This window comes from Chenopodium album, chromosome 1 (assembly GCF_948465745.1).
Source record: "Chenopodium album chromosome 1, dcCheAlbu1.1, whole genome shotgun sequence".
NCBI classification, from domain to species: domain Eukaryota; kingdom Viridiplantae; phylum Streptophyta; class Magnoliopsida; order Caryophyllales; family Amaranthaceae; genus Chenopodium; species Chenopodium album.
Genome location: NC_137834.1, coordinates 51,889,023 through 51,961,111, shown reverse-complemented (window position 1 = coordinate 51,961,111; position 72,089 = coordinate 51,889,023). Strand labels below are relative to the sequence as shown.

General features: G+C 41.1%; 1 long non-coding RNA gene and 2 other non-coding genes across 5 annotated transcripts; 2 read left to right on the top strand and 1 right to left on the bottom strand.

The window, feature by feature from the left end:
* Positions 1-19,422: 19,422 nt before the first annotated feature.
* LOC145565572 (small nucleolar RNA R71) lies at positions 19,423-19,529 on the bottom strand. Its single transcript, XR_014095055.1, has one exon. It is a non-coding gene; the product is annotated as a small nucleolar RNA R71 (small nucleolar RNA).
* A 15,728-nt stretch (positions 19,530-35,257) lies between these two features.
* LOC145566498 (small nucleolar RNA R71) lies at positions 35,258-35,364 on the top strand. The gene has a single exon (XR_014095435.1). It is a non-coding gene; the product is annotated as a small nucleolar RNA R71 (small nucleolar RNA).
* Positions 35,365-37,869: 2,505 nt separating this feature from the next.
* Positions 37,870-41,163, top strand: LOC145585376 (uncharacterized). 3 transcript variants are annotated; one of them, XR_014100668.1, is made up of 3 exons: positions 37,870-38,185; positions 38,310-38,431; positions 39,063-41,163. It is a non-coding gene; the product is annotated as an uncharacterized LOC145585376 (long non-coding RNA). The 3 variants fall into 3 exon arrangements; XR_014100649.1 differs by having other exon boundaries at positions 38,289-38,431; XR_014100659.1 differs by having other exon boundaries at positions 37,870-38,431; positions 39,063-39,177; positions 39,397-41,163.
* Positions 41,164-72,089: the final 30,926 nt, after the last annotated feature.

Sequence of the window (72,089 nt, the reverse complement as noted above, 5' to 3'; positions counted from 1 at the left end):
AAGATAGCACGGGATGGGCGGTCTTCAACGACATTCGATAAGATTGTGGAGGTTGTCACAAAGATTTGAGAAGATAGCACGAGATGGGCGGTCTTCGACTCCATTTGCTAAGATTGTGGAGGTTGTCACAAGGATTTGAGAAGATAGCACGAGATGGGCGGTCTTCAACGGCATTCGCTAAGATTGTGGAGGTTGTCACCAAGATTTGAGAAGATAACACGAGATGGGCGGTCTTCGACATCATTCGCTAAGATTGTGGAGGTTGTTACCAATATTTAAGAAGAGCGGTTCGTGATGAGGCGGTCTTCGACGACTTTCACTATGATTGGGAATGTTGTCACAACAACAATGCAACAAATCGGTTACCAATAGAGACGTGTGCTCGACGGTGCAAGATACGTGTTTCTTAACTCTCTTATCTGTTTTAACTAACGCTAGTTTGTAGGTATCGACATTAGAAGAGTGATTTAGGATCGCAGAATGTTTTGAATCATTCTCCGTCCTTATCGATACTTTGACTTTTGTTTTCGAAACTTGCGTTTCTCCAAACTCACTCAAAGTGGGGGCTTCTGTAGACACCTATTTGTGTCTCCCAAAAAACCAAACCCGGTGATGAAAAACTTTCACGTCAAATCATAATCGAATGAAGTGAAGGTGTGAAAAGTCTAATGTTGGGGTTAGTTTTTATAAAAAAATCTTTCTTTCTGTTTTTGAAAACCTACTCTATTTTAAGAAAATTGCCAATCCAGTTTAGTTTAGTCCATGATAAGGGTACAATAATAATGTAGTTGAGTAGGGCTTGAAAAGACCTTTCCAACGATACATTATAAGCCTAATTCCGATGAATAATGAGGAAGTTATGGCCATAATACTAAACTAGGCCCGGTTTCGTTCTTACATACGGCCCAATGATATAGAGGAGGGCCTATTATTAATTATCATTCCCAAAGCTATTAGGATTAATTATAGTCTTCTAGAATACTGTAGAAGGTTCTCTTAAATCCTAATGGAGTTAGGATAGATAATTATGTTTCAAAGAGTTTGAAATTGAATAAAACTACTCCTTTTAAGAATCCTTGTTTTGTACGAGATGGAATATGTTAAGATATTATTTTTTTCCTCATAATATTTGTCCAAATATTATATGGTTGGATAGATCTTGAATTTATCTATCCAATGATATATTATAATATTAAAACCGAGTTATAACGAAAAAGATATGAAAGGAATATGAAACTCTATCCAAAACCGACACACTTCCACTAATTTTGTCATATACTTTTATCTACAAAAGATTTTATTCTGAGTCTAATTGGGTTAAAAAATTAGACTTTAAGAGCTTTCCAATGACATATTATATGCCTTATTTGGACTTCTGGATCAAAAGATATGATAAAACAAAAATTCGCAAAAAGTGTCTTGCAACGCCGGACGACAGGCTTGTCACGCAGCGCTGCACTCTGTCACGCGGCGACAGAGTCTATTGCGGCGAAATCGTCGTTTTTTATTCCTTTTTGAACTCCGATTCTTTTTTTTATCATATCCGGACTGTTTTCAATATAAATAGCGTCCTTAGACTTCCGTTTTCAATAATCAATTCTCATCAATTCAACATCTAATTCTCACCAACTCTCTTACAGAAATTCTTGATACTCTCTCTCTCTCTTTCTAAACCAACTTTTTACAAATAAAATTCCGCATTCACAAGATCTAGACAGACCTAGCCAAGTTCGAAGTTGCCTTCGCCCTAGACGTGAAAGGTTTGATATTTCTGAGGGTTTGGTCCCAAATATAGTCTAAACTTTCTTAATCTCTATTTCAATTATTTAATTTAATTGTTTGATTTATTATTTTCCTCGACGTTACTAACGCCGGTATTTTCTTATTAGAAAGAGGTACGAGGCATCCAAGTAAGTAATTTAATTGTTTTATTGATATTATGATATAGAAACCTGATGGTTGTCATAAATGGCACCCATTTGATGAGCATTAGGTTGTTTTCACCTTCTTTTCATAGCTTTCATGCTTAATAAATGCTTACTTTAATTCATTTGGTCTTGGTTTTACCTTTCCTCTCTTATTTTGTAGCTTTTATGCATTTTGTTGGGTTTTCAACTCTTTTCTCCTTTATTTGCTTTATTTTCATAGTTGTAGGTATTGTACGAGGTTTGGGTCTTGATATTAGTGAATTATTAAGGTGGGAGATGCTCACTAGTAGAAAAAAAGCATTAGGCACCCCCCATATGGCACCGGTTCAGGCTAAACCGGTGCCCAAAACTGGTCCAGAAATGGGCGGGATTTTAGAAGAAGAGAAAAGGCAGCGGTTTGGCCTGAACCGGTGCCTAAAATAAAAATGGCACCGGTTTGAACCGGTGCCAATTGAACCGGACCCATTTTAAAAAAAAAAAACGCGGACTCAGCTCGCTTACCTCTTCTCCTTCCTCTCTTTCTTCTCTCTCTCTTTCATTCCTGCTTCAATTACATCCTTACTGTTTCATTGCTGGGTTTCGAAATTACATTCTTCAATCCTTCCTCTCTCTCCCTCCACCACCAGCCGTCACCTTCACCGGCGGCCACCAGGGGTTTCGAAAACCGGCCTAGTTCAATCCTTCCTCTCTCTGTTTTCCCTTTCTTTCTCTTTCGAAAATAAACCACCTAGCCGCGCCCTGAGGTTGCTCCACCACCTAGCCGCGCCACCCCCCTGAGGCTCCTCCACCACCGAGCCGCGCCACCAGCCCGAGTGTCCTCCTCCATTTGCCGTGAGTGCTGCTGCGCCTCCTCCATATTATGAACTTAGCTGCTGCCCTAATTTTCTCCTCCACCACCTAGCTGCGCCACCCCCCTGAGGCTCCTCCACCACCGAGCCGCGCCACCGGCCTGAGGGTCACCACCGAGTCTCCTCCTAGCTGCTGCCCTAATTGTTCAAGGTTTATTTTTAATTTTTTTTTTTACATTATTTTCCAATTATATAATTATATATATTAATTTGTTTTGCATTTTGAACCATTGTTAGTAAATTAAAATTTAGGTTTGAATATAATTTTTCTCAATTTTAGGTTTGAATATAATTGGGAAATTGTGAAAATATTAGAGATTAGTAACCTTGTTACTCAATTAGTTGGATTTTGATTATGTTTTAATGGTCAATTTAATGTGTTTTGGTAGATACTTTTGAAATAATTATAGAAAATATATTAACCTTGGTACTTAATTAAATAGGTGAAATTTGGTATTTTACTTTTAATGGTTAATTTGAAGTTGTTTTGATGGATTATTTTGAATAAGTTAGAGATTAGTTAACTTTGTTATTAAATAAGTTGAATTTTGGAATGTTTAAATGGTTAATATTAAGTTGTTTTGATGGGTATATTTGAATTAATTTGAGATTAGTAACCTTGCTTGTTACTAAAGTAGATGAATTTTGGAATGGGTGAATGGTTACTTTTAAGTTGTTTTGATGGGTAATTTTGAGAAAATTAGAGATTAGTAACCTTGTTAGTTTAGCAATTGTTAGTTCAATGAATGATGTGTTTTAACTTATAAATAAATTAGTGAATTGACATGTTAGTTTAGCAATTGTTAGTTCAATGAATGATGTGTTTTTTTTAACAGATTTGTGAATTGAAGCAAGAGTTTAATTAGCTTGAGGACTACATATTGAGCTCAAGTGGGTAGTTGCTATATTGGTATGACTACTAAACTTTACTTAGCTATATTTCTTTCTATTCATCCATTTAATAAAAGTTTATTCATGAAATTGCAACTTGTGTATTGTTTAATTGCAAATAAATACAACAATATATAGAATACTTGAATTGCATCATCATATGCCTAGATACCCGTTCAAGGCTTTCTCATTAGGAGAAAGTCTTGAATAGTCCCCGGTTGGGACTGTTCTTGAATGTGTACTCTCACTTAGGTGGTGAAAGCTCAGGGCAATTGGAAAGCTCAAGATGCAAGGAAGTGGATTCTCCAAGTTCAAGCTCTTGCGCTCCCAAGCCGTGCTCTCGTGAAGATGGGGTGTTGAACCCACAATCAAGTGCTTTTGGGACTGCCTCTCTTAGTGTTCATCATCATCATAATCGTGCGACCTTAGTGAACGCACGAAGCCGCAAAAATATCAAAGAAACCCAGAGATGCGCGGGCGTGCAAGGCACGGGCGCGCCACCCCTTGGCGCGGGCGCGCCATCCCTGCCGCATGGGCGCGCCTTCCTGGGTATTTGTTTTGCTCGGTTTTTGTTTTCGCGCCTCTATAAATACCTTTGTAAACCCGATTTTTGGGGCAAGTGGAGAAGAATTATTATTCTAGTTTTAGATCATAATTTTAGCTTAGTTGAGAGCTTATCTCTCTAGTTTTAGAGTTAGTTTAGGAGTAGATTTTAGAGACAGAAAGTGAGGAATTTCAATGGTGATTGAGAGATTGAAGATTCAATGGTGACAATTGTGTTGGAGATCTTCTCTATTATCAATGAGCATTTTTAAACTCTATCTCATTTATTGCTTTGTTTGATTTCATATTTGTTTGGTTTGATTTTGATGTTTGATTGTTGATTAGTGTAGTTGTTTTTCATATATTGTTGATTCTTGTTTTCTTTAGTTGTTTGTTGATTAGATGATGATGTTAGAGTAGTTGTTTGCTAGGGATTGGGTGAAACTTGTATGATTGATTAATTGTGCTTAATTTGGGGATTGTGTTGATTAATTGTTAATATTAAAGTGATTAATAGAAGTTTGCATGTGTGTAATTCGATTAGGCCTTGAGAATTATGCTAGATTGCATTGGAGTTTCTAATGATACGAACCATTGATTTAGGAATTGCAATTGTCGATTGAGCTTGATTAGTGATGCTCCTAGTTAGAGTCTCTCGTAGTTGGCACTAGTTTGACCTCTAGGAGATAGCTTGTTGACTCTTTTGATTGAGCTTGCCATTAGTCTTCACAACCATTGATTTGCATATTGCTCCCGAGTTGCTACAATTGTCATGATTTCTTGTTGATCCCGTTCCTAGTGTTTATTTGTTTGGTTCTTCATTTTGTTAGTTGGTTAGTGTTTACCTTTTATCCCTAGACTTCGACCTAGCTTAGGCGTATAATTGAGAGCGCTTGAACATTACCGTTCCTTTGGGTTCGACCCTTGACTTGCCTCTATACTTGTATATAGGTTTGTTATGTGTTTATGAATTTAGTTTGACCAAGGGAGAATTAGTTTCAACGACCTAGTTCCACCCCTTCGTCAAAACCATGTTTAGATTGTTATTTTGATTCCTAGTATCATGTTAGGATGCTTTTCCTAGTATCATATTTAGGGTGATTTGCTTATATCAATTATGATTTCTGTGATGCTTCCTATTTCGTTTCTTAATATCATGTTAGGGTTAAAGCTTTAATTTTTAATGTTTAGTGACATGCTAGGGTTTGTTATTAATCTTGTTAGCATCATGCCTAGGATCTTGCTATTATGCTTTAACATGACGATGATGATTATTGATTACAATTATTATTATGATTATTTTTATAATTGTTATAATTATTTGGATGATTATTATGTTGCTTTATATTTATTGTTATTACTTGATCACACCTTTTATGCATGTTTAAAGGGAATTTGTACTTTTAAACACGGTTAATAAGATAATTAATAATGTTGTTTAGGGTTAATATGATTATAGTTCAAGTGATCGCCAATAATAGTTTGTTTGTGCATTAATATTCAACCAACATAGATTAAACAGGTTTAGGGTAAACCTATTGATTGTATGTTGGTTAGAAACCGCACATGAATACGAGAAGAATAAAGTAGAGGCCTATTATTAGGGCAGGTTCAATCTCTTTTAGGTTGGATTTGTACCTTCATCCCCGAACTTCCAGTCATGGTTCCAGACCTATTAGAGTTAATGATCTCCAGGATCGTTAAGGGGTGTAACTTTCACCCTGTGAACGGTTTACAAGTTTCTAAAACTTGTTGGCGACTCTTTTGCTCTAGCTTCTTTCCCTTTGGACACCCCCATGCTTAAGTGTATGATCACAGTGGGGTTCAAGTTTGCGGTAATGCTTGAAATATTCCCTACATTGTGATATGGAGAAAGCATGTAGAGAATGGAAAGATGATGTAGATGGGGATATATAGAAGAATCAGGAATAGAATGTACCCCCAACTCAAATGACGAAAAGGACGACTCATGCATGAACCTAAGACATGATCATGGTGACATATTCACAAAGTGTGTTCTAAACTAATGAGTGTAGGTGACATGTTATGACTTGTGTCATGACCATGTGACTAGACTATGTGCCCAGACTCGATTAAGGACTGTAGACATCTAAAACTGTCTCCCCAAAACCAAACCCGATGATGAACAACCTTTCACCGCCACTATTGGCCGGGTTTAGTATTTAATCCCGAGAGTGCTTACAAAATCGTATTTTATTAAATTCATATTTTTGAACAGTCCATGGATTAGTCTTGATGTTTGGTAAAAGGATAGTTTTAATTTCATCCCAAACTTATTAATTAATTTTTAGCCCAAGCCTTTTTTATTTTATTGTTTTATTATTTATTTTTGGCCCAAACCCTTTATTTAATTATTTTCTTATTTTAGCCCGAATAATAAAAAGTCAGAAAAGGCCCGAAATTATCAATCGGCACTTAAAATGCCGAAGGAAATTAGGGTTAAAAATGTATTTAGACGGAAAAATAGGCTGAAATTTCCCGCGCCACGGCAGGTACCTACCATGTCACGGGAATCCTTCCCGTCTGACGGTGGGATTTCCCGTGACACGGGAGGTCTGCCGTGACACGGGACATTCCGTGTCTTTTTCGCGTAAACCCTTAACGCGTTTTTTATCCCTTTTTCTGAAAATTTCCCGCGTCACACCAAAAATGTACCGTGTCACGGGAAAGTGTACCGTTTGACGGTGGAGCTTCCCGTGTCACGGTATAGTTTGACCGTGTCATGGGATAATTTTGTAGGGTTTTTATCATTTTAGGGTTCCGTGTGCTCCCTCAGCACATTTTCCCTAAAATACCCCCTCATTTCTGATGAACGGGGCACCGTGTAATTCTCTGATTTAATTTTCTCTCTTCTATGCTTTAGCCTAAACACTAGCCTACCCCTTTTCTACTTCAAAATTCCTTCTTCAAGTACTCAAAGGAGTCCATACTTTACTCGTGGTTCTATCCTTAAGCCAAGGCGTGAAAGGTAGAACTGTTTGAGGGTTTGGCCCCAAATCTACCTTAATTAATTTAATTTAATTTAATTATTGCTTTATTATTTTCTTGAAGTTACTAACTCGTTTATTATTTTGTAGTTGCAAACAAACAGAATCAAAGTAAGAGTCATGCTCCTTTTATTTTTATTATTTTTCTAACGATTTTATGTTGTTGGAATTATGATTAAATTGGTTTTAATATTAATGTTGTTTTATTATATTTATGGTCACCATATTGCATGTTTAAAGGGAATATGTAAATGAAAATCACGCCTAATAAGATAATTTGGACAACCGGTTTAGGTTCCTTTTTAATCTTGTTGTTTAATCAAGTGATCACGATATTTTAGAATTATGTGTTGCATTAATATTCAACCAATTAAGCATAATAATAGTTTGGAGCGAATTGAATTATTGTTTGTATGCCTTTGAGATCACAGGAATGCTTTTCAATATAAGAATCGAGTAGAGGCCAATACGGGCGAACGTAACTCCATGACTCACTTCGTACCATCATCCCCGATCCTCCTTTCGTGGTTCCGAACCATATGGAGTCAGTAATCTCATGGATTATGAATGGGGTGTAACCTTCACGGGTCAATCGTTGTTGCCTATCGTTGTCCCTTATCGTGGTTGCCTTTTTATGATCCGTGAACGGTTTACAAGTTCCTTAAAAACTTGTTGGCGGCTCCCTACTTTCCTTGTCCCTAATCGTGTCCCTTATCGCATTATGTCAATTCCCACTTCCTATGATTGCCAAGCATATTCACACATGCTTAACGTAGGCGCACTTCGAGCGACGCCTACAATTTGGCGGCTCCATTGGGGAGGATTATTAGTTATTTATCGATTTGAGTGATCGGTATTTAATTAAGATGAGTGGATGAGACTTGAAAGATTCTTGAAAAAATATTCCTGTGATTAATTTGGCATTTTTGCATCTGTATAGACGTTTTAACGTCGCATTCAGGTCTGTCCCGTAGGAAAAATTGGATAACTTGGTTGCGCAAGAAGGAAAACAGGGCACCAGTCAGATCTTCTGACTACACAGTGCACCGTCTGACGGTGCACAGTACCGTGATACGGGAATTTTTGCCGTGTCACGGCAGTCCTAAAATCAGTCCGGTGGCTTATTTTCTTTCCTCACAGTCGACGTCCTTCGATTTTTCTGAAAAAACGTATGTGTTCTACATGCGTCTTAGCCCCGGGGGATTTAAGCTCTATCGACCCAAAAACGCTCATGGCAATAAGGGTTCATCCGAGTAATTAAATCCACCCAAACCATGGAGTCGAGTTCGATTTCATCACGAACTCGCGGAGCCGGCCGTTGGCATACACCCTCAAGGGAGGTTGCCTTGCTAACACGTCCAAACTCTTAACCATGGTACCCCTTTTGACACCCAAAGCTTGACCAATAGTTGAACATAGATCTTGACTCTAGGTTGCGAACTTTTTTTTTACATCATCGTGCCTAAATGCTATGTGGTTGTTTGGTGCTAACCTTCATGTGTTTGCTCTTTTGTTTAACCCATGACCGAGGGTTTTTATTCTCACATAGTAATTAGTACGGACCTAAAATCGGTTAAAATCTGGAAAAATCACAAAATTGACCTGGAACTGCGCACCGTGTCACGACATTTTCTGCCGTGCCACGGTGAACAGTGCCGTGACAAGAGGCTGTCTACCGTCTGACGGTAGACTGTACCGTGTCACGACAGTCTGTACCGTGACACGGTGCCCAGGAAAGTGTCCTATCAAATTTTTTTTTCGATTTTTGTGCGAATGCTGTGTCCAGGTTGGTGTCATGTCTAGCTATACGGTCAAAACACGCGTCTATAACCTCACTTAATCACTCACATGTCGTGTTCACACACTTTTTTGCTTTAAGTCGTGCACCACTTTTTTTGACCATATTTTAGGGAAGTCTTGTTTTTGTGTCTTTTTTTTTTCGGAGTAAGTCGGATGGTATCCTCCCTTTAAAAATAAACAAGTAGAATTTCAAAATTATAAATTTTTTTTTTAAACAAAAAAAAAAAAATTCCCGTGCCATGTCAACATCCACCGTGGCACGGGAATGGTTGCCGCGACACGGGATTGTCCACCGTGTCACGGCACAGTCCACCGTGGCACGGTGGACCTGCAAAAAAAAAATTCCCGTTCCACGTCAGCATCCACCGTGGCACGGGAATGGTTGCCGCGACACGGGACTGTCCATCGTGTCACGACACAGTCCACCGTGGCACGGTGGACCTGAAAAAAAAAAAAAAAATTCCCGTGCCACGTCAGCATCCACCGTGGCACGGGAATGGTTGCCTCGACACGGGACTGTCCACCGTGTCACGGCACGGTCCACCGTGGCGCGGTGGACCTGCAAAAGAAAAAAAAAAAAAAAAAAAAGGGCTGCCGCGCCACGGGAAACTCTTTCGTGTCACGGCAAATTTCCACCGTGACACGGTGGAATTTCCAAAAAAAAAAAAAAAAAAAGAAAGCGTCAGTCAAGTCTTCCGTGTTAATTTGGTCCTCGCGTCAGTCATTTTTGTTATTGTTCACATGTCTAGCCATACGATCATACCACGAGTCTTATAACATCACTTAGTCACTCACGAGTCAAGTATAGTCCACACACTTTCTTTATGTTCCGACTCGAGTCGTGCACCAGGTCGTTTATGATCGTATATTAGGTTCATGCACCCTTTTTTCGTCATAATAAAAAATGAGTGGAGTTTTCTCACCTGTTTTTAAATGTCTATTTTTTTTTCCTTCCATTCCTATCTTGAGCAATGAGTCAAACAATTAAGTGAATTATTTTATTTCACAGTACTTGGTCAAGGAACAGGGATAGATCAATACCGTTCGAGCCATTACCGCAACAATCTCTCAGATTTAATAGGCGTTCAAAGAGAACTTTGCCATCTCCGTTACTCATCACCTTTCAATGGCCACTAAAGAAGACATTGAGAACATCAACAAATCCATTGAGGCACTATCTTCCATGATGCAAACCCTTACCACTAGGGTCACTACCATGGAACAAAACAAGGTCACTGTTTCCACCCTTGACAAACTGAAGGAACAAATGAGTAAGATCTCTGAGGATTTCACTTATGTGGACCGGCCTCCCACTCCTTTGGATGTGAAGGATAGACTCCCTGAAAAGTTCTCCACTGCTGATATTCCAAAGTTCAAGCCTACTGACAATCCAATATTCCATTTGAAGGCGTTCTCTGCAACCATGGCTCTTAAGGGATTGGACGTAACACTCTTCCCTACGGTGTTCCCTCTCTCCTTAGAACATGCTTGCCAACAATGGTTTTATTCCTTAGATGTCAAGCATACTGCGACTTGGCAAGATGTCACCGACAGTTTCATGAATTGTTACAAATGTAACATTCAAACTAAAACTTCTGAACGTGAACTCTCCATTCTCAAACAGAAAGAGAATGAAGGCTTCACCGCTTACTTGAACAGGTGGAGGGAAACAACTTCACTCTTGGTAGGTCCACCCAAAGAAAGAGAGATGGTTCGCCTCTTTATTCAAAATCTGACTCATAAATATAGGGAACATCTCAAATTTCTTCCACTGAATACTTTCGAAGCTGTATATGAAATCGGCATCAATATCGAGGATGAGCTAATAAAGACTGCTGGTAGTAACAATAATAAGACTTGGAAAAACAAGAAGAACGACCATCCTTCTTCTTCGTCTTCTAAGCACGAAAATACTACCAACAATATAAGTCAAGTTGATCTCAATGAAGTGTTAGCTCTTGATACTCCATTGCCCAAGAAGAAAAGAACTTACACTCCTTTAGGAATGACTTATGATGCGGCCTTTGATCGCCTTTACAGTCAAGGCTTGATCACACCTATTGGGCCATTTCCAGAGCCAAAACCTGAAGAAAGGAGCGCCAAATTGAATCCCAATGCCTATTGCAAGTACCATCAAGGAAGGGGCCACACTACGGAGCAATGTTGGAATTTGAAGGACGTCATTCAAGACTTGATGGATGCAAACAAAGTTCCTGTCCCTCCAGGCGGCAAGAAGTAATGAATACAAGGCACACAGATCTTTCGTGCAAGATTTCATGATTTCTTTCTTTATCATTCTTCTCCACTCCCCCATTCATGTCTAGCATAGGTTTTCAACTTTGAATTTTTTTTATATGTTTCATGTGTTTCGTTCACCTTTTCCATTAATAAAATGAGCAATTTTCCTCTACATCTCGATCATAGAATTTTTCATTCATTCATTCATTCTCAACAAAAAAAAAAAATAATAAAAAAATAATAATAAAAAAAATAAATAAAAAAAATCAATTACCGAACTAAACCCAAGGTACACCAATGACTTGAGGCACCTTTGCAACATGTCATTCCCTGTTAACCGTTCAATCACATTCCATTTCTTCATCAACCATTTTGAGCCTCGTCTAACGTTTGGCCTTCATTTCTTCAACCCACATTCACTTAACCCTGGGATTGGAAGATGTGTAATTGTATAACATTCAAAAAGCAAGTAAAGAAAAAAAAAAAGAAAGAAAGCAGCAAAGCAACAATAAAACAATGTCTAAAGGCAAGTGTTCCAATGTCTTTGATATGAACACGTCTCAAATTGCGTCTCTCATCGAGTGCTCGGTACCGTGCCTGAGAAACATGAATGCTAAGTGAGTAATGGACCGCATGATCTGAGATTGCCTACATTGATTCAAAAGAATGAAAAAAAAAAAGTTCAAAGCAAAAAAAAAATGTGTTGAAAATAAACTTGCAAAATTCAAAATTTTCAAATTCACAATTACACATCTTGGGGGCTTCTCTCGGGTCTTGAGCCTCTTACCTCTTTCTTCCTTAAACCATCAACTTAACCACATTACAACCCTTGAAAGACCTCCTTGAGGTGTACATACACTTGTGCAAAGTTCGGTTAGAGCTACGTTCGGCCTGATTCCTAACGGATACGTAGGCAACCTCACATCGAGGTGCGGCCACATTCATATTCATATCCATGCATGATCTAGTCAAAGAATATCCAATGCTTATCCCTACCCATTTAGAGCTAGACTTGGGGGCTTGAACCCAAATCACATTAGCTTACCCAGCCTGAAGAGTCATCATCTTTAACTTTTCTCACATCTCTTTCCATCGCCATAACCCTTGCAGCCAGCCTTAGCATCACATTCACACACTTCACTCACACATCCATATCCATATCAATCATCCTTCCCTTTAAGAGCCCTTTATCATGAAATCTTGTTTCAACACTGTGCATGTTTCATCATATTTAAAGACAACATTCAGTAGAAGAAACATTGTATACTTGCTTAGCTTCCTGAGCAATGTTCATTATTTTGCATAATGTGCTAAGAAACATTTATATATCAATGATTTTTAATCATACAAAGCATATCGTGCTTAGCTCCTTGACCTAAGCAACGTTCATTATGCAATAATCACTATACGTGCTTAGCTTCCAGACCTAAGTGACGTTCAAAATCGCTTCTTTACACCATATATGATGCTTAGCTCCATGACTTAAGTTGATTCATATATTGTGTCACATGATGTAATTGTCCTTAGCCTCCTGGCCTAAGAACATGCATCATGCATACATTATTTTCAGGACAAGCAATTCAATCCATACGATTCATTTCGTCTTGCTCAAGGAGGAAGTTCAAAACTTCTTTCCTTTTTCATTATTTTATTTTGGGGAAGTTCAAAAACTTTTTCCAAGTTTTCATCGAAGGAAGTTCGAAAATAAAAGTTCAGTTTTCACATCTTTCTTTTTCGGGAGAAAGTCGGTACCCTCCACTCATGACAAAAATTGACGGAAAATTTTTGCTTTTGCATCTTCGTTTGCTTGTGTCTGCACACACACATATACACACACACACACACACACACACTCACAAGTCATACACATGTCATGTCATATCAAGTCAAACTTGGTCAAGTCAATCACAGTATATACGAGTCCATTGGCAAATTTATTTTTGCAGGTCTTATCTACAGCCCACGTCCGGGGACAAACGGACCATCTACAGCCCACGTCTGGGGACAAGCGGACCATCTACAGCCCACGTCCGGGGACAAGCGGACCACCATCATTTCACGGCGCAAGGTTCTCGATACACAGAGACTTGCAATCTCATCATCTTTCGACTTTCCTCAAGCATGGAAAGTATTATCCGGTGGATTTTTCTTCAAGTATAGAAAACCGCCAAATCGGCTTTCCTCAAGCATGGAAAGTATTATCCGGTGGATTTTTCTTCAAGTATAGAAAACCGCCAAATCGGCTTTCCTCAAGCATGGAAGGAACTATCGGTGGAATTCTTCAAGCATAGAATGACGCCATATTCATCAGTCGGCTTTCCTCAGGCTTGGAAAGCGTTATCGGTGGATTTTTCTTCAAGTATAGAAAACCGCCAAGTCGGCTTTCCTCAAGCTTGGAAAGCGTTATCGGTGGATTTTTCTTTAAGTATAGAAAACCGCCAAGTCGGCTTTCCTCAAGCATGGAAAGCATCATCGGTGGATTTCTTCAAGCATAGAACGACACCAAATTCATACGTCGACTTTTCTCAAGCATGGAAAGTATTATCCGGTAGGTTTTTTCAGGCTTAGAAAACTACCAAACTCCTCAGTTGGCTTTCCTCAGGCATGGAAAGCGTTTCAACAGACGTAATCCGGTGGATTCCTTCAAGCATAGGAAGCTACCAAGCTCATTTGCCACCAATACACTGGTGTTAGATAAGCATTCTATCCCTTTACTCTTTTATCTGTAGAACTAACATTATTCTGCAAGTATCGGCGTATACAGAATGATTTAGGATCGCAGATCGTCTTAAATCATTCTCCGTCCCTATCGGCTGCTTTGACTATCGTTTTCGAAACTGACGTTTCTACAAACTCAGTCAAAGTGGGGGCTTCTGTAGACATCTAAAAATATCTCCCCAAAACCAAACCCGATGATGAACAACCTTTCACCGCCACGATTGGTCGGGTTTAGTATTTAATCCCGAGAGTGCTTAAAAAATCGTATTTTATTAAATACATAATTTTGAACAGTCCATGGATTAGTCTTGATGTTTGGTAAAAGCATAGTTTTAATTTCATCCCAAACTTATTAATTAATTTTTAGCCCAAGCCTTTTTTATTTTATTGTTTTATTATTTATTTTTGGCCCAAACCCATTATTTAATTATTTTCTTATTTTAGCCCGAATAATAAAAAGTCAGAAAAGGCCCGAAATTATCAATCGGCACTTAAAATGCCGAAGGAAGTTAGGGTTAAAAATGTATTTAGACGGAAAAACAGGCTAGAATTTCCCGCGCCACGGCAGGTACCTACCGTGTCACGGGAATCCTTCTCGTCTGACGGTGGGATTTCCCGTGACACGGGAGGTCTGCCGTGACACGGGACATTCCGTGTCTTTTCTACGTAAACCCTTAACGCGTTTTTTATCCCGTTTTCTGAAAATTTCCCGCGTCACACCAAAAATGTACCGTGTCACGGGAAAGTGTACCGTCTGACGGTGGAGCTTCCCGTGTCACGGTACAGTTTGACCGTGTCACAGGATACTTTTGTAGGGTTTTTATCATTTTAGGGTTCTGTGTGCTCTCTCAGCACATTTTCCCTATAAATACCCCCTCATTTCTGATGAACGGGGCACCGTGTAATTCTCTGATTTAATTTTCTCTCTTCTATGCTTTAGGCTAAACACTAGCCTACCCCTTTTCTACTTCAAAATTCCTTCTTCAAGTACTCAAAGGAGTCCATACTTTACTCGTGGTTATATCCTTAAGCCAAGGCGTGAAAGGTAGAACTGTTTGAAGGTTTGGCCCCAAATCTACCTTACTTAATTTAATTATTGCATTATTATTTTCTTGAAGTTACTAACTAGTTTATTATTTTGTAGTTGCAAACAAACAGAATCAAAGTAAGAGTCATGCTCCTTTTATTTTTATTATTTTTCTAACGATTTTATGTTGTTGGAATTATGATTAAATTGGTTTTAATATTAATGTTGTTTTATTATATTTATGATCACCATATTTCATGTTTAAAGGGAATATGTAATTGAAAATCACGCCTAATAAGATAATTTGGACAACCGGTTTAGGTTCCTTTTTAATCTTGTTGTTTAATCAAGTGATCACGATATTTTAGAATTATGTGTTGCATTAATATTCAACCAATTTAGCATAATAATAGTTTGGAGCGAATTGAATTATTGTTTGTATGCCTTTGAGATCACAGGAATGCTTTTCAATATAAGAATCGAGTAGAGGCCAATACGGGCGAACGTAACTCCATGACTCACTTCGTACCATCATCCCCGATCCTCCTTTCGTGGTTCCGAACCATATGGAGTCAGTAATCTCATGGATTATGAATGGGGTGTAACCTTAACGGGTCAATCGTTGTTGCCTATCGTTGTCCCTTATCGTGGTTGCCTTTTTATGATCCGTGAACGGTTTACAAGTTCCTTAAAAACTTATTGGCGGCTCCCTACTTTCCTTGTCCCTAATCGTGTCCCTTATCGCATTATGTCAATTCCCACTTCCTATGATTGCCAAGCATGTTCACACATGCTTAACGTAGGCGCACTTCAAGCGACGCCTACAAGGACTGAGCATAAAAACTGCCATAATAAACTGATTAAACCGTATTAGCAAATCGATTAAACTGACACATTGTGAAGACTCAAGCAAGATTGCAAGATGTTGTAAGACGATTGTACCATCGCCAAACGCTGGCAGCAAACGCCAAATGACAGGATTATCGCTTGGCGCCGGACACTAGCATGTGGCGCCACAGTCCAAATCTTTGCGCTTTTATGGAACATCGACTTAGGACTGTTTCCAGTGTTTTTCTTTAAAAGGATTAGCCTAAAAGTCGTATTAAGTCCAGTTTAATCAATTTATTAAACTTCAATTATTTATTAATTAATAAATTAATTAAATTAACAAAGTCCTTTTAGTCATTATTTTTATTTTTTTAACTCATAAAAAAGTCAAAAAAATGGTTAGGAAAAAACACATCGAGTATGCACAACAAATAATGCACAAGTAGTCATATAGTCACGATATGATGCAATGAGTTTCCATCCTAACTATGACTCTAGTCCTCTAAAGTTCGGGATATGGGTTAGTGAAAGAGGGTCCATGGTTATGAGTCCGGATGCACCACGCGAAAGCCTTACCTTTGGAAGGGTTGGCGCGTATGGATGGGACCCCGTGAGTTAAACTCGCTTCCATGGTTTTGTGAATTCAACATTCTCGGATGTACCCTTCGTTGTCAGGAGCGTTCAATTGGGTAGATAGAAATCCTCCCCAGCAGAGTCGCTAAAAAACTGTAGGGAATATTTTAAGCCATCTCACACTTGAGCCCCACCGTGATCATACACTTAAGCATGGTGGTGTCCAAAGAGAAGGAAGCTAGAGTAAAAGAGTCGCTAACTAATGGGCTATGGTGAGTCCGACTCACCGCGGAAAAAACCCGAGCCAAGGATCCACTCGCAATAAATAAAATCACAAAAGCATAACAAATAAACACGAAGGGCGAAATAGGAAATATACCTTTGGAGCGTGCTTTGCCCGACCGAATGGGCTCTTACTTGAAAGCTTAGCCCCGGAAACACGAGAGCCTCCGACGGAGATCCACCCGTAAAAACGACTATCGACTTTTAGGTCCGTTACTTCGAGGATAGCAAGGTCCGACCGAAACCCGAGTATTATATGAGTTTAAGAGTTTTTGCAAATGTAATGCTCTATTGAACTCCTTCTCAAGCACCATTCACAAAAACCCAAGTTGGGTATTTATAGGGAATGGTGAGAGTGGGAATTTCTATCCCATCAATGTGGGACTATGAAATTCCACAATTTATTTTAAAGCTAAAATAAAATAAATAAGCAAACTAATAATAAATCTACAAGTGTCATTAATACATGCAAAGGGAAGTGAGGACCACTTGGAGAGGGGGGGACCAAACTTGCTCCCCACTCCTTTCTCTCCTTGTGCCACATGTCCCTCACCCCTCACATGCTTCCCATATTCATGGCCCTAGCTATCCCACGCCATGCCCAACCACGCACTTAGAGATGTAGGCTGCTGCTTGCAGCTAGCAAGCCACTGATGTGTCTATTTTATATAGTATTTTACCCCCGTCCCTTAGTCATAATTAGTAGTGTTTTTGGCTCTTTAGAGCCACTTTTATTACTAATTGGTGCTTTCTAGTGTTTTCGTAGATTTGGTTGACTTTTGCAGGGATTTACACTTTTGGAGTATTTTCCCGAGATATTTTGGAGCAATCACGAACATTGGAGAAGCACGACCAGACTTTATAGCCCAAGACCGGTTAGAGCCATCGAACCGGTGATTAAGGGCTCGGTATAGGTGATACCGGGGAATTTGGACCGAGTAATCAAGACCCGAGCAGGAAACCCAGATTGGCCCGAAGAATTGGAGCCCAATCGTAGTCCAAATAGTGGCCCAAAGAGCCGCCTGGCCAAAAAGGCTGGCGTCCGGAGGCGCGCCCGGCCGGGCGGGAGAAGCTAAGGTCGGCGCCCGGTGATGCGCCTGGCCGGGCGCGAGAACCATATGGGCACCGCCCGATCGGGCGCGTGTAAATATTAGGGGTTAATTTCGTCGTTTAAGTTTGTTTTAGTTTAGGATTTGTACGGAGTATAAATACTCCTCCGTAATACGATTTTAGGATCTCTCTCTCTCTCTCTCACTTTCTTTACTCTCTTAATTGTTTTCTTAGATTCTCTCTCTCTAAAACCTTTGTTCTTAATCCATTCTTAATTCCAGATTTGTTTGGTAACTATTTCTCTTCTCTTAATCTTAGTTGTTTACTTTATTCCTTTAATCATGTCTTACTTTATTGCTTTGATTAATTCAGTTTTTGCCATGTGTGAGTAGTTCTATTTCTAGGGTTTATGGGGATCCATAAATAATATGAAGGGATAATTTATTGTTGTTAATTATCAATGCTAGATTAATTTCCTATTGATTGATTTAATGCTCTGTGACTAGATTAGGCCTGATCTTTTATGCATGAGTTTGAAAATATTGATTTGAGATTTGATAGATGAGAATTGATGTTTAGGTCTAGTTTCAATAGGCAGGTTAATTTATAAATGGTTAAGTCAAGATTCGAAAGATGAGATTTAATACCGGTAAATTAATTGTGTGATTATAATACGTAGCGAAAGCCCTTTATAATCTGATTAATGTATGCATTGATGAATGATTATTATATTCTACCTTGGAATATTATTTATTGGTGAACCTATGCCCTAGATCCCTTTTATATATTATTTCCTCCTTATTCTTAACCTTCGTAGTTTAGTCTCATACTCAACTTATATATTGGTTACCTAATAATCTAGATTATATTAATTAATTAGGAATAGAAAGACTTGTTTCTCTGTGGAGATCGACCCTACTTCCCTATCTACTTTAGTTAGCGGACTTAGGTAATTACTTTTGATTGGGGGATACGACTTTACCCTATCAAAATTTGGCGCTGTTGCCGGGGAGACGGTTTTATTTTTGTTTCTAATTATTTTTGTAGTCTAGGTTATTTTCTCTTTTTTTGTCTCAGAGAACGTTAGTTCTTTGAGGCAAATCTCATATTTGCTTTTTGTTTTTTTTTTTATGCCCAGGTGTTCAAGATCAGGGTACATCCCATTCGATCCTAAGATCGAACGTTCCTTTCATAGACAGAAAAATCTCTACAAGCAAATCGTGGCAGATTCTGGTGATAATAATAATCACTGAGACCCTCCAACTGGTTTTAGCGATTCAGAGGTATCATCAGATCCAGAATCAGAGATGGCGGTTCCAAAGATGCTTAGTGATTAATCACAACCCAAGCTTACAGATTTTCCACATCTCACTCCCACTCCGGCTCTTGATGGGGTACAATTCGAAATTAAACCTCAATTTATAACGATGATAGAGAGGAAGCAATTTAGTGGAGCCAAGGGTGAAGACCCAAATCTTCACATTGCCGACTATTGTCAATATTGTAATACCATCAGGCAATCCGGGGTCACTCAAGACCAAATCAGGGGGATTCTTTTTCCCTTTTCTTTAACTGGAAAAGCTAAATTGTGGTTTAATGGCTTAAATAGAACCGCACTTGGTATAACTGACTGGGAAACTCTTGTTTTGAATTTTTATAACAAGTATTATCCTGCGGAGAGAACAACCGTACTACGGAGTGCGATTCAGAACTTTGCCCAAGAAGCTAATGAATCTTTATATGAGGCTTGGGAGAGGTTCAAGAACCTACAAAGAGAATGCCCTCACCATAATTTAGCACAATGGAAGTTAATCCAAGCCTTTTACAATGGCATTGGAAATTCTTCTAGAATAATTTTAGATTCTGCAGCTAGTGGGAGATTTATGAATCTAAATGTTGATGATGCAGGTCAGGTTATTGAAGATATGGCGATACATAATTCCCAATATGGGAATCCTAAAGGATTTGCTAACAAGAGGAAGCATAGTTTTGACTCTGTATCCTTTTTGCAAGCTCAACTGACCTCTATATGCCAAAAATTAGATAATCTTAGTACTGCTAATGTAGCTAATGTTTCTGCAATTAATAATAATTCTAATGAGGCTTTCTGTGAAAATTGTGGTATTATAGGTCATTGGGAACAAGATTGCAGGAGTTCTATGGATCAAGTTAATGCCTTCCAAGCCTATAGGCAGAATATCCCATACTCCAACACCTACAATCCTGGTTATCAGAATCATCCGTACCTTTCCTACCAGAGTACTAATGTTCAAAATCCACCACCACAAGAACCACAGGCGCCACAACAACAACAACAGAAATATTACCATCCCAATGTTGGCCAGAAGAATCAACCACAATAAACCTCCTCATCTTCCGACCCTTCTTTGGTGGAAATTAGAGCAATGTTGGTTAATATGCAAAAGAACATGGAGAGTAGAGATACGACAATTGATTAAATTCTAGCACATAATAAAATTATAGATAATCAAATTGTGTAACTCTCTGCTACTCTACAAGCCCGCCAATAGGGAGCTATGCCGGCACAGCCGACCAGGCCTACGGATCAAGCCTATGCAATTACTCTAAGGAGTGGTTCAAACTATGAAGGGCCCCCTATGCCCAGAGTTGATGAACCTGTTTCATGAAATAATTCTAATCTTGATTCCGTTAAACAAAACAATGTAGTTAATAGCGCTGCTGCGTTAAAGGATAGTACTAACATATCTAATTCTACATTGCAGGGTACTACTCCAGAGAAGGTGGCTACTCCAGACAAGAGCAACAATGCTCAAAAGCCAATTATCAAACTTCCATTCCCCAATCGTCACTTGAAGACAAATTTGGATAAGCAGTTTGGTAAGTTCCTGGAGATGGTAAAAGATTTGAAGGTAACAGTTCCCTTCACTGAATTAATCACACAAATTATTTCATATGCAAAATTTATGAAAGAAATATTGACAAGGAAAATGTCTATTAGTGAGGTAGAGACAGTAGCTTTCACTACTCAGTGTAGTGCCGTACTTCAAAATAAGTCTCCACCTAAATTAAAAGATCCGGGTAGCTTTTCTATCCCTTGTCATATAGGCAATCTAATGATTAATAATGCATTGTGTGATTTGGGTTCTAGAGTTAGTGTCATGCCATTATCTGTGTGTTCCAAGTTGAATATTGGTAAATTAAAATCTACTAATATTACTCTACAAATGGTCGACCGTTCTGTCAAATACCCTTTAGGCGTTTTAGAGGATGTCCCCGTTAGAGTAGGTAAATTTTATATAACTGTGGATTTTGTTGTTCTTGATATGGCTGAAGATATGCAAACCTCAATTATTTTGGGTAGACCATTCCTTAACACTGCAGGAGCAATCATAGATGTGAGAAGTGGTAAGTTAACACTATCAGTAGGGGATGATAAAGTTGTTTTCAATCTTAATAATACCCCTAAAAGCCCCATGACTAAGGAGAAATGTTTTAGTGTTAATGTGGTTGAGAATTATTCTAACAAGCCCCAAGCTCTTGAAAAAGATCCCTTGGAGGCGGTATCTTGTGTTGCATCCTTTTCAGATGAGATAGACAAATGGCAGAAGGAAGTTGATGCAATAGAAAGAGTACTCTACACTGTTGGTCTTGGTTTTGAAGACGAAAAAGTTGAATCAATCAAGCACGTTGTGCAATTTGAGCCTACGGTAAGTGTTCTGCCAGATCGAGTTACAAGTGTTGAATGCAATAACAATTTGAAGCAACCCTCGATCTAAGGGGGATCTTTGGTGCGTAGCATAGAATACCTCCCACTCCAAGTCAAGGAGGATCCACCAGACAAAGTGAATTGGTGTCCCACAGGGCATGTCAGGAAGCCGCGTCGTTGCCAAAACACCGCTAGACCGGGTGAGAAACCGCCCGATCAAGCGTTAGGCCAAGGGTCCTAGTTCTTGTACTTGGTAAGAAGGTCGTGCGGGACCTAGATAAACCAGCGCTTTGCGGGAGGCAACCCGTATTTTTAATGCCTTTTAGACTAGTTTTTCTTTCCTTTTTCTTATGAGAGGAGAGATGAGGGAATTTAATGAGTTTTATGAGTGCTTATACAGGTTTGAAGGAAAAGAGTTAGCCAAATTTTGGAGTAAAGAAGAAAAAGTGAAATGGTCAATTAGCCTCGGGCCCGATCGGGCGAAGCTCGCCCGACCGGGCGCGAGAGCAAGGCTTTTATTTCGAGTATTTTTGCCCAACCAGGCGATGGGCGCCCGACCGGGCGCAAAACTCGTCGTATACGGACATATTTGTCCGCCCGATCGGGCAAACCTCGCCCGACCGGTCGCGAGAAGTGGCGAAAATTTGAACGTTAGATTGCCCGACTAGGCGAAGGGCGCCTGATCGGGCGCGAGAGTTGAAGGCAATACGGGGCATCAGACCGCCCGATAGGGCGAATGGCGCCCGACCGGGCGCGAAAACCAATTGAATAAAAAATTCCAGATCGCCCGACCGGGCGCGAGGTTGTCCGCCCCGTTTTTTTCTCTTTTTTCTTCTTTCTTCCTTCATTTCTTCTTTCCTCCATTACTTTCTCTCTCTAAAACTTAAATTCTCTCTATCTTCTCTCTAAGATTTCTCCTTCATTTCTCACCCAAATCCAAAACTTTTTACATATTTTTAATCCCCTCTTCATCCTCTACATTTCTACACCAAAATCTTCAAGTTCCAATCAAATAATTTTTAGACCCACTTTCAAAAAAATATCAAAAATGGCAGCAAAGAGGGCAAGAACACTTCTAGGGGGAAGCTCAAGCTCAAGCCAGCAATACGACCTGGCGTTGCAACTACCGCATTGGCCGACGATCAAAATAGCAACCCCGGAACAGAAGGAAAAGCTTGAGCAACTCTATAGGCGTGAGGTAATTCCTTCACGGCGGTTACACTGCCCTACTCTAGAAGCATTAGGTTTATATGATTATGTTAGGAGATTTTTGAACGATATTGGTATGAGGAAATTCTTTGATATGCACTATGCCACTTATCGTGAATTAACCTGTGAATTTCTTTCCTCTTTGCATGTTCATAGCCATAAAAATGGGCCAAAATTGATTTTTAGGTTAAATAATAGAAATATTACTTTAACTTTTGTTGATTTTTGTAAATTGTTTGATTTGGAACCTGATTTGCCTCACTAATGGCATGCTGAGTACAAAATGGATGATATTTATACTGCTTTGACTAGTTTGTCGGCGCCTAACGCCCGACATGCTAGTGCTAAACCAATCCATCACCCTGTTCCTAAAGTATGGCAAAGATTTGCTGGTGTTAGCTTTTTGGGTAGGAACGAGCCCCATAAATGTCAGACCAATGAACTTGCTGTTATTGGCCATTATGTGTTCGGATTCGGGAACCTTAACATAGCTAGGTATATCATCCATCACTTAGCTAGGCATGCTACGGCTAGTAACACCGCTACTACCCCCATCCGTCTAGGTGGCCTTATCACTAGGATAGCTATCAAGAAGGCCGGTTTTGTAGAGGCTAGACCCCACCAGATGACCAACTGTGGACCTGATACCTACATGACCACTAGATACCTAGAGGAGTTGGGTTAGGTACGATCGGATGGTGAGCAGACACCCCACTGGTGTATTAGGACTGGGAGCGAGCAGCCTTCGCCCATTTTTCCCTTACCCAGTCCTGACTTGACCGCCTTTCCCCAGGGCAACCATCTTACACATATGATGTTTTAGTTGCCAACGCTAGAGGGAAAGCACCACCACCACCAGTTCCACCACCCCAGCCTCAGCCTCAGCCCGAGGTGGCGTTTTCTCCACCTCGCATGTCCCACTCCGTCCCTCATGTTGACTCTGACCCAGTTTGGGACCTTCAGAGTATAGGTCAGGCCTTAGGACGTATCGAGCATTCCCATACTGACCTTAGGAGGATGGTAGGCTCTATAGACCAGAGGTTAGGGTACCTGGAGAGGAACCAGGGTAAAGCTCTCTACCCTATGTACGATGATTATGCTCGCCGGGGCAACATCCCCGACGATGCTATTTACCCTGACTGGTTTCAGCCTCCACCCCAGGGATACGATAAGGATCCCACTGCCCGTGGTATTTACACTGACTATTCTGCCTTCCATGGGTACGACCAGGACATTCCTTTTGGGGGACCGGCGGGGGGGACTTTTCAGGCTGATTATTTAGGTGGTAGCTCTTCTGGTGCAGGTGGTGCAGGTGGCAGTGGAGGTGCAAGGTTCGGCCACATGGATGAGGATGATCAGGACTAGCTATGCTGGGCTAGTTCCCGAGCCAATGAGGACATTGTCTGATTCTGGCTTGGGGGAGATTTTGGATTTGGTATATTTCTTTTTCTCTTTTCTTTTATTTTTGGTGTGTTTTCTTAGGTTAGATTTATTGCTTTCTAGGTTAGTTTTATTGCTTTCTTATATATGAAAAATACAAAAAAAAAAAAAAAAAAAAAATTGAAAAAAAAAAAATCCAAAAATACGTTCCAATGAATTGTAAATCATGCTTCCCTGTGCCCCTTACTTGAGAAAATTGTTTTGATTCTTGGTATTTGATGATAAGCATTATGGATTAGTTGATCATGATTTGATGTTTGATTGCCTTGAAACCTTAACACGAGTCAATTTTGTCCAACTACTTGTGAATATAGTGCTTGACTAGTTAATTTGATTAGGAATGTTTGTTAGTTCCTGGTATGTCAATGAATTTAAGTATTGATTTGAAACTATAAGTAGTGTTTATATGATTCATTATTACGCACATTGAGGAGGACGAAGGCGTTCATTCTTTTAGGTAGCCTCCAGATGATTGTAGATATATTTGTTCCCTTCTTGCTACCCATGTTGTTGCCTTGACTTTTTGTTGTTTTATTAGCCACATTACAAGCCTATTTTGCCCCATTGGTTACTAGTTCAATTCCAAGCTTGGCTTGGGGGAGCTATTAGTGAGTAAGGTGAGGGAGTTTGTAGTGTGTTTATTATTTGCACAATTTGGGTGGGTTTTGAGAAGTTATTTTGTTCTTGATCATAGTTTATTTTTGATGAGTTTGAAAGTTTAATCTTCTTGAAAAAATATAGTATGACGTTATGAAAAAAAAGAGAAGTTCAAAAAATGAAAAAAGAAAAATAATAAGTGAACTTCAATAGAAAATTCAAAAAAAAAAAAAAGTGTTCAATTGTTCTAGTTGGAGGTTGATTCAAAAGGAAATGAAAAAAAATAAAAACTTCAGTGAAAAATTCAAGTTTGGAAATAAAGTTTGTTTATTCACTCCACTTCTTCATTATTATATCTTATGAGTGATATTGTAAGAGTTGGGATTAATTATATTGATTGGAGTATATTTGGTTGATATTAGAGTTGGTTATGTAGGAGAAGTTGATCATTATTTATTTTGATCATGGGTTTTGCTAAGATTTGCTCCCTTAAGCATAGCTTTTCTCTCACTTGTTCCCAAATGATTCCTACCCTTTACCCTAGACTTACATTACAAGCTTTAAAGACCTTCCGACCTTTGTGCATAGAGTTGTATGAATGTGAAAGTGTTGTTTATCAATGCAAGTTATGATTTGACGTATTTCGAGTCGACTAGTAGGTTGAGCGTTCATTGTTTTATACACACGAGAGTGTGAGTTGGGAGGGCATTGTTCACATAAAGGGGTTGGATGTAGAGCGATCGAGTACATCGTTTACTCGCCACAAAAATGAGAGTTGAGTGTGTGAGCACTAGTCTTGAATTCTATATGCTCTTGTGGTTTGCTCTATTTGAAAATTGTTAGGGAGGAAAGGTAACTGGATGGATTTGATTGGTTAATTTTGAAGCATGTTTATTTGATTTACCCTGAATCGTTTGTGCTTGATTTTTACTTTTTGGGGTGAAGCATATTTATTGATTCATTGATGAGATCTTTGCTTAGGGACAAGCAAAGGTTTGGCTTGGGGGAGTTTGATGTGTCTATTTTGTATAGTATTTTACCCCCGTCCCTTAGTCATAATTAGTAGTGTTTTTGGTTCTTTAGAGCCACTTTTATTACTAATTGGTGCTTTCTAGTGTTTTCGTAGATTTGGTTGACTTTTGGGGATTTACACTTTTGGAGTATTTTCTCGAGATATTTTGGAGCAATCACGAACATTGGAGAAGCACGACCAGACTTTATAGCCCAGGACCGGTTAGAGCCATCGAACCGGTGATTAAGGGCTCGGTATAGGTGATACCGGGGCATTTGGACCGAGTAATCAAGACCCGAGGAGGAAACCCAGATTGGCCCGAAGAATTGGAGCCCAATCGTAGTCCAAATAGTGGCCCAAGAGAGCCGCCCGGCCAAAAAGGCTGGCGCCCAGAGGCGCGCCCGGCCGGGCGGGAGAAGCTAAGGTCGGCGCCTGGCCGGGCGCGAGAAGCATATTGAAGAGCAAAAAGGCGCGCCCGATCGGGCGGTGCCTCGCCCGATCGGGCGGTGCCTCGCCCGATCGGGCGCGTGTAAATATTAGGGGTTAATTTCGTCGTTTAAGTTTGTTTTAGTTTAGGATTTGTACAGAGTAGAAATACTCCTCCGTAATACGATTTTAGGATCTCTCTCTGTCTCTCTCTCACTTTCTTTACTCTCTTAATTGTTTTCTTAGATTCTCTCTCTCTAAAACCTTTGTTCTTAATCCATTTTTAATTCCAGATTTGTTGGGTAACTATTTCTCTTCTCTTAATCTTAGTTGTTTACTTTATTCCTTTAATTATGTCTTACTTTATTACTTTGATTAGTTTAGTTTTTACCATGTGTGAGTAGTTCTATTTATAGGGTTTATGGGGATCCATAAATAATATGAAGGGGTAATTTATTGTTGTTAATTATCAATGCTAGATTAATTTCCTATTGATTGATTTAATGCTCTGTGACTAGATTAGGCCTGATCTTTTATGCATGAGTTTGACAATATTGATTTGAGATTCAACATATGAGAATTGATGTTTAGGTCTAGTTTCAATAGGCAGGTTAATTTATAAATGGTTAAGTCGAGATTCGAAAGATGAGATTTAATAGCGGTAAATTAATTGTGTGATTATAATACGTAGCAAATCCCTTTATAATCTGATTAATGTATGCATTGATGAATGATTATTATATTCTACCTTCGAATATTATTTATTGGTGAACCTCTTCCCTAGATCCCTTTTATATATTATTTCCTCCTTATTCTAAACCTTCGTAGTTTAGTCTCATACTCAACTTATATATTGGTTACCTAATAATCTATATTATATTAGTTAATTAGAAATAGAAAGACTTGTTTCCCTGTGGAGATCGACCCTACTTCCCTATCTACTTTAGTTAGAGGACTTAGGTAATTACTTTTGATTGGGGGATACGACTTTACCCTGTCAGCCACGCACTCCAAGTGCGGGCTGCTGCTAGCATGCCGCGCATTCCAAGTGCGGGCTGCTAGCAGCTTGCTGCCCTTGGATGCCGCGGCTGCTAGCAATGGTGCGCTAGCACGCACCATCCATCCTTGGCTCGGCTTGGTGCGCATGTTAGCCACCATGCTTGCGCATTATGCCCCTAGCACTCGGATTCTTGGGGCATTCCGATGCTAGGGGTATTTTGGGAAATAGTGTCGATTTATTATTATTTGCGCGTTTCGTCATTTACTATTTTTGACTCAACTTCCGACGCTCTGTTTCGACGCTCTAAGCTCGAATTTCTGACGTCTAAATATTTAATAGTCGGGCAAATCATTAATTTCTTCTGAATTAATTCGTTGAGTCGGTTCTTTAATTGCTTGGGTGTGACCTAAAGGGATCAGTCAAGATTAAACTGTAATTTTAATTATACATTAATATTACAAATCGGAAGTGGCCTCCACCTAGGCATTCCGATCACTTTACCTTACTGAATATATTAGCTTTCTAATAATTCGGAACCCACTATAAAAATAATACACTTGTTCCAAGGACACCATTCTTTTCAATCTCCCACTTGTCCTTGAGGACAAGTGAGCATTCAATGTATAGCCCTTTTCCAATGTCTCTTCATGAACTATAGAGTAAGATTATTCGTCATCCCTGTTACGTCCAGAAGTGTTTCTCAAAATCCGAGTTTGATTGTAAATAAGTAGATGATTTCTAAAATCCATCTGAGCACGACCATGCATTTTTACATTCTTGCTCTTCGAGAGGCCTTGTAAACAACAAGACATGTTCCCTATTATTAGTCGGGGGACAGTCCTAGTCTTCAAATGTAGCTTCTCTTACTAAGAGGACCTAGCCGCCTGATTCCCCAATTACGGCAGACGTTTGACCGACATAAAAAACGGACTAGTACTCAAACAAGAGACCTCACAATACTCATGGTCAAGGAAAAGAGTTTCGATAGCAATAATGAGAAATACACTTATGATGCTTTTGAATCTCTTAAAGTATTCTCATAGATCAATCCAGTATGGTTCTAAACCAATACTTGTGCAAATAAATTATGTCCTCATAGCACAAGAAACGGTGCCATAAATCATACTACACACTAATCTCTATTGGTCATTAATCGTCCACCATATAAATAACCTTGATTAGGGATAATTTTCGATTAAAATATTCAATGTTCACTTAATAGGTGTTTCTTTATCCAAGACATTGTCTTGATACCCTATTTTTAATATTCTTTAAATCGAATGGACTCATTATTTAATTCTAAACCACAATTAAATAGAAACGGAGTGATTTAAATTGCATAAAAATTTAATTACTCCAAAACTGAATGGTTCATCATAGTGTTTTACATCAACATTGTCCAAATTAAAACACTAAAATAAGGAAATCAAAGCCAGTTTCTAATGTGCTTGATTCCCATTGCCTCAACGTGTTTGTTGTGCTACACTTGAGACAAAGGTTTAGTGAGTGGATCGGCTACATTTTCATCCGTTTCAACCTTGAAAATTTTGATTTCACCTTCTGATTTCCATTCTCTAATCATGTGAAACTGCCTCTTGACATATTTGACCTTATGATGTTCTCGTGGCTCTCTGGCCTGAGCAATATCCCCATTGTTGTCACAATAGAGGTCTATTAGACCCTTGATTGAGGGTACAATATAGTTTCCCAATGAACTTGCGAATCCAAACTGCCTCCTTAGCTGCCTCAGATGCTGCCAAGTATTCGGCTTCAGTTGTAGAATTAGTAGTTGTGCTTTGCTTAGCACTCTTCTTACTAAACGCTCCTCCATTGAGACAGATTATGTACCCAGGCTGTGACTTGAAGTCGTCTCTATCTGTCTGGAAGCTTGCGTCGGTGTAAACCTCAACAACCAATTCATCTCTACCACTTGTTCCTTTTCAGGTACTTTAGGATATTCTTGGCCGCAGTCCAATGCGCCTCTCCTCGGTCTGATTGGAATCGGCTCGTAGCGCTAAAGGCATACGATACATCTGGCCTAGTACATATCATGGCATACATGTTCGATCCAATAAGCGAAGCATATGGAATCTCATTCATCCTTTCCCGCTCATCAAGTGTCTTTGGACACTGATTCTTGCTTAGGGTTACGCCATGTGACATGTGTAGGTGGCCTCTCTTGGCTCCTTCCAAATTGAATCGAGCTAGTACCTTATCAATATAAGTACTTTGACTCAATCCTATCATCCTTTTTCATCTATCCCTATAGATCTTGATGCCTAATATGTACTGAGCCTCTCCCAACTCTAATAACGGAATGCTGTTTCCAATGAGCAAAATGTCATTTACATATAAGACTAGGAAGGCGATGTCACTCCCACTAACCTTCTTGTAAACACAAGAATCATCTGGATTTTTGATAAAACCAAACTTACTAATGGCTTCATCGAATCGCAGATTCCAACTTCTGCTTGCTTGATTTAATCCAAAAATGGACTTCTTAAGCTTGCATACCTTCCTAGCATTGTCTTGGTCGACAAAACCTTCAGGCTGTGTCATGTACACACTTTCTTCCGAAATTCCATTTAGGAAGGCGGTTTTGACGTCCATCTGCCATATTTCGTAATTGTAATATGCAGCAATTGCTATAAGAATCCGAACGGACTTAAGCATTGCAACTGGAGAAAAGGTTTCATCATAATCAACTTCGTGAATTTTCCTATAACCTTTTGCTACCAGTCTAGCTTTGTAAATGAATACATTTCCATCTTTGCCGGTTTTCAACTTGAAAATCCATTTACATCCGATAGGTGTGTAACCTTCGGGTAAATCAACCAAGTCCCATACTTGATATTTAAACATGGAGTCCATGGCCTCTTGCCATTTTGCAGAGTCGGGGCTCGTCATACCTTGCTTGTAGGTTGTCAATTTTTCCTTGTTGCTCGTCCTCTCAAACTTTCTAGAGTTCGATTTCACTCCCACTTGTCATTTTGGAAAGATGCTCCTTCTCCTAAAAGACACCATCACGAGCAACAAACACTTTGTTCTCGGATTTGTTGTAGAAGTAATACCCCTTGGTTTCTTGTGGATAGCCCACAAAGAAACACTTGTTAGATTTTGGATGAAGTTTGTCTGACATGAGTCTCTTGTTATATTCTTCGCATCCCCAAATCTTAAGAAAATTAAACCTTGGAGGTCTCTTCGTCCATAATTCATATGGAGTCTTTTCTACAGCTTTTGACGGAGCATGATTCAGTGTAAGTGCCGTAGTTTAAAGTGCATGTCCCCTGAAAGAGATTGAAAGTTCACTAAGACCCATAGTCGATCGTACCATGTCTAACAAGGTTTGATTTCTCCTTTTGGATACTCCGTTCCATTGAGGAGTTCCCGGAGGTGTCAATTCTGAAATTATCCCATGTTCTTTTAGATGGTCATTGAATTCTTGGCTCAAATATTTGCCACGTCGATCCGATTGAAGCGCTTTTATTATCTTGCCAAGTTGATTTTAAACTTCACTCTGAAATTCTTTGAATTTATCAAACGATTTAGATTTGTGCGACATTAGGTAGACATATCCATATCTACTATAGTCGTCCGTGAAGGTTATAAAATACCGATAACCATTCCTTGCGGGTGTACTCATTGGCCCACATATGTCGGTATGTATTAGGCCTTATTAGTCAGTGGCCCTTTCTCCTAACTTGGAGAATGGTTGCTTTATTATCTTGCCTAGTAAACACCCTTCGCAATTCTCAAATGATTCTAAATCAAATGAGTCTAGAATGCCTTCTTGTAGAAGTTTCTTGATGAGTTTGATGTTAATGTGGCCAAGGCGACAATGCCACAAGTAGGTTTGACTAGATTGTGTAGTCTTAGCTTTCTTAGCGCGATTATTGACATTATAAATATCTTTGTCTAAACATAGCACATAATGACCATTTTCAGAATGTGCCGTACCATATAAAACAATATCGATATAAAATGAACATGATTGGTCTTTTACTCAAAATTCAAAACATTTGGCGTCCAACACCGAAATTGAAATAATGTTTTTGGTGATGTTGGGAACACAATAAAAATTTTTAAGTTCCAAAACTAGCCCCGTGGGCAAAGACAAACTAAGATATCCTACGGATATAACACCAATCCTTGCTCCATTTCCTACCCGGAGCTCGATCTCTGCCTTCCCCAGCCTCCTAGTGTTCCTTGGTGCCTGAGAATTGGAACAAAGGTGTAAGCCACATCCGGTATCTAATACCCATGAAGCTGTGCTAGTGAAGTTAAAGTCTATAACGTAAATACCTGATATAGAAGCAACGGTTCCGTTCTTCTTATCTTCCTTGAGTTTGAGGTAGTCTCTCTTCCAATGTCCCTTCTTCTTGCAATAGAAGCATTCAGAATCAGACTTAGAAGATGCTACCTTCTTCTCCTTGTTATCTTTGGTAACTTTCGGCTTAGGCGGAAAGTACTTCTTGCCTTTCCCCTTGAAGCCTTTCTTCTTTTTGCCTGCCCGTTTGAACGGCTTGCCCTTCTTTATCATAAGCATATCATGCTTTCCCTCATCTTTGAGCGTATGCTCAGCTTGCTTCAACATCCCATGAAGCTTAGTGAGGGTTTTCTCCATGCTATGCATGTTGTAGTTCATTTTGAACTGGTCATAGCCTTTGTGAAGGTAATGGAGAATGATGTCAATAGCAATCTCAGTTGAGTACCCCGCATCAAGCCTTCCCATGTTGTCAAATAATCCGATCATTTTTTAGCACATATGGGCTGACTGGCTCTCCTTTCTTTAGCTTAGTCTCAAGGATCTTCCTGTGGGTTTCAAACCTTTTAGTTGGAGCCTACTCTTGAAACATATTCTGTAACTCAGAAATGATCTCATAGGCCGATTACTTCTCAAAGAAGGTTTTCTGAAGTTCAGGAGACATAGTGGCTAGCATAATGCACTTGACATCCCGATCGGCCACTTTCCATCGGTTAAGAGTAGCCTGAGTCACCTCCTCATTGGGAGCCTCGGGCATTTCCTCATCAAGGGCATACTCTTTCCGTTCTTGCATATGAACGATGCGCAAATTCCTTTACCAATCAAGGAAATTAGTCCCACTCAACTTCTCCTTATCGAGAATTGAGCGTAATGAAAACTGGTTGGTTGAGTTGTTCGAAGACATGATTCTACAATTGAAAGAATTTGAAATGAAAATCCATTCAAAATACTTTAAATAAGATTGAATTAAATTCATGCATATTTCAATACTTATTTAATGTCTTATTTACACATAAAATTGTCCCCATTTTGTGTAAATAAGGCAATTTTAAGATCCAAGGGATTAATAAGTATCTTAAGCATGCTTTGGCTTGTCCTAACACTTGTTATCCCAAGGTAAGCATTGCCTTGCTAATGGCTCCAAGCCATTCTTGGTTAGATAATTGTCGCATCCAATGCATCTAGACGATGTATCTCTTTTGCCACGACATGTGAGGACTCCTCACTCATACCGATGAGTTCAACCAAAACAATCTTTCACACCCGGTGTGCCTTACGAACCTTAAAGTAGTAATGGTGCCTCGCTTTGGCGTAGCCCACCATTACACCCATTCGGTTTGCAAGTGTTGTTTTTGAAAGGGAAGTTTTAACTCAATATTATTAGGGACCTAGGATTTCTATGTTGGTTGATTTAAGTGAACTTAACTAATCATCACAATATTTTGAAAACCTACACATGCATCTAACATATCATTCATATATAAGCACAAGCATAAATATATAAAGCATAAGTATAAGATGCATATTGGCAACTAGCATGATCCCTTGAATTTTTCAAGTCTTCATAAGGTCTTCATTAGCAACTTTAAGGCATCGTCTTCCAAGAAACCCCGTCTTCAAGACTTAACAAAAAATTATGCAACTACTAGTATCTACGACTAGGATTAATCTAAATAATAAGGTACAAAAATACTCAACAGTACGTAGACCGTATTTAGATTTACAAAAATACATCACGGCACGTAGTCTGTATTTTCTATCCTAATCAGGTCCCACTAGTTTCCATTTCATAAAACTTGTGAGAGAATATACATTCCATTCATCCATTCACTATATGTGAATAACCCCTGCATTTTACAACAAACAAGTAATAATGCATTAAACACGCGCGCACACTAGTAACTAATCTAGGTGGTTAATCTGATTAACACGCCTAATTAAAACTAGTCAAAGTTGTTTAACCGATTATGTAATTGACGTAATTAATAATTGAAGCTTCCACTAAATTCCGCATCCATCTTAATTAATCCAATAAATTAAGCCGGTAGAACCCAAAATTTGTCAAATTAAATTTTGCCAATGCCGCTCAAAACCGAGACCTAGCCTCCAAAATTTTAATTAAAATAGACAAGATTAATTAAGATAAATAAAACGGCAAACAAGCAAGCACTAATCAAACCGCACTCAACTGGCTCACGCATTAGGCGTATGCCATATGAAAACTCTACCTTTGGGGAACTTAATCTCCTATCTTGATAGTGACATCCTATCTTGATAGTGAAATCCTCAACTCTACCTTTGGGGAACTTAATAGAACGGTCGACCAATTGAAGAGTCATGTTGGTTGAAAGGAGCTCACCTATCTTTAGTCTCTTGAAGACGGAATAAGGCATGATGCTAACACTAGCACCAAGATCACAAAGGGCATTTTGGAACAATTTTCCTTCAATATTGCAAAGGATGGAAAAATTTCCGGGATCTTTTATCTTTGGGGGAAAGTCATTATGGATGAAGGCACTAAAACACTCCCCCAATCTCACCAGTTCCACCATATTGCAATCTCTCTTACCGCACAAAATTTCCTTAAGAAACTTAATATAATTAGGAATTTGTTCCAAGACTTCGGTGAAAGGAATAGAAAGATAAATTTTCTTAAGCATCTCGATGAATTCTCCAAATTGTTCATCCAACTTGTGCCTATTGAACTTTTAGGGGTAAGGAAGTTTTGGTTTGTAAACTTCTTTTTCTTTCTCTTTCACCTTCTCAACTTGTTCCTTAACAACTTCCTCAACTAAAGGGCTCTCATCTTTCTCATTTTCAATTGGACTCTCTTTCGCACCACTCTTCTTAGGCACATCACTCTCAAGGACCCTACCACTCCTAGTGGTGATAGAACAAACCGGATCATTAGGATCAATTCCTTGTGAAGGTAAAGAAGAAAGGGTGTCATGCTCTTTTGAGGTGTTGGCTAGTTAAATGACTTGGGTCTCAAGAGTCTTTCCATGATTTAACAAGTCATAACACATTTTGCTACTAAACGATATGTAATCATTCAATATTTTGACTTGATCTACCATGACATTCTCTAGCCTACTCATAGAATGAGATAGTTGATCGTAGGAATCATCACCTTTCCCTTGGGTCTTTGGAGTAAATTCGGGTGAGGGACCTTTTTGAGAATTTTTTTGAAAATTTCCCCCACTTTGGTTACTCCAATTCCCCATACCATGATTTTGGCCGAAATTTTTATTATAGTTACCATAACCTTGGTTATGATCGCCATATACTTGGTCGTGACTTTAATCATTATAGACATGGTTGTTATAGTTACAATGGAAACCTCGGTTTTCTTGGTTCCTATAACTATTCCCTGGATTATAATTATCAAAGTTTCTTTGGTGATGATGATTCCAATTCCCATCATAGTCATCGTATCCATCACAAAAAGCATTTGGGCAAATAGAAGCATCATGATCACTCTTTCCACATAAATCACAAACCAAGTATTCTCTAATCATGCAACAAGAAGCGAAAATAGGGGTGGAGTAAGAAGATGTACCTTTCCCTGAAAATTGGAAGGGAAGAGTTTGAGCTTGTGAAGAAGCATTCTCAAGCTTAGCCTTGATAGAAACCATCTCCTTCCCTAAGTCCGAAAATAATGTGGAAAAATTGTTGATGGCGTTGAGTTGATCAATTGAGCCATTTTTGTTGTCAACTCTATCTCAACTTCTTTCCAATCCATGTAGTTCTTTACTACATCATCTATCACATCCACAACCTCTTTAACCGTCTTGTTTATGATTCGGCCTCTGGCTCCGGAATCAAGACTTGACCTCCCTTGAGGACTCAAAGCACCATAAAAGATTTGAATGATTTGGTAAGTGGGGATTCCATGGTGAGGACACTCTCTTTGATAAGTCTTATTCCTCTCCCATGCTTCATTGAGGCTTTCACTAGTTCTTTGCTTGGTACTTTGAATTAAAGCTCTAATCTCAGTCGTTTTCTTTCGAGGGAAGAAACGGGAAAGAAATTCCTTGGTGACTTCATCCTAAGTTCTCACAGAATTAGGATTCACTTCCTTGTCTAGCCACTCTTGAGCTCTCCCAGTTAGAGAGAAAGGAAATAGCTTGAGCCTTATGAATTCTTGCGCTACACCGCTAATCTTAATCGTGTTGCAATATTTCTCGAACTCCTTAAGATTCATATAATCCTAAAACATTTGTGATCAATTAATTAAATAACAAGATTAAAAAGGAACCTAAACCGATTGTCCAAATCATCTTATTAGTCGTGATTTTCAATTACATATTCCCTATAAACATGCAATATGGTGAGTATAAAAATATAATAAAATCAACATCAATATTGGAAGCATTTTAACAATAATAGCGTTAGTCCAAATAAAATAAGAATAAACCTAATCATGATACTAGCAAGAAGAATAAATTAAGAGTATATAAGTGAATTAATTACTCACTTTGCGTGTTTCCTTGAATTACTACACCATGAATAAACCGTTAGTAACTTCAATAAATAATAAATCAAATTGAAATTAAATTAAATAAAAAGTAGAGTTGATTTCGTCCAAACCCTCAGTCAATTATACCTTTTACGCCTTGGTGTAAGGACGGAACCTCGGGTTAAGTATGGACTCCTTGGATTTCTTAGGAGAAATATTATTGAAGAATAAGGAGGCTAGAATTTCAGCTAGAGAGGAGAAGCGAATGATTTTTGGTGTAGGGAGAAAGAGAATAATTTTTGGTGCCCCGTAACTCCAGAAATCAGGTTTGTATTTATAGAGGAGACAAACAGGGGAATCCACAGAACCCTAGAAGAGATAAGAGCCGCTAAAAAACCCTAATTGGGCACCGTGACACGGTATTGGGCACCTGACACGGTACAGTCCACCGTGGCATGGTGTAGCACACCGTGTCGCGGTGTATAATTTGTCTAAAAGTGTGTCCAGATTCATAAGCGTGTGAGAATAAACGCAGAATAGGCACGGGAAAGCACCGTGTCATGGTTTTTGTACCGCAAGATGGTGCATAATACCGTGTCATGGTACAACGCACCATGACATGTCAGCTTTTGCCGTGCCACGACAATTTAGCTGTTTTGCGGTAATTCTAGTTTTTTACGCATTTTTAAAACTATGATAACTTTTGATCCATAACTCGGAATAAGACATATAATATATCGCTGGAAATCTTATCAAGCCTAATTTCCAACCATTTTAAAATCAGGTCAAAATAATCTGTTAATTTTTAAGATATGGCCGTTTTAGTGAAAGGGTGTCGGTTTTGGGCCGCGTGTAGTATTTGGCTCATATCTTAGGATATATCGTTGGAAAGCTTACTGAAAGACCTATCCAACCAAATTATAATTGGATCAAAATTATAGGGCTACAAAATCATTTTATCCCGGTTTTGTGATGTGGACACGAAAAGAAGAAAAAATAAGTAATGGTTTAGGGAAATTGGCTAGGAATTGAGTTGGTTTATGAAATGTATTGGGATTGAATATGAATTTAAGCACTCCAAAGATTAAATACTCAACTTGAACAATAACAGCAATGAAAAGTTGTTCATCATCGGGTTTGGTTTCGGGAGATATTTTTAGGTGTCAACAGGTTGGCTAACTTTTTTTTATATTGTCAAACGTTTAACTATCTTAAAGAAAACAAAAATCCTGGTACATCCGTTTCATATTGTTTGCAACTTTGGGTATTATTTGTGAAATATATAAAATTCCAAAGTTGCAGAAAACATGAAACAGAGGTAGTAAAATCAAATACTCAAATTAATACTTCAAAATTTTAAACTTTATACTCCTTCCGTCCCATTATTAAATGTCTGTTTTCCTAATTAGTTGTCCCATAATTAAATATTTACTTCAATTTTTTTTTTCATGTATAATTACTACATACCCTATTATATACCTTTTAACATACTAAACTTCTCTAAATAACCCTTAAAATCGGTGCCCACATGTACTTCACGTATGTTTTTTCATTATTATTGTCTCCATTTGAAAACAAAATTATACACTTTATAGCTATTCTCAATGTACTTCACACATGCTTTTTACACTTCATTCATTTGCATTAAAACCCATGAAATATGAGAAACATACACTTAATATTGAGACGGAGGGAAAACTAATCATTCACTTTAATTTCTTACTATAATTAAATTTAAAAAGAGCTTATCTATTGTTGATTTGCGCTAGAAGTAGCGCTAAATATTGTTACATACCTTTGCGATAATAACCAATTTTAGTAAATAGGATGATCTTTTTTCTATGATAGTAAACATATCACACTAGTAGAAAAAAACAAAAAGGCACCGCTCAATGGCCACCGGTTTTCGAAAACCGGTGGCTTAAAAAATGGGCAGGATTATATATATTTAAATTGCCACCGGTTCAATCCGAACCAGTGGCATAAATGGTAAAGGCCACCGGTTTTGAACCGGTGGTTTTGTTAAAAAAAAAAACGCGCCTCATCTCTACTTCTCTCTTCTCGTACTCTCTCCTTTGTTTTCTCTCTCTTCTTGATTTCTCCGTCTCCTCTCTCTTCTCTCTGCTCAAACCCTCCTTTCTCTCTCTTCACTTGCCTCCTCTTGCTCCATCTACCGCCGCCCCATCTATTGCCACTCCACTCTTTCTTTCTTTCACTTCTCTCTTGGCACCACTACTGGAGAATTTAGGATTTGAGGATGACGGCGGTGGTGAATGTTGTCGCCACCATCGTAATTGACGGTCTTTTTATTTACCGGTGCCAGATCTTTGCAGATGTGGTGGAATTCTTCACGAAGGTATGTGCTCTTCGATTTGAGATCTAGGGTTTCTGATTTTTATTTACTTTTTTTGTGATTAATGATGAACAATTGAAATGAATTGGGCGTTTGATTGAATTAGTTGGGGTTATGTTGTGATGAGGTTGATGAATATGTTGTTCTCTTCACGGCGCCAAGGTGATTATGGTGACGGTGGTCGCGATCCGCCAGCCCACTCCATCTATCTATCTCTTCTTGAGTCCTCTGCTTAAATCCGAGAATAAGGTACTTGTATTTGTAATTTTTTCGATTGTTTTCGATTTTTTTTTTTGCTGAATTGTGTTTTTAGGGTTAGGATCTGGTTCAGATCGGGCTTCAATTTACTGAAATTCTGATTTTTTTTTTTTTTTTTTTTTTTTTTTTTTTTTGGTTTGAATTGATTTGGAATTGATTAGGTTGTTGTGTTAACGTGTGACAGACATGTTTCGATTTTTTATGGCATTTTTCTGGGTGTTTTTGAGTGTTTAGTGGGTTTTTTTGGGGGTATTTACAGCTGATAATATGAATTTTGATTTTGATTTCGATTTCCTTGAGTTATAAGGTTATATTTTTGATTTTGTGATGTGGTTGCTGTGTTTGGGTTTGAGTTTGTATGTGATGTTTGATTTTGAGTTCGATTTTGTCCCTCTTGTTAGCTAATAATAGTAAGTTACATGAATGGGATTAAATTGGAATCGGGAGTAAAGGGGATTATGGGTTTGATTGGGTTTTAGTTGCTAGATCTGATCCAGGAGGAGTTATAGTCTGTTATATTTTGAGATCAAAGATTGGGTTTGTGGATGTTGTTTAACTGTTTGTAGTTTAATCTTTGATGGGTTTTGATGCTTATATATTTTTGATTTCTGGGTGATTGTAGAAAACGGAGGGAAAGATGAAAGTGTGTCTCAACCGAGTTTCACTGTGTTCAAATTGGACGAGATAAGAGCTGCTGCTTCTGGGTTTTGTTATTAATTACTGTTCATATATTTAAGGTCTTATTTCTTGTCCACACCATATACATAAAGGGTTCAAATGTTCAAATTGGTGTTAAGGTTATAAATTACTGCTCATGTTAATTTTATTTTAGATGGATTTTCGTAAAGGATTGAATTAGAATTAGATTTTGCTTTTTTTTTTTTTTTTAAAATTTTTTTTATTATTGTTATTATGATTGAGTATCTATTAAATTATTGAATGATTGGTGTTTTAAGGTTGGAATTTGCGAGCTTCCATTTCATCCAATTAGTTTGGAGGTTATTGGAGGAGTTGGTGGAATGTAAGTTTTTATTTAACCTTTTAATGTAATTTCATTTTTAAATATGTGATATCTGATATGATTTAGATTATTGTTGCTTTTTGTTTAGCTTTTGATTTGGTGCAACTGTGATCTTGTTTGTTGAAATTGTAATACTTTTGGTGTTTCGAATTGGAAGTGCTTGTTTGGTAACTATCATTTTTGTTTGTATTGTGATATTTGTAAGTGCATATTTTGTGAATTCTAAGTGCAGTTCTTTTATTATTGTCTGATCTGTTTTTCTATTTTTTTTTTTTTGGTGATTTGTTTCATAAGTGTATATCTATGCTTCACCTATTGTGGAGATTGATTCCATAGTAATTAAAAATATCATAGTGTTTTTTTTATTCAATTAGTTGTTGAAGAGTTTAAGTAGAGAAAGAAAATAGATTCTATCACTAATCTTACATTTATTTGGTGCTATTCTTATTGGTCTCTTTTTCTGTGTTTTTCTTCTTTGCAGGAAAAGTAATTTCCGAGGCGTGTGCTTAATAAGGACAGGTTTAGTTTCAATTTTGTTTCTTAATTTTTTTTTATTGTTAATTTGTGATTGCAATTTCTGATTGTTCTGGTGCATCTGTTGCTGCAACTGCTGCCTTGCAAGGCTGCTGCTTCTGTGTTGTTGCTGTATCTGTGCTACCATGTTGCTGCTGCTTCTGTCTTGTGCTTGTAATGTATCAATGATTCTTTTCCAACAGCTTCTATAGAGTTTCTAATTTTGCTATGGCCATGTGATCAGATATTTCCTTGTTTATTGTGATTGAAGGTTGGTAGTATAATAACTATGTGCACAGTCAACACGTTATGCTGTATCGATGTCTCTGATCTCTTTGTCACATTCCTCTTTGCCTTGTCATACTAGGTAAAGACAAGGCAAAACATGGTTTTTATCTTCTAATAGGCATAATGGAAGTGAGTGACTCTAGGTTTCATGGTGTAGAACTTGTTATCACACATAATTTATAGTTTTTTGAAGTTATCCAAAGTTGCTTTCTTTGGAGTTTGCCAAGGAAATAGCTAAATATATGGCCAAAAACATATTCGAATGCACATTGGTGACATATGAGTTGTAGCCTAAACCTCTTAACTTGACTGGAATGTTTTTTTGTAGGAGACATCTGAGAAAGAGAATGTTACTATTTAGAGATATTTAGATTATGCATATAGTAGTCTCTCCAAATATTTGAGAGTGTTTCTCAGTGTAAAGAATTCCAATTTGGTTTCATTTATCTTATGTTCTCTTGCTAAGATACATACAAGTATAAAAGAGGAAGGCATTATTAAGAAAAGGAGGCTTTTAGTGAAATTGGAGTTCCAGAGTGCCACATATCTTGTGGAACCTTTCTTATGTACCTACCTGTTTTGACATGGAAATATGTGTGAACAGTTCAACTTAAGGTGTGCTTGATCATATTAATGGGGAATTATTTATCTTGCTAACCCATGTTGCTTATTATTTCACAACTATCGAAATATATCTGTATGGTGGTATGACCATATGCTTTTAATACAAATGTAATGGTTTATATATGAAACATGGTCCAGCAGATGTTATGATGTGGACATTATTGTATTGATTAGTAGACATTTGTTGAAGGGTATTAGTTCTTGTTGCCATCACTGATTAGCTAATTTAAAGATTATTATCTTGGTCCCATCCCACATTATTTCTCAAGAATATTACAGGTTTAGTTCCAAATTTGTTTTTTATTCATTGTTAATTTCTAATTGCAATTTCTGATTGTTTTGGTGCAGCTACTGCCTCGTAAGGCTGCTGCTGCTGTATCTGTCTTGCAGATGCTTCTGTGCTGCCGTGTAACTTTGTATTTTATTTTATTTTTTGGACGAAAATTGTAATATTACAACATCTTTTTTATAAAAATATGTAAGTTTATATATATATATTAGTGTTTATACATCAATTTAAGTGAAAAAAATGCAAAAAAAAAAAAAAAAATTTTTTTTTTTTTTTTTGCCATTAAAGGCACCGGTTTTGAGCAAGAACCGGTGTCAATAACCCTTACAAAAAAAAAGCGGGAAAGGTTTTGCCACCGGTTAACCGGTGGCAATACTAGTTTTTGCCACCGGTTTTGAACCGGTGGCCTTGAGTCTGTTTATTGCCACCCACCAAATGCCCATCGGTTCAAAACCGGTGGCATAGGGGGGTTTTGAACCGGTGGCCAAATGATATTTTCTACTAGTGTCATTCAGTGAAAAAAGAAATTTCATTAATCATAATACATTTTGATATTATAAATATGTCATGCTATTTTTCTAGTAGTACAAATAGAGATTTATAGACTAGGTAAATGTCAATGTCATTAACGGTACACAAAATATACAATTAAGCCTCCAATGGTACTATGTATATATATTTTTTTTAGCAACTACTATATATGTTTCTAATGGCCAACTAGCCAAATTGGTATAAAAGTTAGCACCGTTGTGACATATTGGTATAAAAATTATCACCGGCGACATATTGGTATAAAAGTTAGCAAGTTGTGATATATTGATATAAAAGTTAGTCACTGGCGACTAGAGGTGGTTATTGGACAGAGTAGTCCAATGATATTAGGGTCAGGGCCAAGCTTATAGGGGTTTTAATGGACAGGGCTATTAATGGACATGGCCCTTATTGGGTAGGGTCAATATAGGGCCAACATGTTTTTCCAATTTAGTTGATAAAGAAAATACATAATGTAAAAATAATTGTATAGATTAATTTGTATTCATATGTATTTAATAATGGCTTTGTCCAATATTTATTTTCATTGATATTTTGTAGGTCCGCCCATTATCGACTGCGACCCACATTGGCCCGACCCTATATTGACCCTATAAAATGTGACCCTCTTTGACCCTGGCCCGCAATCGACCCGCACCGACCCTGACCCGACCCACCCAATAACCAGGTCTACTGGCGACATATTAGTATAAAAGTTATCAAATTGTGACAAATTGCTATAAAATTAACAAGTTGTGACATTTCACCCTTCTTTTCTTGCCAAGTGCAGTTTTTTTTTATTTAATTTTTTTTTTGTTATTGTAGGCGTCACTCGAAGTGTGCCTACGTTAAAAGCATGTGGTGAATATGCTTGGAACTCATAGGAAGTGGGAATTGACATAATACGATTAGGGACAAATAATGTAGGGAGCCGCCAACAAGTTTTTAAGGAACTTGTAAACCGTTCACGGATCATAAAAGGCAACCATGAATAAGGGACAACGATAGGCAACAACGATTGACCCGTGAAGGTTACACCCCATTCATAATCCATGAGATTACTAACTCCATATGGTTCGGAACCACGAAAGGAGGATCGAGGATGATGGTACGAAGTGAGTCATGGAGTCACATTTGTTTAGGGTAATTTTACCCCGCCACGTGGTCCAATCAGAGGATGACACGTGTCAGCCTCAGGATGGCCCAAAGTGGACCAATCCCTGCTTGACACGTGTCACTCAAGAAAATAAGGGAAAAAGGCGACCTTTAGGCCTAAATCCCGAGAAAGCCGCAAAACGGCGTAGCCCACCAATGATTAGGGTTCAGTGACCTTATCAAGGGCACAAATCCCAAAGACCCTATAAATAGGGAGATGTCCCTCATTTTGAGGGCACGTTTTACCATTTATTACACTTGCATTCTCTCACATCAGAGAAACACCTGAGCTTGGAATCCGAGTAGATACCCACCTAAATTTCTGTCATCTTTATTCCTTTTCAAGTTACTAACTTGACCATCGGAGGCGGAGCTCCAATCACCCGGAGTCTCCGTTATTTTGCAGGTACAGCTCGGCCGGATTAGACTTCGTGTTGTAACTCTCCCGAGAGACAAAAACACCCAAAACATTTGGCGCCGTCTGTGGGGAGAGTACCTTGAATATGGTTCAAGAGTCTGTACCACCTCCTAACCGTCTGGGCGAAGACCCAGAAGTATTTACAGATCAGGAGGATGAGGATCCTAAGCTCGAAACCTTTACCGCCGAGGATGGCCCGCTCAGAATCAACAACATCTGGCCCAGAGATATTCTGGAGCGGGGTGCCTCCTAGGCGGGTCCAAGCCGACCCATTGGGCAGCCGGAAGGGGAAACCCAAACGGCCGCTGGATCAGCCCCTGTCACCCGAGACGAACTCATGAGATTCATGACAAGTTTCAAGGGTGAAATTAAAGAGCTGATCACCAAAAGCCGGGCTGGCCCAAGTAAAGGTCAGTCGGCGAAGAAGACTCCTCCAGAGAAGGCGAAGTCAGTCAGAGACCGGCAGCCCACTTCTTATCCAAAGGAGAAGGCAGCCGGGACCATTGATTGGTCAAAAATTCTCCTTCCTAGGAAGAACACCAATAACACTCGATTGACTCAGCAGCCGGTGAGAAGTAAAAAATCAACTCTTGATGCCCGGGAGATCATCAACTGGAAGAGAAACCAATCGCTGTCTGAGTCGGCTTTAACGTCGAACTTTCCAAACAGCTTCAACAACATTTCTGCAGGGAGTGCACCCTCCTTGCATGAGAGACAGACAGGCGGTAATACCGTCCATTCTGGCCCTCACATGATTGGAGTTGTATTGTATGTGCCTACTCAGGCTTAAGGACAGTATCCTCCTCACTTCATGGAGCCGGCCTTCTTTGGAGGTCAGACGACATATCCAAATGTCCAGCCATTGGACTGGCAGCTTCGTCTGCTGCGTCTGGGTGAACAGCCTTCTGCGTTCACCCGGGAGATAACCGAGGCGGCTCAGCCGGCCAAGGTTAAGAATGTATTGGTTGGTACCTATGATGGTACCACCAATCCGGAAGACCACCTCATGGCTTACACCAACCTCATGTATCTGCAGGGGTTGGATGATGCCACTTGGTGTCGATGTTTCTCGGGTACATTGAAGGGCATTGCCCAACAATGGTTTGGTAATCTGCCAGCCGGGTCCATCGATAGTTTCAGGAAGCTCGCCATCCTGTTTGCTTCCAACTTCTCAATGAACATCCTTGCTAAGAAAACAAGCCTTGATTTGAGCACTGTTAAGCAGGGAGAGAGAGAAGGGCTGCGCTCATATGTTAGGCGGTCCAATCTGATTAGAATTCAGATTCAGGGACTGTCTGATGAGGTAGTTTTTACAGACTTTTTCAAGGGTCTGAGAGACGGGTCGACCTTTAAGTTCTACCTAGTCAGAAAAGGGGCTTTCACCTTACATGCGGCCCTGAGGGAGGCGGAAAGCTACATTCAAGCTACCGACCTCTGCTCGCCTGGTAACCAGTCGGACTCTAAGAAGTCCGACAAACAGAAAGACAGCCGGTCTGCTCAGCCGACCAAAAATAAAGAAGAGAGCAAGAAAAGAAAAGAAATCTGGGCGGTTAATGATTCTGACCAGCCGTCCCAAAAGAAAAAGAAAGAGTTTAAACCGTACGTCCCCAAGTACGAGTTTAAAAAAGACTGCAACTCCATCCTCATGGAGGTAAAGGACCGGCTGTCCATTGAGAAGCCGAATCCTATGAAGAGTTCTGTCCAGTCACGGAACAAAAATAAATTCTGTCAGTTCCATGAGGACGTCGGCCATGACACCAACGACTGCTTCAGTCTTCAGCGGGCGTTGGACCGTCTGGCTGACAAATGGCTGTTGAAGTCCTACATTTCTAAGTCCCCAGCCGGGGCAAAAAAGAAAAACAAGGGTCAGTCCTCCAAGACTACCCCCCAGCCTGCTAGTAGCTCAGATACCGATAAGGAGCCGGTCTACACAATAGTAGGCGTATTCTACTGTGGTGGCCCTACCATCCGGGGCACCAAGAGCCATCTTGAAAGATGGACAAGGATGATGACGAGCAGGCGTCTGCAAGCAGCTCCTTCCCAGACGTCTTGATCACTGAGATGGATAGGGGCAGCGTCCGCCGTCCGCATGATGACCCGGTTGTCATTGAATGTAAGGTTGCCAACCAACTGGTTGGAAGAATCCTTATTGACACCGGCAGCTCATCAGACATCATCAGCCTCCGGTGCTTGCAAAAGCTGAAATACAACGTTAGCAGCATGCATCCGGTCACCCACCCCTTGGTTGGTTTTGGGGGTGGGATGGTCTACCCAGCCGGAAAAATTGACTTACCCATCTGGCTGGGAGAGAAGGGCCAAGGACGACATATTGTCGTCAGATTCTTGGTCATTGAGGAGTTGATCGCCTACAACATTATCCTTGGCCTGCCGACCCTCAACGTAGCCAAGGCAGTAATCATCCTATCTCTCATGCTCATCAAGTATGAGAGGGATGACGACACTGTTGGTTCCCTAAATGGGGATCAGAAGACGGCCCGAGAGTGTTATCTCTCAGCCGTCAGAGACACTGTCGCCCCAGACGGCCAGGAACCAATAGACCTTGACAATGTCAAGGATGCCGACCCAGTGCCTGTCCCACCAGCAGCCGGGAAGAAAAGAAAGGCACCTCTGTTGGTAGAGGTGAAGAAAGAGAAAAAATAGCAATCACTGACCGGTGAACGGTCAGATCAGCTCCGCCCTCAACCGGCTGGTGAAAGCATTGATCTCGTTCTGGATGACAGCCGTCCGGAACGTACTGTAAAGGTTGGGACGGTTGCTCATGCTACTTTGGGTGCAAGCTTGCACCTTCTGCTGAAGGAATTCAAAGACATTTTTGCCTTTGAAGTGGAAGAGATGCCAGGCATCAGCCTGGATCTCGCTGTCCACAAACTCGCCGTGGACCCCAAAAAGAAGCCCATCCGGCAAAAGAAAAGAAACCACGGTCAGGAAAGAAGTCAGGCGGCAGCTGCCGAAGTCAAAAAGCTGCTAGACGCCAGGTTCATTTGGCCTTGTAATTTTCCCGACTGGGTGGCCAATGTGGTCCTTGTTAAGAAACCGAATGGGACCTGGCGCATGTGTGTTGATTACACAGACCTCAACAGGGCGTGTCCAAAGGACAGTTACCCGCTTCCAAAGATCGACAGTATGGTCGACTCTACAGCCGGTCACGCCTTGATGAGCTTTATGGATGCCTACTCCGGCTTACATCAGATACCCCTGTGGAAGAAAGATCAAGAGAAGACGGCCTTCGTCACTGATCAGGGGTTATTCTGTTATACTGTGATGTCGTTTGGCTTGAAAAATGCGCCTGCCACTTTCCAACGGATGATTAATACGGTCTTCATTAATCAGATTGGGAGGAATGTGGAGGCGTACACTGATGACATAATAGTCAAATCCAAGCTACAGACGGATCACCATGCTGATCTCCGAGAAACATTCACCACCCTCAGGCGGCATAAGGTTATGTTAAATCCTAAGAAATGCGTCTTTGGTGTTGAGTCTGGGAAGTTTCTCGGATTCCTGATTGATCAAAGGGGATAGAGGCTAACCCTGAAAAGATACAGGCGGTGATAGACATGAAGTCACCCCGTTCTGTCAAGGAAGTGCAGAGGCTCACTGTAGGGAATAATTTCAAGCCTTTAAAATCCCACTAGCTTGAACCCCACTGTGATTATACACTAAAGTGCGGTGGCATCCAAAAGGGAAGAAGATAGAGCAAAAGAGTCGCCAACAAGTTTTTAAGGAACTTGTAAACCGTTCACGAGGATGAAGGTTACACCCCTTAACGATCCAAGAGATCGTCAACTCCGTAAGGTCATGAACCAAATAAGGGTTCGGGGATGATGGTACAAATCCAACCTAAAAGAGATTGAATCTGCCCTAATAATAGACCTCTACTTTATTCTGCTCGTATTCATGTGCGCTTTTTAATTAACATGCAATCAATAGGATTAACCCTAAACCTATTTAATCTATGTTGGTTGAATATTAATGCACAAATAAACTATTATTGGCGATCACTTGAATTATAATCATATTAACCCTAAACAAGATTATTAGTTATCTTATTAAGCGTGATGACAAGTACCAAAATTTCCTTTAACATGCAATAAAGGTGTGATCAAGCAATAAATATCAAGCAACATAATAAATAATCATAACAATAATTATAATCGTTATCAAAATAATAATAATAATAATCATAAATTATAACAATTATAATCATAATCATGTTCAAGTTAATATTAAAGCACAATAGAAATAGCAAGATCCTAGGCATGATACTAACAAGATTAATAACAAACCCTAGCATGTCACTAAGCAATAAAAATCATATCTTTAGCCCTAACATGATACTAACAATCATAAATATTAGGAAGAATATAGGAAGCATCATAGCAATCATATTTAATATTAAAAATACCCTAGAAATGATACTAGGAATATCATAATAACAATGTAAACATGATTTCTACATCATAATATCAATAAAATCGATTAAAGTACTTACTTTGATGCCTCGTACCTCTTTCTAATTACAAAATACACACATTAGTAACTTCAAGGAAAATATAAAACAAACAATTAAATTAAATAATTGAAATAGAGATTTGGGACCAAACCCTCAGAAATTAAACCTTTCACGTCTAGGGCGAAGGCAACTTCGAATATGGCTAGGTGTTTCTAGATCTTGCGAATGCGGAATTTTGTATGAGAAAACCAAAGTTTAGAGGAATGATGAAAGAGAGATGAATGATTCAATTGGTGAATGAATGAATGTAGATGTAGATGATGATTGATGATGATTGGTGTATGAAAACGGAGTTTTTAATACGATATTTATAGAGAAAATCAGCCAAAAAAGATAAATTAACAAAACAGAGTCTGACGATCAGGAAACAGAGCTGGCACCAGCCTTAGCTCCAGGCGCCAATGGCTAGCGCCAGGCGCCAGGCCTGGTTCTAGGCGCCAAGGCCTGGGGTTGGACGCCAAGCTTGATTTCGACGCGTTTTGGAAAATCTGATAAATTTACCGTACTGGAGGATAAAATAATATAATTTCTTTGAAAATGCTATTTGATTTTGATTAAAACTCTGAAAAGTCAACAAAGTAAACTTATCAATGCTAATTGAATTAGGAATGAAAAGAACCTTCTAGAAGATTATAGAAGACTAAAACCATTCCTAATTGCATTAGGAATGATAAATCATATTAGGCCCTCCCCAAGATCATTGGGCCGTACATAAAGCTCAAACCGGGCCCAGTTTGGTAATTTGGCCATAATTTCCTCAATATTCATCGGAATTGGGCTTATAATATATCGTTGGAAAGGTCTTTGCAAGCCCTATCCAACTACACCACTATTGGACCCATATCATGGACTAACCAAACTGGATTGACTGTTTTCTTAAAATAAAGTTTTCAAAAACAGAGAGAAGAGAAAAGAAAATAAAACTTTCCGCAACACTAGACCTTTCCACACTTTCGTTTCATTCGATTATGATTCGACGTGAAAGGTACTCTTCACTGGGTTTGGTTTGGGGGAGACACAAACGGGTGTCTACAAAAGCCCCCACTTTGACTGAGTTTGGAGAAACGCAAGTTTTGAAAACGAAAGTCAAAGTATCGATAGGGACGGAGAATGATTCAGAACGTTCTGCGATCCTAAATCAATCTTGTAACGCCGATACCTGCAAAACTAAAATTAGTTAAACAGATAAAAGAGTCAAGAAACGCGTATCTTGCACCGTCGAGCACACGTCTCTGAAAGTAACCGATTGTTGCTGCTTTATTGTTTTGATGACCTCCTGCAAGCTAGAGAATGCCATCCCGCTTGAAAACCGCTATGCCCGTAACTGCTTCCAAATTAGAAGATTGCTTCGCCTGAAACTATCCTCCTCCGCAATGATAATATTCCACATCCTAGGGAATACTATCGAAGATTTCTTCTCTTGAAACAATCTCCATCCGCATTGATAATATTCCGCGTCCAAGGGAATACTATCGAAGATTTCTTCTCTTGAAACAATCCTCAGTTGTTTGTGACAACTCTCCATAATCCAGGGAACGCCACCTTGCTGTTTCGATGTTCACTCGTCTCTGAACAAAGAGCTTCCTTTTGATATGTTCACGCGCCTCTGAACAAAGACCTTTTTTTTTTATATGATCTTCTAAATGAGGTGTCCACGCGTCTCTGAACGAAGAGTTTAATAATAGGATGCCCACGCGTCTCTGAGCAAAAGAGATTGAAAATAGGAAATGTCCATGCGTCTCTGAACAAAAGAGCTTGAAAAGGATTGTCCACGCGTCTCTGAACAAAAGAGCTCGATTGATATGCCCACGTGTCTCTAGAGCAAAAGAGCTTTTGATGGAAATGTTTACGCGTCTCTGAACAAAAGAGCTTCGGTGCTTGAATGTTTGTTGCGATAATGTTTTGAAGAAAAATTTCCGAAGACCAACGTTTGTCGATCTCTAAAGCTCGCCTGAACTTTGCTTTCACTAAAACCAGTATGCCGGTGTTTCCGTGATGAGCCAATTCTTAGGCGCTTCAAGCTAAGTGAGACGATCTTTCATCAGGTCGACCACTTATTGTGATTGTAATCAAACTGACTACTTAATCATGTCAAATTGCTGTATGAAGTCGAAATCACCTTTCTGAGAGGCTTCGAGCTCTGTCGTTGCTGAGATATTTCTGGCGCTAAGAATTAATTCTGTCGCCGAACGCTGTGATAGGGTCTTCCCTGTTCTGCTACACCTGTATTTATTTAGACTATAGAACTTTGCCAATCTCTTTAATTATCTTAGGGTTGACCTAAGGTTTAGCGTTGCTTGACTCAATAACTTGACACGACTCAAGGTATAAACTTGACTCGCTGTGATTGACTGACTCAAGGTTGACTCGACTCAAAGTAAAATGACACCCGTGTTAGACTCAAATCAAAGTGATATGACACGACATGACTCAATGTGTACATGACTCGTGTGTGCATTGTAATGTGATCGTGCGACTCGAAAATGCAAAAAGCAAAAATTTCCGTCACTTTTATGGAGGGTACCGACTTTCTCCCGAAAAAGAAAGACGCGAAAAAAGAATTGAAGTGTTGAATATGCATGTTGAATGAGCATAGTCAAATGTCATTTGATACTGTCTCTCAAGGTGCAAGGATTAATCCATCCTAAGCTATCTCAATGGTTGACTCAATGATGAAAGTATTTGGGTAACTTAGGCACGGAGGCTAAGCACTTCGTACTTCGTGATGCAATGACAATTAGGATTGATGAGTGATGTTGATATAACAAGGCATGCTTCAGCATTAAAATTTCATGACAAAGGGTTCCTAGGGGAAGTATATTTTGTCATGTATCTGTGCAGTGTGTGATAGTGATTCTAAAGCTTAGCCACAAGAGCTAAGTGTGTGGAAAAGATATTATTTGTTACAAGAGTCAAATGGTGGTGACTCTTAGGCTAGGTAAGCTAATGATAAAGGGATCAAGCCCCCAAGTCTAGCTCTACATGAATAGGGATGAGCATTGGAGATGATCCCTTGATACGATCATGGTGTAAGTGTGTGAATGTGAATATGAATGCATATTTATTACGGCCGCACCTCGATGTGAGGTTGCCTACGTATCCGTTAGGAATCACGCCGAACGTAGCTCTAGCCAAACCTCGCACAAGTGTGTATACCTCAAAAAGGTCTTTTTAAGGGTTGTAACGTGGTTAGGCTAAAGGTTATAGAAAAAAGGGATAAAGGCTCAAGACCCTAGATAAGCCCCCAAGGTGTGCAACCTTGCTTTCGAATCTTTATATTTTTATGCTTGAGTTTCTACTCTTTTTTAGCTCTCTTTTATATTTTGCTTTAGCATCTATTTTATTTTTATAAGCGTGGGCAATCCCGATCATGCGGTCTATCACTCACTTGGCATTCATGTTTCTCAGGCACGGTACCGAGCACTCGATAAGAGACGCAATCTGAGACGTGTTCATATCAAAGATATTTACATATCAAAGACATTGGAACACTTACCCTTTTGTACACTTTTATTTATATTTTTGCTATTTTTGCTATCTTTTGAAATACTCAAGCTTTTGTTTAGAATTGCATAAGTTGCACACTCTCTCATCCCAAGATTAGATAGATGTAGGTTGAAAGAAGAAGGGTCTATCGTTAGACGAGGCTCAAAGTGGTTTATGAAGAAAGGATTGTATATTTGAAAGGTGAAAGGAGATATGATGTGGCTACAAGGGTTGCCTTAAATCATTGGTATACCTTGTGTTTAATTCGACATTGTTTTTTTTTTTTAATTTTTTTTTATTTATGCAATATAATGAAATGATCATATGTAAGGAAATAAATGCTCATTTTATTAAAGGAAAAGGAAAAAAGACTACAAAAATAATCTAAAGGAAAAGAAAAGGTGCCTATGCTAGACTTATTGAGGAAAGGGTAGATAAAAAAGAAATAGAAAAAAGAGGTCACAAAATCTTGTCGTTGAAGCTCGCCTCTTGTCTTGTGTTGTTTCCTTTATCATCACTCGCTCTTCTTGTTAACTGGAGGTAAGGGAAGCTTGTTGTTATCAATCAAATGTTGGATATCCTCCTTTAGCTTCCAACAGCTCTCAGTAGCATGACCCTTACCTTGGTGGTACTTGCAGTGTTCGTTTGGATTCCAACTAGGCAATCTTTTCTTGAGTGGGGGATCTTTAATAGGTCCAATGGGAGTAATGATTCCCTTGGCATGGAATTTGGATCCCAATTGGGAAACCGCTTTTCAGGTGGAGGGTCTTGACTGGGACCAATGGGGTGGATAAGATCTTGATTGTGAAGACAGTCGAAAGCTTCATTGTAAGTCATTCTTATTGGTGTGTATTCTTCAATGGTCCGTTTTGCTTGTGGCTTAGGAGCATTGAGTTCTTCATTAAACCCTTGGCGAGAATTTTGTTCAATGGCCATCACCCGATTCGCTAATCCTTCTACCACATTCAAGAGCATGGCAATGACATCTTGCAGTTTTCGAATGTCCTCTTTTAGACTTGACGAGTCTTCCTTGGTATTTTCTAAGAAAAGACTTTCATCCTCCTCAATTATGGCCACTTCATCGAGAGAGGTCATATAAGTTGTCTCGATCATAGGCTCTCCTACAGGTGTGATAAGAAGTGATGGATCAAAGGATGCTTGGTCATCTTCGATGGCTAGAATTTCGGAAGTTTCATTATTATCGATCAGATCTTGAATAGCTTCTTTGAGTTTCCAACACTCTTCAGTGTCGTGACCCTTTCCTTGATGATATTTGCAGTGCTTATTAGGGTCCCACTTAGGTGGCCTAGCTTCAGGAACTGGATCTTTGATGGGCCCTATGGGCATGACTAGTCCTTTGTGATGTAGCTTCTCGAAAGCCGTTTCATAACTCATACCAAGTGGAGTGAACACTCTTTTTGATCTCTGGATTCGTGGTTTAGAGGCGTTCGTGGCATGTACTTCATTAATGGGAGAGGAAGAAGAAGGATGGTCGTTCTTCTTTCCTCTCGCACCATTGTCTTTCAGAAGGTCATCTTCAATGTCAATGCCTATATTATAGACAGCTTTGAAAGTATCTAACTTGTGTTGGTACTTTAAGTGTTTTGAATGCTTCCCTTGGAGATTCTTGATAAACATCCTCACAGATTCTTTTTCGGTAGGAGCCTTGACCATATTAGCGGAAGTTTCCCTCCATTTATTGAAGAAAGAAGTGAACCCTTCGTTTTCCTTTTGTTTTAACATCTCAAGTTGTCTGTGGTCTGTTTCGTCTTGGATGTTGCACTTATATCTATCAACGAAAGCGTTTACTATCAATTCCCAGGTAGAGGTTTTCTCCTTGTCGAGGGAGAAGTACCATTGTTGGCAAACGGTTTCAAGAGATAGTGAGAACAGAGAAGGGAAGACCTTCTTATCGATGCCCTTAATGTTCATTATAGTTTCGAAAGCTCTTAGATGAAAATAAGGATTATCTGTTGCCTTGAATTTTGGGATGTCAGCGGCGTTGAACTTATGTGGAAGAAGTTCCTTGTCCAGCGAGACTTCTTGTGAACTCATGCCCTGAAATTTATAGTCACTATATAGCTTGCTTAGACTCTCTTGCATGAGGTTCATCTGTTGTTGCTTCACGGGATCATCAACCTTGAGTGCGAGAAGCTTCAGTGTTTCAGTCACGGTAGCCAGTTGGTTCTTAAGATCATTGACTTCTTCTTGAGTTGCCATTATCTTCTTAGCCTTCCTCTTTTGACGAATCGGTTTATCAAAAAGCGAGACTTGAATAAAGAGGTTGTCCTTGATTAATCGCCCTTCTCTCCTCGACCAAGTACTGTGGAAAAGGAATTTGGGGGTACTGATTGTTAATTATTTGACTCAAACTTTATTCAACATGCAATGGATGGAGGAAGTGAAGAAAGATGGAAGAATGCGAAGAAGATTTAGGTGGAGGGATATGAAGAATTAGGAATAGAATGTACTCCCCCAACTCAAATGACGGAAAGACCGACTCATGCATGGACCTAAGACATGGCCATGGTGATGTACTCAACGTGTGTGCTAAGACTAGTGAGAGTAGATGGTACGTTAAGACTCGTGTCATAACCATGTGGCTAGACTATGTGACTAAGACTTGATTAATGACTTGACAAGGTGTTATTGACAGCGAAAATTAACCAAATTAAACAGAGGACTGATTAATTAGACCCTAGGTGATGACTCGACCAATAATCCGAACTGTCGGCCAAGCGACAGGACTGGCGTCACACTGAGGAGCTTGGCGCCAGACAACATAGCTGTCGTCAGGCGCTACACTCCACCGTGTGGCGCTAAAGCTCAGACCTTGGCGCCAATATTGGAACTTCGGTCTGGGACTGTTTTTGGTGTTATTAGTCAACTGGGGTATGCCTAAAGTCGTACTAGGTCAATTCCGATTAAAATATTAGATTTTATTGACTAAAATTAAATAATTAATTAATTAATTAATTAGGCAAAGTTTTTTAAGTCATTAATTTATTTAATTTCAACACAAGTCAACAAACGGTTAAGAGAAACATAGAATATATATGCACAACAAATAATGTACAATTAGTCAAGTAGGCACAATATGATGCAATGAGTTTGCAACCTAACCATGGCTCTCGTTCTCTAAAGTTCGGGATATGATTTAGTCAATAGAGGGTCCATGGTTAATTGTCCGGATGCACCGCGCGGAAGCCTAACCGTGAAGGGTTGGCGCGAGTGGATGGGACACCGCGAGCTTTAGAAAAAACTCGCTTCCATGGTTTGGTGAATTCAACATCTCAGATGTACCCTTTGTTGCACGGAGCGTTCAATCGGGTAGATGGAGCATGAATTCCCAGAGGGTTATGTCCATTTGTAGAACACATATGGGTTTCAGAAAAGTGAGAAAAAATTCAATCAGGAAGTAGGATCGAGCAAACAATACGAAAAACCGGTCGAAATTAGAACGCATATTTCTGGCTCGGTATTGGGGGAAGTTGGCGCCAGCAAACAGAGACTGGCGCCAACTTTTAACTGTAGCGTCTGGCGCTACGGCTAAAAGTGTGGCGCCAAGCTCTGGCCCCTGATGCTACTTCCCACATGCCTCAGCAACTTTCTGTGCTCGATAAAATCTTCCAGTTTCGCGCGGTGTTATTTCAGTCCTAGTTGTGAAAGACATTCCTCAAATTTCCTACGTGTAAAATCCTATGTTTTTAACTCATTACGGATGGTCTTTCCAATGAGATCTTTTTTATGCATATGACAATAATGTTAATCAAAATTACGCACATGAAATACTTAGAACTTTTCGAGTCTCATCCACTCATTCTAAATGATTGCCAAAACAAATTAAGGAATTAAAATAGAAATCCTCCCCAGTGGAGTCGCCAAAAACTGTAGGGAATAATTTCAAGCCTTTAAAATCCCACTAGCTTGAACCCCACTGTGATCATACACTAAAATACGGTGGCGTCCAAAAGGGAAGAAGATAGAGCAAAAGAGTCGCCAACAAGTTTTTAAGGAACTTGTAAACCGTTCACGAGGATGAAGGTTACACCCCTTAACGATCCAAGAGATCGTCAACTCCATAAGGTCATGAACCAAATAAGGGTTCGGGGATGATGGTACAAATCCAACCTAAAAGAGATTGAATCTGCCCTAATAATAGGCCTCTACTTTATTCTGCTCGTATTCATGTGCGCTTTTTAATTAACATGCAATCAATAGGATTAACCCTAAACCTGTTTAATCTATGTTGGTTGAATATTAATGCACAAATAAACTATTATTGGCGATCACTTGAATTATAATCATATTAACCCTAAACAAGATTATTAATTATCTTATTAAGCGTGATGACAAGTACCAAAATTCCCTTTAACATGCAATAAAAGTGTGATCAAGAAATAAATATCAAGCAACATAATAAATAATCATAATATTATTTATAATCGTTATCAAAATAATAATAATAATAATAATAATAATAATAATAATAATAATAATAATCATAAATTATAACAATTATAATCATAATCATGTTCATGTTAATATTAAAGCACAATAGAAATAGCAAGATCCTAGGCATGATACTAACAAGATTAATAACAAACCCTTGCATGTCACTAAGCAATAACAATCATATCTTTAGCCCTAACATGATACTAACAATCATAAATATTAGGAAGAATATAGGAAGCATCATAACAATCATATTTAATCTTAAAAATAACCTAGACATGATACTAGGAATATCATAATAACAATGTAAACATGATTTCTACATCATAATATCAATAAAATCGATTAAAGTACTTACTTTGATGCCTCGTACCTCTTTCTAATTACAAAATACACACGTTAGTAACTTCAAGGAAAATATAAAACAAACAATTAAATTAAATAATTGAAATAGAGATTTGGGACCAAACCCTCAGAAATTAAACCTTTCACGTCTAGGGCGAAGGCAACTTCGAATATGGCTAGGTGTTTCTAGATCTTGCGAATGCGGAATTTTGTATGAGAAAACCAAAGTTTAGAGGAAAGATGAAAGAGAGATGAATGATTCAATTGGTGAATGAATGAATGTAGATGTAGATGATGATTGATGATGATTGGTGTATGAAAACGGAGTTTTTAATACGATATTTATAGAGAAAATCAGCCAAAAAAGATAAATTAACATAACAGAGTTTGACGCTCAGGAAACAGAGCTGGCGCCAGGCACCAGTCTTAGCTCCAGGCGCCAATGGCTAGCGCTAGGCGCCAGGCTTGGTTCCAGGCGCCAAGGCCTGGGGTTGGACGCCAAGCTTGATTTCGACGCGTTTTGGAAAATCTGATAAATTTACCGTACTGGAGGATAAAATAATATAATTTCTTCGAAAATGCTATTTGATTTTGATTAAAACTCTGAAAAAGTCAACAAAGTCAACTTATCAATGCTAATTGAATTAGGAATGAAAAGAACCTTCTAGAAGATTCTAGAAGTCTAAAACCATTCCTAATTGGATTAGGAATGATAAATCATATTAGGCCCTCCCCAAGATCATTGGGCCGTACATAAAGCTCAAACCGGGCCCAGTTTGGTAATTTGGCCATAATTTCCTCAATATTCATCGGAATTGGGCTTATAATATATCGTTGGAAAGGTCTTTGCAAGCCCTATCCAACTACACCACTATTGGACCCATATCATGGACCAACGAAATAGGATTGACTGTTTTCTTAAAATAAAGTTTTCAAAAACCGAGAGAAGAGAAAAGAAAATAAAACTTTCCGCAACACTAGACCTTTCCTTACTTTCGTTTCATTCGATTATGATTCGACGAAAAAAGTTACTCATCACTGGGTTTGGTTGGGGAGACACAAACGGGTGTCTACACTCACCGGCTGTCTGGCTGCCTTGGGGAGGTTCCTCAGTCGGTCAGGCGACAAGTGCCTCTACTTCTTCCAAGCAATCAGGAAGAAGACCAGATTTGAATGGGGGGAGGATGCTGAGGCGGCATTCCAGAGGTTGAAAGAGAATTTACATTCTCTACCTAGGTTGGTCATTCCTTTACCTAGGGAGACGTTGTACATGTACTTAGCCGTCTCAGATCATGCCCTCAGTGCCGTTCTCCTTGCTGAGCGAGACGGCGTACAGCTCTCGGTTTACTTCATTAGCCATGTTCTTATAAATGCTGAACTCCGGTATCCCATGATTGAAAATTTTGGCCTTGCTCTGTATATGGCTTTCAAAAAATTGAAGCCCTACTTTCTGGCACACCCGGTGGTTATTTACACCGACTATCCACTCAAGCGGCCAATGTCTACCTTGGACTCATCCGGGAGAATGTTGAAATGGGCTATTGAAATACAAAGTCTTGAAATAACTTACGAACCAAGAAAGGCAGTGAAAGGTCAGGCGTTTGCCGACTTCATTGTTGAAATGACCCGTCCGGTGGCTCCGGATAATCTTGATCAGGTTTGGAAAGTGTATGTAGACGGGAGCTCTACTAAGAACGGCTGTGGTGCAGGCGTAATCTACGAGTCTCCTGAAGGGGACAGATTTGAGTATGCACTACGCTTCAAGTTTCAGGCCTCAAACAATGAGGCGGAATATGAAGCCCTGCTAGCCGGCATTCGCATGTGTAAGGCGGCAGGGGCCATGAAAATTGACGCCTACTCTGATTCCCAATTGGTTGTTAGCCAGTATGAGGGAAGCTATAAGGCTACCCATCCGGCTATGATCAAATATCTTCAGGCAGTCAAAGAAGAGGCCGGGGCACTTGAGGAATTCCGACTGAATCAAGTGCCTAGGTCCGAAAACAACCAGGCGGATGCATTGTCAAAACTGGCGTCTTCCGCCTGCCATGATACGCCTCGGTCTGTCTTTTGGGAAGTTGTTGAAAAGAGAAGCATCTATGAAGATCCCATTGGAGTTCTGGACCGAAGCTCTACCTGGATGGATGGCATTCGGGTTTATCTTTCAGACGGCACACTTCCTGATTCGCCACAGGAAGTAGCCGTCCTGAAGAAGCGAGCTGCAAGCTTCGAGTTGAAAAATGGAGAACTCTTCAAGGCGGGGTTTCTTAAGCCCCTGTTGAAGTGTGTCACCCCTGAAAAGGGGAAGGAGGTTCTCGAAGACTTGCACTCGGGATTCTACGCCTCCCACATAGGCGGCAGGTCCCTAGCCGTCAGAGCCAGACGACATTACTTCTGGCCCACTCTGTAGGCAGACGCCAAGGAGTTGGTGAAGAAATGTGATAAGTACCAAAATGGGGCATGGACATTCTAGGTCCTTACACGCCTGCTCCAGGAGGAAAGCGCTACATCTTGGTGGCTGTGGATTATTTCACCAAGTGGGTGGAGGCTGAGGCGGTTAAAAAGCATCAAGACCTTAGACGTAATTTCCTTTATTTGAAAGAACATTATCACCCGGTATGGGGTACCTATGTCTATGGTGTTTGATAATGGTCCCCAGTTTGAAACGCCTCAGCTAAAAACCTGGTTGGGAGATCAGGGGATCTCAAGCTATTTTACATCTGTTGGCCGGGCCCAAGCAAACGGCCAAGTTGAAGCCTTCAACAAATTCATCTCAGACGGCATTAAGAAGAAAATAGAAAGATCCGGTGGCTTATGGGCAGAAGAGTTAATCCATGTCCTATGGGCCATCCGGACAACAACAAAAGGGGCAACCGGTGAAACCCCATTTCTCATGGTTTACGGTGCTGAAGCCGTCTTGCCCATCGAACATTACGAGCCGACTCTCAAAGTCATGCTATATGACGAAGAGGCAAACTGGGAAGCAATGCGCCTGGTATTGGATTCACTCCCAGAACGCAGGGGCAATGCCGCCTTGCGTCATGAGATTTACCGTCTGAGAATGACTAGAGCCTACAAAAAAAAAGTACACAAGCGTCCTTTGAAAGTTGACGACTTAGTGTTACGAAAAATGGAGGCAACCGGTAGGGCAAATGAGCTGGGAAAGCTAACCCCAAATTGGGAAGGCCCCTACCGGATCTATGAGGAGGTGAGAGACGGCACCTACCGCCTGGAAACTCCAGACGGCATGCGCCTGCCTAGAACTTGGAATGTAGACAATTTGAAAAAGTACTACTTCTGAGAATGTAGAGGTTTTTGTAGACAGTCAGTCAATTAATAAAGATTCAGACTTAACTAAGTTTGATACTTAGTTGGTTTGCTTGACCGCCTAGGTAATACTCAGATGGATCCTTTGTTTATTTACTTAAGTTTGATACTTGGTATGATTTAATAATTACCCGTCCGTCTGGGTAATACCCAGACAAGCTTTTTGTTTTAACCAACTAAGTTCGACACTTAGTGTAGTTTAACTGATTAAAAGCTAAGCACAAAAACGTTTGGTGGCTATACAACCGGTCCTAAACAAGACTAAAGGCTAAAATGGCCGGATGGTTGCTCATTTTATAAAATCGCCTGTCCTAACATGGACAAAGGCGTCCGGCGACACCCCTCCGGGTGCAATCGTCGCAGTGAACAGGCTAATTGTCGGTTCTACGTAACCATGCAGACGGCAAAAATTGAACGACCAAATTGGTCAACTCATAGCCGTCTGACCAAAATGACCTATGAAGAACGATAAAGTTTCCAGATACCGGATGCCCAGAGGCATCAGTCGGTCACCGGCTGAAGTTCTCACTTAGGTTATTTATTCTAAAAATTGCACTTCCCACCCCAATTGGGGCAAAAGAGTTGTTCAACGGCTACGAAATCTCTACCAAGACGGACAAACGCCGTCTGGGTAGTGATTGGAGCGCCTGTTGGTGTACGGCTGTGCACTTGGTTTGGGGCAATCACTACTGTGATTGATTGACTTACAAACATATCATGCTCTTTGCAGCATCAGACGTTTTCAAGTCAATCAACCAACTCCATTTGAAACCAATCACACAGCCGTCCAGGGGCAAGGACAGCCAGACTATTGATTAGTTAGGCAAAAAGTCGTCGCATGCTTTTGATAAGTTGGGCAAAAATGAAAAATTAAAATTCAAAAAAATTGAAATTCAAACGCAAACGCAAGATGATCAAAACCGACTCAGTCAGTGCATTTCATAAAGTCCACCCAACCAAACGGTTGTGGTGGAATAAAGTGTTAACCGGACCCCATCCGGGAGAAATGAGAAATTTTTAATTAACCCGGCTCCTTAGCCGGTAAATACAAATGTACTCGGCACGCAGGCCGAAAAAAAAAAAGTTTTGGCATACTGCCGCTGAATAAAAGAAAAACTAAAAAAGAGATTGGCATACTGCCGCTGAAAAGTCACTTCTGGCCTGCACGCGGCTCCTCCTAGTCCTCTTCCTCACCATTTGAGGGAATCTCTTGCGCTTCACCCGGACCAGGTAGCTGAGGCATGAGGGGCACATTGTTAGCGTTAACCCAGGCGTCGAAGGACTCTGGCTCTGGCTCACCTCTCTCCCTCAAGTACACCACGTCCTCGGCGTACCTGTGAGCCAGTACCCAGACGCCATAATCCACGTCTGGGTACAAGGCAGCCCAGGCGATCTTCATTCGGGCGTCATTGTCAGTGTCACTCTCAGCAACTAGACGGTTTTGCTCCGCCTCCAGGGTTGCTGCAAAGTTTATCTGAGCCTGAGCAGCCTCCTTCTCCAGCTTCTCAACCTTGGTCTTCAGGTTGGTGTTCTCTTCAGAAACACCCTGAAGTGTGCCAAGGTCCACCTGAGCCTTCTTGAGCTCCTCATTAGCCTTCTTGGCGCTCTCATCCGCCTTTTTCTGGGCCTCCTCCGCCTTCTTCTTGGTCGTCTCAGAATCACCCGCCCGCTGTTTGGCCGTCTCCAGACCCGCCTCCAGTTGCTGGATTCTAGACGCCTGTGTCATTATGATTGCTTTAGTTTCAAGTTCATTTACGATACTGGAGTGTAAAGCAATATTGTCAGCGTCTATGGCGGACTTCTTAGCCCTTTTTACCTCTTCCCGTTTGCGGGATTAAGGACGTTTGAGCCCGTCCACCCGCAGCATAGCCTGCAAAAAAGCAGGCGATGTAAGTATTGCAGGCGGGATAAAACACTTGAAAAAATAAAATTGAATTGACAAGTTTCTTACCTCAGCCAGAAGGGATAGAATGCGTTCAAGATTGAACGTCTCTATCCCAGGGATACTGTCTTTATCCCTCTTCCGGACGGCTTCCAGCATGGCCTTGGCATGCTTCTGGACGTCTGGCCAGCGGGGAGATTGATCTGCACCACAATCAATACGTGATGAGTGCGAAACTAAGGCAGCACCTATTTGTTGCCGACCGTCTGAAGATGACGTCAGTTGAAAGTGGGATTTCACCCGCAAAGGCCACCCAGCTCAAGCGGGGATTCAAAAGGGTTCTTACCTTCAAAGCCGGCCAAGCGGGGACCGCTTGTAGGCGTGGTGAACCCCGCGGCTGCTGATAAGGGGTTGACGAGATCAAGGCACAAGCTGCCGCCTATCTTCTCGTTTCGCCCCGCTATCCGCATCTGCTGATGCCCGGCTGAGGCGCCTGGAGTTGACGCGGAGGTGGATTTTTTGATTTTGTTGAGAACGGCGGGGGTCTCCTCCCTAGCCCGTTTGAGTTGTTTCTCAAACGACTTTCCAACCTCTCCTCATTGCAAAAATAACCAAAGTTAAGGTTAGCATCTGGGAAAAATAATTTTAAAAGTTCAACTTATGAAAGGGTCAGGCGTTTGTTACTTTGGCTTTAACCTCAGCCGCAGCCTTTTCCGCAAGCGCCTTGCGGATGGCAGCAGAGGATCGCTTGCGGGTTTTCTCCGTCTTCAACATGTTTAATGCTTCTTCTGCAAAAAGAAGGAAATTGGTAAACATCATAAATCAATTTCGATAGAAAAATACTACAGACGGAAATAAACTCAGGCGCATACGTTTGGTAAACATGTGCCCTATCCCGCAGGCGGCTAGGAAACACTCGTCCCTAAACCATGCGCTCTTGGGGATCCAGTTCTTAGGGACTTTTATTGTTTCCCCGGTTGACAAGGTCGCGTCTGTGAGGTCAAAAAAGTCTGCCTCAATGATCTTGTCAAAGTCTTCCTCTGGGATCCGGGGAAGAGCGCACTTCCGGCCCAACAAGTCGGGTTTCTTTTTGTACAAACGAAATTCATAATTCTCCCGTCTGGTTGGAGCTGACATCAGGTAGAACCTGTGCTTCCAGCCGTCGAATTTCGAGACCTTGTCCAAGGTCATCATATATTGGGGCTGTGTGGTTAGAGTGTACCACGCCCTCCAGCCGCCTGGGCTTCTGCTAAGATAATGCATACTAGCAAAAGCCTCCCAACCGGGGTTAAGCCCCTGGAACTCGCAGGCGACAACATACCCCAGAATGTTTGTCCAAGAGTTGGGGGTAAGTTGCCAGACTCCGAGGCCGTAGCCTCTTAAAATTGCCTTCACCACCTGGTGAAGGGGAGAGCGGAGACCAGCCTTGAACGCCGCCTCATAGAAACCAAAATAGCTGTTGGCGTTCTCTTGATCGTCCTCCCAGGCGACGGTGCCATTCTCAGGCGGCACCCGGATCCTATACCCGTCTCCTAGCGGGTGCATTTTAGTAAAATTCTTCAAGTTTTCCTCCATTTGGATCCGGTCCTTGGAGGAGATGTGGATGTTGAAGGGATCATCCTTCTCGTTCCACTTTTTCCTTTCTTCCTCCTCGCTATCCGGAAGCGGGGGTAAATCGTCACTACTCTAAGAGGTGGAGGCGGAGCTGTCGCTCTCCGTCTCCTCCTCACTTTGGCTCAAGGGGGCAGAGACAGCCTCGTCGCCGCCTTGGTCGCATTCCTCCAAGAAGGAATCAGCAGGAGTTGAAGGGGCGCGCGGAAGGGATCTCTCCAGAGCCGTTTGGTCTCCCTGACCAGACGTTTCTCCCTCAGGCGTTTGGCCGCCTGAGCCTTCGCTCTTGTAATTTGGATCAGTTGCCGTCTGCATTGTCCGAGCCATGGTGTCCTGGACAGACACATAACTGGTCGGAATCCAAGGCAAAGGGTGGTCCCAACACCCCGAGACTATATATAGAGGGTAAATACGGGGGCATTTCCGTAATTTACTCGAAAGGTGAACGGTTACTCTTTAATGGTAAAATTACCGCCAACCGGAGCGTGACATGTGTCACAGATGCCACGTGGCGTGCCACGTCACATCTGTGAGGGGCAAATGTTTAGGGTAATTTTACCCCGCCACGTGGTCCAATCAGAGGATGACACGTTTCAGCCTCAGGATGGCCCAAAGTGGACCAATCCCTGCTTGACACGTGTCACTCCAGAAAATACGGGAAAAAGGCGGCCTTCAGGCCCAAATCCCGAGAAAGCCGCAAAACGGCGCAGCCCACCAATGATTAGGGTTCAGTGACCTAATTAAGGGCACAAATCCCAAAGACCCTATGAATAGGGAGATGTCCCTCATTTTGAGGGCACGTTTTACCATTTATTACACTTGCATTCTCTCACATCAGAGAAACACCTGAGCTTGGAATCCGAGCAGATACCCACCTAAATTTCCGTTCTCTTTATTCCTTTTCAAGTTACTAACTTGACCGTCGGAGGCGGAGCTCCAATCACCCGGAGTCTCCGTTATTTTGCAGGTACAGCTCGGCCGGATCAGACTTCGTGTTGTAACTCTCCCGAGGGACAAAAACACCCAAAACACAAACCACCATTAATCTCCCTATTTGATCTTTGATCTTTAATGTTTAGTGACATCATGTGGTTTGTTATTAATCTTGCTAGTATCATGCCTAGGATCTTGCTATTATTATTCTTTAACATGATTATGATTATTATTATTATTATGTTGCTTGATATTACAACACGAAGTCTGATCCGGCCGAGCTGTACCTGCAAAATAATGGAGACTCCGGGTGATTGGAGCTCCGCCTCCGACGGTCAAGTTAGTAACTTGAAAAGGAATAAAGAGGACGGAAATTTAGGTGGGTATCTGCTCGGATTCCAAGCTCAGGTGTTTCTCTGATGTGAGAGAATGCAAGTGTAATAAATGGTAAAACGTGCCCTCAAAATGAGGGACATCTCCCTATTCATAGGGTCTTTGGGATTTGTGCCCTTAATTAGGTCACTGAACCCTAATCATTGGTGGGCTGCGCCGTTTTGCGGCTTTCTCGGGATTTGGGCCTGAAGGCCGCCTTTTTCCCGTATTTTCTGGAGTGACACGTGTCAAGCAGGGATTGGTCCACTTTGGGCCATCCTGAGGCTGAAACGTGTCATCCTCTGATTGGACCACGTGGCGGGGTAAAATTACCCTAAACATTTGCCCCTCACAGATGTGACGTGGCACGCCACGTGGCATCTGTGACACATGTCACGCTCCGGTTGGCGGTAATTTTACCATTAAAGAGTAACCGTTCACCTTCCGAGTAAATTACGGAAATGCCCCCGTATTTACCCTCTATATATAGTCGTTTTACCCTCATAATTTTGTACGTTTACAAAAATCTTCTAGAGAGAAAACTTTGAGAGAGCAGAAGTCATCCGCTTGAGTCAGACGCAAGTAAGAAAGTTTGTTCTCCATACCCAGCCGGACCCGCCTACCTTCAGATATCACATCCAAAGGTACCGCCTCTGTCTCTCTCAGCTCTTTTTCTTTTTTCACCGCTTGTACATATTTCTTGCAATAAATTGATGCATCACCAACACACACGGCACATCCTAGGTTAGAGTCCAGCCGATCACCAGGGACGGCTGAGTCTATGACTGGGAGTGCCGTCTCGGGGTGTTGGGACCACCCTTTGCCTTGGATTCCGACCAGTTATGTGTCTGTGCAGGACACCATGGCTCGGACACTGCAGACGGCAAATGATCCAAATTACAAGAGCGAAGGCTCGGGCGGCCAAACGCCTGAGGGAGAAACGTCTGGTCAGGGAGACCAGACGGCTCTGGAGAGATCCCCTCCGCGCGCCCCTTCAACTCCTGCTGATTCCTTCTTGGAGGAATGCGACCAAGGCGGCGACGAGGCCGTCTCTGCCCCCTTGAGTCAAAGTGAGGAGGAGACGGAGAGCGACAGCTCCGCCTCTACCTCTGAGAGCAGTGACGATTTACCCCCGCTTCCGGATAGCGAGGAGGAAGAAAGGAAAAAGTGGAACGAGAAGGATGATCCCTTCAACATCCACGTCTCCTCCAAGGACCGGATCCAAAAGGAGGAAAACTTGAACAATTTTACTAAAATGCACCCGCTAGGAGACGGGTATAGGATCCGGGTGCCGCCTGAGAATGGCACCGTCGCCTGGGAGGACGATCAAGAGAACGCCAACAGCTATTTTGGCTGCTATGAGGCGGCGTTCAAGGCTGGTCTCCGCTTTCCCCTTTACCAGGTAAGAACCCTTTTGAATCCCCGCTTGAGCTGGGGTGGCCTTTGCGGGTGAAATCCCACTCTCAACAGACGTCATCTTCAGACGGTCGGCAACAAATAGGTGCTGCCTTAGTTTCGCACTCATCACGTATTGATTGTGGTGCAGATCAATCTCCCCGCTGGCCAGACGTCCAGAAGCATGCCAAGGCCATGCTGGAAGCCGTCCGGAAGAGGGATAAAAACAGTATCCCTGGGATAGAGACGTTCAATCTTGAACGCATTCTATCCCTTCTGGCTGAGGTAAGAAACCTGTCAATTTAATTTTTTTTTTTCAAGTGTTTTATCCCGCCTGCAATACTTATACCGCTTGCTTTTTGCAGGCTATGATGCGGGTGGACGGGCTGAAACGTCCTTATTCCCGCAAACGGGAAGAGGTAAAAAGGGCCAAGAAGTCCGCCTTAGACGCTGACAATATTGCTTTACACTCCACTATCGTAAATGAACTTGAAACTAAAGCAATCATAATGACACAGGCGTCTAGAATCCAGCAGCTGGAGGCGGATCTGGAGACGGCCAACATCGGGCGGGTGATGCTGAGACGGCCAAGAAGAAGGCGGAGGAGGCCTAGAAAAAGGCGGATGAGAGCACCAAGAAGGCTAATGAGGAGCTCAAGAAGGCTAATGAGGAGCTCAAGAAGGCTCAGGTGGACCTTGACACACTTCAGGGTGTTTCTGAAGAGAACACCAACCTGAAGACCAAGGTTGAGAAGCTAGAGAAGGAGGCTGCTCAGGCTTAGATAAACTTTGCAGCAACCCTGGAGGCGGAGCAAAACCGTCTAGTTGCTGAGAGTGACACTGACAATGACGCCCGAATGAAGATCGCCTGGGCTGCCTTGTACCCAGACGTGGATTATGGCGTCTGGGTACTGGCTCACAGGTACGCCGAGGACGTGGTGTACTTGAGGGAGAGAGGTGAGCCAGAGCCTGAGTCCTTCGACGCCTGGGTTAACGCTAACAATGTGCCCCTCATGCCTCAGCTACCTGGTCCGGGTGAAGCGCAAGAGGTTCCCTCAAACGGTGAGGAAGAGGACCAGGAGGAGCTGCCTACAGGCCAGAAGTGACTTTTCAGCGGCAGTATGCCAATCTCTTTTTTAGTTTTTCTTTTATTCAGCGGTAGTATGCCAAATTTTTTTTTTTCGGCCTACGTGCCGAGTACATTTGTATTTGCCGGCTAAGGAGCCAGGTTAATTAACAATTTCTCATTTCTCCCGAACGGGGTCCGGTTAACACTTTATTCCACCACAACCGTTTGGTTGGGTGGACTTTATGAAATGCACCGACTGAGTCAATTTTGATCATCTTGCGTTTGCGTTTGAATTTCAATTTTTTTGAATTTTAATTTTTTCATTTTTGCCTAACTTATCAAAAGCATGCGGCGACTTTTTGCCTAACTAATCAATAGTCTGGCTGTCCTTGCCCCTGGACGGCCGTGTGATAGGTTTCAAATGGAGTTGGTTGATTGACTTGAAAACGTCTGATGCTTCAAAGAGCATGATATGTTTGTAAGTCAATCAATCACAGTAGTGATTGCCCCAAACCAAGTGCACAACCGTACACCAACAGGCGCTCCAATCACTACCCAGACGGCGTTTGTCCGTCTTGGTAGAGATTTCGTAGCCATTGAACAACTCTTTTGCCCCAATTGGGGTGGGAAGTGCGATTTTTAGAATAAATAACCTAAGTGAGAACTTCAGCCGGTGACCGACTGATGCCTCTGGGCATCCGGTATCTGGAAACTTTATCGTTCTTCATAGGTCATTTTGGTCAGACGGCTATGAGTTGACCAATTTGGTTGTTCAATTTTTGCCGTCTGCATGGGTACGTAGAACCGGCAATTAGTCTGTTCTCTGCGACAATTGCACCCGGAGGGGTGTCGCCGGACGCCTTTATCCATGTTGGGACTGGCGATTTTATAAAATGAGCAACCACCCGGCCATTTTAGCCTTTGGTCTTGTTTAGGACTGGTTGTATAGCCACCAAGCATTTTTGTGCTTAGCTTTTAATCAGTTAATTTACACTAAGTGTCGAACTTAGTTGGTTAAACCAAAAAGCTTGTCTGGGTATTACCTAGACGGACGGGTAATTATTAAATCATACCAAGTATCAAACTTAAGTAAATAAACAAAGGATCCATCTGAGTATTACCTAGGCGGTCAAGCAAACCAACTAAGTATCAAACTTAGTTAGGTAAGTGAAGAATCCGTCTGAGTATTACCAGGCGGATAATCAAAAAGCAACAAAACAATTTTGCAAACAAAGTCTGAATCTTTATTAATTGACTGACTGTTTACAAAAAACTTACATTCTCAGAAGTAGTACTTTTTCAAATTGTCTACATTCCAAGTTCTAGGCAGGCGCCTTCCGTCTGGAGTTTCCAGGCAGTAGGTGCCGTCTCTCACTTCCTCATAGATCCGGTAGGGGCCTTCCCAATTTGGGGTTAGCTTTCCCAGCTCATTTGCCCTACTGGTTGCCTCCATTTTTCGTAACACTAAGTCGTCAACTTTCAAAGGACGCTTGTGTACTTTTTTGTTGTAGGCTCTAGTCATTCTCAGACGGTAAATCTCATGACGCAAGGCGGCATTGCCCCTGCGTCCCGGGAGTGAATCCAATGCCAGGCGCATTGCTTCCCAGTTTGCCTCTTCATCATATAGCATGACTCTGAGAGTCGGCTCGTAATGTTCGATGGGCAAGACGGCTTCAGCACCGTAAACCATGAGAAATGGGGTTTCACCGGTTGCCCCTTTTGCTGTTGTCCGGATGACACATAGGACATGGATTAACTCTTCTGCCCATAAGCCACTGGCTCTTTCAATTTTCTTCTTAATGCCGTCTGAGATGAGTTTGTTGAAGGCTTCAACTTGGCCGTTTGCTTGGGGCCGGCCAACAGATGCAAAATAGCTTGAGATCCCCTGATCTCCCAACCAGGTTTTTAGCTGAGGCGTTTCAAACTGGGGACCATTATCAAACACCATAGACATAGGTACCCCATACCGGGTGATAATGTTCTTCCAAATAAAGGAAATTACGTCTGAGGTTTTGATGTTTTTAACCGCCTCAGCCTCCACCCACTTGGTGAAATAATCCACAGCCACCAAGATGTAGCGCTTTCCGCCTGGAGCAGGCGTGTAAGGACCTAGAATGTCCATGCCCCATTTTGCAAATGGGATTGGGCTGTGGATGGTCGTCAGATCAGTAGCCGGACGGTGAATGAGTTTGCCAAATTTTTGGCACTTATCACATTTTTTCACCAACTCCTTGGCGTCTGCCTCTAGAGTGGGCCAAAAGTAATGTCGTCTGGCTCTAACGGCTAGGGACCTGCCGCCTATGTGGGAGGCGTAGAATCCCGTGTGCAAGTCTTCGAGAACCTCCTTCCCCTTTTCAGGGGTGACACACTTAAACAGGGGCTTAAGAAACCCCGCCTTGAAGATTTCTCCATTTTTCAACTCGAAGCTTGCAGCTCGCTTTTTCAGGACGGCTGCTTCCTGTGGCGAATCAGGAAGTGTGCCGTCTGAAAGATAAGCCCGGATGCCATCCATCTAGGTAGAGCTTTGGTCCAGAACTCTAATGGGATCTTCAAAGATGATTCTTTTTTCAAGAACTTCCCAAAAGACAGACCGAGGCGTATCATGGCAGGCGGAAGACGCCAGTTTTGACAATGCATCCGCCTGCTTGTTTTCGGACCTAGGCACTTGATTCAGTCGGAATTCCTCAAGTGCCCCGGCCTCTTCTTTGACTTCCTGAAGATATTTGATCATAGCCGGATGGGTAGCCTCATAGCTTCCCTCATACTGGCTAACAACCAATTGGGAATAAGAGTAGGCGTCAATTTTCATGGCCCCTGCCGCCTTACACATGCGAATGCCGGCTAGCAGGGCTTCATATTCCGCCTCATTGTTTGAGGCCTGAAACTTAAAGCGTAGTGCATACTCAAATCTGTCCCCTTCAGGAGACTCGTAGATTACGCCTGCACCACAGCCGTTCTTAGTAGAGCTCCCGTCTACATACACTTTCCAAACCTGATCAAGATTATCCGGAGCCACCGGACGGGTCATTTCAACAATGAAGTCGGCCAACGCCTGCCCTTTCACTGCCTTTCTTGGTTCGTAAGTGATTTCAAGACTTTGCATTTCTATAGCCCATTTCAACATTCTCCCGGATGAGTCTAAGGTAGACATTGGCCGCTTGAGTGGCTAGTCAGTGTAAATCACCACCGGGTGTGCCAGAAAGTAGGGGTTCAAATTTTTGAAAGCCATATACAGGGCAAGGCCAAAATTTTCAACCATGGGATACCGGAGTTTAGCATTTTTAAGAACATGGCTAATGAAGTAAACCGGGAGCTGCACGCCGTCTCGCTTAGCAAGGAGAACGGCACTGAGGGCATGATCTGAGACGGCTAAGTACATGTACAACGTCTCCCTAGGTAAAGGACTGACCAACCTAGGTAGAGAATGTAAATGATATTTCAACCTCTGGAATGCCGCCTCAGCATCCTCCCCCCATTCAAATCTGGTCTTCTTCCTGATTGCTTGGAAGAAGTAGAGGCACTTGTCGCCTGACCGACTGAGGAACCTCCCCAAGGCAGCCAGACAGCCGGTGAGCCTCTGCACTTCCTTGACAGAACGGATGACTTCATGTCTATCACCGCCTGTATCTTTTCAGGGTTAGCCTCTATCCCCCTTTGATCAATCAAGAATCCGAGAAACTTCCCAGACTCAACACCAAAGACGCATTTCTTAGGATTTAACATAACCTTATGCCGCCTGAGGGTGGTGAATGTTTCTCGGAGATCAGCAAGGTGATCCGTCTGTAGCTTGGATTTGACTATCATGTCATCAATGTACGCCTCCACATTCCTCCCAGTCTGATTAATGAAGACCGTATTAATCATCCGTTGGAAAGTGGCAGGCGCATTTTTCAAGCCAAACGACATCACAGTATAACAGAATAACCCCTGATCAGTGACGAAGGCCGTCTTCTCTTGATCTTTCTTCCACAGGGGTATCTGATGTAAGCCGGAGTAGGCATCCATAAAGCTCATCAAGGCGTGACCGGATGTAGAGTTGACCAGACTGTCGATCTTTGGAAGCAGGTAACTGTCCTTTGGACACGCCTTGTTGAGGTCTGTGTAATCAACACACATGCGCCAGGTCCCATTCGGTTTCTTAACAAGGACCACATTGGCCACCCAGTCGGGTAAATTACAAGGCCAAATGAACCTGGCGTCTAGCAGCTTTTTGACTTCGGCAGCTGCCGCCTGACTTCTTTCCTCACCGTGGTTTCTTTTCTTTTACAGGATGGGCTTCTTTTTGGGGTCCACGGCGAGTTTGTGGACAGCGAGATCCGGGCTGACGCTTGGCATCTCTTCCACTTCAAAGGCAAAAATGTCTTTGAATTCCTTCAGTAGAAGGTGCAAGCATGCACCCAAAGTAGCATGAGCAACCGTCCCAACCTTTACAGTACGTTCTGGACGGCTGTCATCCAGAACGAGATCAATGCTTTCACCAGCCGGTTGAGGGCGGAGCTGATCTGACCGTTCACCGGTTAGTGATTGCTATTTTTTCTCTTTCTTCACCTCCACCAACAGAGGTGCCTTTCTTTTCTTCCCGGCTGCTGGTGGGACAGGCGCTGGGTCGGCATCCTAGACATTGTCAAGGTCTATTGGTTCCTGGCCGTCTGGGGCCACAGTGTCTTTGACGGCTGAGAGATAACACTCTCGGGCTGTCTTCTGATCCCCATTCAGGGAACTAACAGTGCCGTCATACCTCTCATACTTGATGAGCATGAGAGATTGGATGAACACTGCCTTGGCTACGTTGAGGGTCGACCGGCCGAGGATAATGTTGTAGGCGGTCAACTCCTCAACGACCAAGAATCTGACGACAATATGTCGTCCTTGGCCCTTCTCTCCCAGCCGGATAGGTAAGTCAATTCTTCCAGCTGGGTAGACCATCCCACCCCCAAAACCAACCAAGGGGTGGGTGACCGGATGCATGCTGCTGACGTTGTATTTCAGCTTTTGCAAGCACCGGAGGCTGATGATGTCTGATGAGCTGCCGGTGTCAATAAGGATTCTTCCAACCAGTTGGTTGGCAACCTTACATTCAATGACAACCGGGTCATCATGCGGAAGGCGGACGCTGCCCCTATCCTTCTCAGTGATCAAGATGTCTGGGAAGGAGGTGCTTGTAGACGCCTGCTCGTCATCATCCTTGTCCATCTTTCGAAGATGGCTATTGGTGCCCCGGATGGTAGGGCCACCACGTGGGAACCCGCCTGCTATTGTGTAGACCGGCTCCTTATCGGTATCCGAGCTACTAGCAGGCTGGGGGGTAGTCTTGGAGGACTGACCCTTGTTTTTCTTTTTTGCCCCGGCTGGGGACTTAGAAATGTAGGACTTCAACAGCCCTTTGTCAGCAAGACGGTCCAACG